This window comes from Sorex fumeus, unplaced genomic scaffold (assembly GCF_029834395.1).
Source record: "Sorex fumeus unplaced genomic scaffold, SorFum_2.1 ptg000157l, whole genome shotgun sequence".
In the NCBI taxonomy this organism is placed as follows: domain Eukaryota; kingdom Metazoa; phylum Chordata; class Mammalia; order Eulipotyphla; family Soricidae; genus Sorex; species Sorex fumeus.
Window position 1 is genome coordinate 3,800,918 of NW_026606214.1, and position 72,089 is coordinate 3,873,006.

At 45.8% G+C, this 72,089-nt stretch overlaps 2 gene segments (V, D, J or C); both read right to left on the reverse strand.

Moving 5' to 3' along the window:
• Positions 1-19,413: 19,413 nt before the first annotated feature.
• LOC130016582 (immunoglobulin heavy variable 1-8-like) lies at positions 19,414-21,822 on the reverse strand. The segment is given in 3 exon segments: positions 19,414-19,505; positions 21,333-21,698; positions 21,777-21,822. Coding segments are annotated over 3 exon segments (504 nt in total).
• Positions 21,823-29,689: 7,867 nt separating this feature from the next.
• On the reverse strand, positions 29,690-30,117 carry LOC130016572 (immunoglobulin heavy variable 1-2-like; the record flags this gene model as incomplete). The annotated part of the segment is given in 2 exon segments: positions 29,690-29,994; positions 30,072-30,117. Coding segments are annotated over 2 exon segments (351 nt in total), but the record flags the coding sequence as incomplete, so codon positions are not given.
• Between the last annotated feature and the right edge of the window lie 41,972 nt (positions 30,118-72,089).

Genomic DNA, 72,089 nt, shown 5'->3' on the forward strand with positions numbered 1-72,089 from the left:
ATTTTGGACACCTTGACAAATGAGACAGCGTCCCTGATTCTTGAAAGTCGACAGATGTCAGAACTCTGGATTTTTCTGTCATTTGAGTGAAACGTGATATTCCAAGCATAGCTCTTTCTATTCTTCTTTGGGAGACCTGAATAGCGTTCTCATCCTGTTTGTGTAGGGCCCAGGTCTCTGAGGCATATGTTAATGCAGGAAGAACAGTGGAAACAAAGAGATGTGCCCGGAGCCGGAGGTTCTTCATCCTCTTAGCTATTTCTTCGACGATCTTGAAGGCGTTCCAAGCCACTCTCTTCCTCCTGCGCAGCTCGGGTACCAGCTCATTTGTCATGTTGACCTCTCGACCTAGGTACAAGTAGGTGTTGCATTCGGAGGTGGTCATTCCGTTGAGAGCGAATGGGGCGTCAGGAATAAGGCTGTTTCTCATAAACATTGTCTTCGTAAGATTCAGCTGTAGTCCTACCTTTCCACACTCACGGTCAAAGTCGGCCAGCATTTGTGCCGCTTGGCTGATGTTTGGTGTTATTAAAACAATGTCATCAGCAAAGCAGAGGTGGTGTAGTTGCCGACCATCTATCTTCACTCCCATTCCTTCCCATTCCAGTCGTCGCATGATGTTCTCGAAGGTGGCACTGAAGAGTTTCGCTGAAATGGTATCACCCTGCCGAACCCCTCTCTTGACATCCATGATTACTTCTTTGTAGAATGGTGAGATCCTGGTAGTGAATCCGCACTACAGCTCACGGAGGATCTTGATGTATTGGGCTTGAATGCCCTAATTGGCTAGGGCTACAATAACCGCTTCGTTCTCAACAGAATCAAAGGCCTTATTTAAATCAATGAACGTTAAACAGAGCGGCATCTTGAACTCCAGAGAAACCTCAATGAGCTTGGTTATCGTGTGGATATGGTCGATGGTGCTGAATCCTTTGCAGAACCCGGCTTGCTCGCATGGTTGGCCTTCATCTAGTGTTCTGCCAATCCTATTTAGGATGACTCGAGTGAACAACTTGTAGATGACAGACAATAGGCAGATCAGGCGATAGTTGCCAATGTCATGGATGTCTCCCTTCTTGAACAGTAGTATGGTCCTGCTGGTTTTCCATTGGGATGGAACCTTGCATTCAGACAGGTAGCGTGTGAAGAGCCGAGCCAGTGTATTGATGAGTACTGGCTGGAGATTATTCAGGTGTTCAGGTCTGACCATGTCTGGGCCGGGTGCTGTTTGTTTCTTTACCGACGAAATGGCGTGTCAGATTTCGGAAGGGAGAATGTTGGGAATGACATATCCATCCTGTGGAATTTGGTATGACGGCAAGTGGACATGGCTATTGAAGAGATTTGAGTAGAAGTCATGGATAATCTTCGCCATTGCCTTATTGGAGGATGTGATGGATCCATCAGGACATCGGAGGGCAGTCATCTTGGTCTTCTATTTGACAATGGACAGGCTGGTGTTACGAATACTTTTCCCTGCTTCTGCCGCATCTACCAGCACTTCTGCTCTTCTTTCTTTGAGGTCTTCCTTGTTGACATCTCTGCACTGCTTTGCGAGTTCAGACGTTAACTTGCGGTTGCCTGAGGCATACGCCAAACCACGCTGGCGAATAAGCTCAAGAGATTTCGAAGAGAGGCTTTTTTTGTGGCTATCTTTCTCTTCGCATTCCTCGCACATTCATGGAGGTGCTGTACCAGTCGATCGTTATCCTAGTCAATGTTGTCAACAATGGCATCTTCCCATGTTGCCGCAATAGTGCCAAAGAGCTCCCAGTTGGTGGTCGTTCTGGGAGTTCTCTTCTTAAATTTTGCTGCCCTTTCTCCCCGCTCTGTGAAGTAGAATTTTGCACGAAGGAGACGGTGGTCCGATCCCTTTCGGAATTTTGGGACAACAGCGACATTGGTCAGGCAAAACCATAGATTGAAGCTGATGTGTTCTATTTCATTGTGGAATCATCCACCGGGAGACTCCCATGTCCAACGTTTAGATTCTGCCTTCTGGAAGTGTGAGTTACCATGGATGGTCTTCGTCGACATGATGAACTCAGACAGTCTCTCAACCTGTTCGTTCCATTCTAGGCCATGGGTCCCGATGTGAAGTTCTTCAGCTGATCTTCTTGGTCCTCTCTTGGCATTAAAATCACCCACAATGATCTTGTAGAAGGTGTGGTCTTCTTTATAAAACTTCTCCAGCTCCATGTAGAACTTCTCGATTTCTCTTTCATCATAATGAGATGTTGGTGCGTAGACAACGAAGATAGAAACTGCCGGCAGTGAGCCACATCTATTCAAATTTAAACATCCTATTCCGGTTGTTAGGCATTCGAATGAATGAATGCTCATGGCCAAGTTTGTGTTAACAAGGACTCCGACGCCTCCGACACCTCTTTTATCGCATGTTCCGAGGAACAATTCTTCTCTAGTGTCGAAAACGGCATGGTGAGATTCGTGCCTTCTTGTCTCGGTCAGACCAATGATGTCGTACTTGATCATCGCGCTTGTACCATCAGGTCCTCAATGCATGCATCTGATGCTAGCGTACATGCATTGAAAATGCAGATGATCATTTTTGTCTTCCTTCGTTGTGGCAGCCTAGTTCGGCCTTGAGATTTTATCGGCCTCTCCTTTCTCATCCTTCTCAGTGCTGCCATGTCAGTGAAGCCTTCAGGGTCAGGTGAATGAGACCAGTTGTAGTTACTGGTTTTTGCATATCCAATTCACAATGGATAGATTTCCAGGCTCTTCTGTGCATGCGGAATACTCTCGGTAGCTTGCCATTCTTTTCGAGAGGGATAGAGGCTTATGGTGCGACCTCTAATCTCCCTCGTAGATGTTAGCATATTTGAACCCTATCAAATATGGTACGACAATTCCATAAGATGGATATTTAGTGTCGCATGATGTGTCGTGCAGCCGCAAAGCTTCCGTGCGGGTCCAGAAAGCGTCCTTGAGTGTGGCGGAGGCTGGGTAGTGGAGGTAAAAAATGAAAGAAATGAATAAAACCATAAATGATTCATTTTGCATTTCTCATTATTAGACATTCCCGGTATGACAGAAATTCTTTCATGATTTTGTTCTTGACAGCAATTTGGGTAGGCACAATGGAATATGCACATGTTAGCTCATGAATGTCTCAAGACTTTATCCATTACCACTAGCTGATACCCTGAGCATTACAGGGGGGACCAGGACACAGACAGTAAGTAAACATGGAGAATGCCAGGTGTGGCTCCAAAACCAAAGAAAATACATATTGTCTGCATTTGGATAATAACAGATTTTCATAATGATTAGATATCCATCCATTTCGTCCCAATTTAGTCATGTTGTATCTGGGTGATAATGTGATTCTAATAAGAAATATACCTTCACAGCTTTACTTTATTATAGACATTGAATCTACAAACCTGTTTCTATTTTCAAAGTGAAGAGGATTTAATTGTACTTTTGTGATGTTGTGGGTTCGAGTGATTGCACAGTGGTAGGGCGTTTGCCTTGCTCACAGCCAGCCTGGCCAAGCCAGGTTCGATTCCTCCACCCCTCTCAGAGAGCCTGGAAAACTACTGAGAGTATTCAATATGCCAAACACAGTAACAAGAAGTCTCACAATGGAGATGTTACTGGGCCCGCTCGAGCAAATTGATGAACAATGGGAGGACAGTGTTTGTTTGTTTGTTTGTTTTTTGATGTTTAACATATTGCGTTGGAAGGTCACCAAAACAGGAGAGCTGCCTCAATGGTGTCACCATGTGATGGGAGCGGGGAATGTAGATCCTAATCCCCAAGTTCCAGTGTCTCAGGAAGGTGAACGGAGGTTGAGGTTGATGCACAATGAGAAATTCATTAAGAGTCACATCTGCAGTGGTCTCCATATGGAGCATCAGTGTAAGGAGGGACCTGAGCTCTGGAGTGTGGTGTATCTGGGGGTGTCGGGAGAGTGGGGGCTCAGGGAGAACATCGATGCTCTGGGTCCTTCCTCTTGTCTCATTGTGAAGGGGTCAGCGCTGCCCGTGTCACAGCACCTGGTCTCTCCTCTACAAGGGTTGAGGGGTGGAGAGGGAATGAGAAAACCTGAATTTCCATTTGTGAGTGGATGAGACATGGGAGGCCAGCCCATTCCACAGAGCAGGACTCTCAGGTGTAGGGTGACCATGCAGAGGCTACCTTGTGCAGGTCAGAAGGTAGAGAGGTCAGTGTGCACAGAGTGTGTGCCTGAGAGCAGAAGGAAGGAACCAGCACACAGCTGAGTCTACACCAGAATTTCTCTTTCTGATGAAGCGATCATTCCCTTGAGACCATGATAATCCCTAAAGGGTCATTTTAATTTCTTTTCTTTTCTTTTCTTTTTTTTTTATTTATTGAATCACTGTGGGAAAGGTTACAAAGCTTTCAGGTTTATGTCTCAGTCATGCAAATATCAAACACATTTCCCTTTACCAATACTTATTTTTTACCATGAAGAACCCCAATAAAACCCCACCCCCCACCCCTCCCCGTCCCTGTGAGGCAGATGAATTCTAGTTAACACTCTATCTGCTTTGATTAGATTCATTGTTTCAATAAAAGATTCACCACTATTATTTAGAGTTTACCCCCCCCCCAAATCAGACATGCTGAAAAAGCATTGTGAAGTGATTTGCTTTCTACAGCTGGGTTCAAGAATTAAATGTTGGTTTTGGATTTCTGCTATTATACCTATTGACCCTGGAAGTATTTCTACTGAAAGTCAGATAGTTAAGAAATTGGTTTCTGTGTTCTGGAGTCGTGGCCGTGCTGGAGAGCCGCTCGCGGGGGGCAACTGGTGGCCTCGGTAGGGCGTGAAGGGCGGAGCGAAACGCCCCCCTTCCCATGAGGTTTTAGTCGCCCCCACACTCCCGGCTCATACCTGCTGTCCACAAGGCTCCCATGTGGCCACCATCTTTCTTTCCAGAGAGGAGAGGGCGAATGGGGCAACACCCTTTCCCCTCTGGCAGACTTGATGGGCTGGATCAACACATAGTCCGTTCACTTTTCTGCTCCAAGCTGCTGGGTTCTGCATTAAGTCCTTGTGCTTCTGGGGCCATGGCCGTGCTGGAGAGCCGCTCGCGGGGGGCGACTGGTGACCTCGGTAGGGCGTGAAGGACGGACTGGAACGCCCCCCGACCCATGAGGTTTTAGTCGCCCCCACTCCCCCGGCTCATACCTGCTGTCCACAAGGCTCCCATGTGGCCGCCATCTTTCTTTCCAGAGAGGAGAGGGCGAATGGGGCAACACCCTTTCCCCTCTGGCAGACTTGATGGCCTGGACCAATGCATAGTCCGTTCACTTTTCTGCTCCAAGCTGCTGGGCTCTGCATTAAGTCCTTGTGCTTCTGGGGCCGTGGCTGTGCTGGGGAGCCGCTCGTGGGGGGCAACCGGTGACCTCGGTAGGGCGTGAAGGACGGACCGGAACGCCCCCCTTCCCATGAGGTTTTAGTCGCCCCCACACCCCCGGCTCATACCTGCTGTCCACAAGGCTCCCATGTGGCCGCCATCTTTCTTTCCAGAGGGAGGAGGGCGGAAGGGAGCAACACCCTTTCCCCTCTGGGCAGAAATGATTGCCTGGATTAACGCATAGTCCTTTCACTTTTCTGCTCCAAGCTGCTGGGTTCTGCATTAAGCCCTTGTGCTTCTGGGGCTGTGGCCGTGCTGGAGAGCCGCTCGTAGGGGGCAACTGGTGACCTCGGTAGGGTGTGAAGGACGGACCGGAACGCCCCCTTCCCATGGGGTTTTAGTCGCCCCCACACTCCCGGCTCATACCTGCTGTCCACAAGGCTCCCATGTGGCCGCCATCTTTCTTTCCAGAGGGAGGAGGGCGGAAGGGAGCAACACCCTTTCCCCTCTGGGCAGAAATGATTGCCTGGATTAACGCATAGTCCTTTCACTTTTCTGCTCCAAGCTGCTGGGTTCTGCATTAAGCCCTTGTGCTTCTGGGGCTGTGGCCGTGCTGGAGAGCCGCTTGTAGGGGGCAACTGGTGACCTCGGTAGGGCGTGAAGGACGGACCGGAACGCCCCCCTTCCCATGGGGTTTTAGTCGCCCCCACACCCCCGGCTCATACCTGCTGTCCACAAGGCTCCCATGTGGCCGCCATCCTTCTTTCCAGAGAAGAGAGGGCGAATGGGGCAACACCCTTTCCCCTCCGGCAGACTTGATGGCCTGGATTAACGCATAGTCCTTTCACTTTTCTGCTCCAAGCTGCCGGGTTATGCATTAAGTCCTTGTGCTTCTGGGACTGTGGCCATGCTGGGGAGCCGCTCGTGGGGGGCAACTGTTGACCTCGGTAGGGCGTGAAGGACGGACCAGAACGCCCCCCTTCTCGTGAGGTTTTAGTCGCCCCCCCACACCCCCGGCTCATACCTGCTGTCCACAAGGCTCCCATGCGGCCGCCATCCTTCTTTCCAGAGAAGAGAGGGCGAATGGGGCAACACCCTTTCCCCTCTGGGCAGAAATGATGGCCTGGGTTAACTCATCGTCCGTTCGCTTTTCTGCTCTAAGCTGCTGGGTTCTGCATTAAGTCCTTGTGTTTCTGGGGCTGTGGCCGTGCTCCAAACTTAACTCTGACTTTCAGGGAGAAAGATTGGGTGGTTTACTTCTCATTGATCACTTTGTACATAGAGAGATGTCGCGCGGCCGCTTATGCGGCCGCGCGGTTTCTAGAAAAAGTCCTCGTTCCCGCATACTCGAGCTGTGTTTGTAGAGGCTTCTGGTCACCAGGGTTCCATCTGGTGGAGGCGGAATGCGGCACCTACTCCATCTGGAACTTGCGGGTGATCTCGTCTCTTTTTGGAACCTGTTTTTTCTTTTTTTTTTTTCCCTCCGGGATCCCGCACCCTCCATGTGTTCCTTCTCTTATGCTGAACGCTTCAAAGATGGCGCTGTCATTTTAATTTCTACAAGAGAAAAATGTGCCTCTCAGGCCCCAGAATAAGGGTTGTATTTCCTCTTTAGATTTAGCAAGTTCTAGCCTGGGAAATTTCTGGAATGTGTGAGCTGGGCGCGTAAGGTATTCATGAAAACTTCCAAATACTATGATTTCTGAGTATTTGGTTATTTTATAATGAACCCTTCATTTAACCCAATAGTTTAGTCCCATATTAAAAACCTCAATTTCCAATGTCTAAGAGCACTGTAATAGAAGTCTGGATAGTAGAACAATTCTGCAGATATAATTTAAAGGGTTTTTTAATAAAAATATAGTGTTTGCATATTTTATAGTCATTCTGTCCTGTTCTTCAAAACCAGTTTTACTCTATCAGGATTCTTTTCCTTTTTCCATCAATGATATCTGCATCCATCATTCTTCTTACTTAAAATGCACACATATTCTTTCCTTAGAGTCATATCCCACATGTTTTAACTTCCTTGTTTTACTGAACTTAATATAGCTTGATCTAACAAGAAATTTGGAAAGAAGTTTGCTAATAATTTTCTCAATAACTATACCTTAAACTGTACTCTGTCGGACCCAGGGACAGAGCTTCTCTGCTTGCTCCCACCACCACAGGTGACAAAGGGATTCTAATCAGGAGCCCCACCCTCCCCTGCCCTGCCTGCTTCCATCAACCACCCAGGGATCGAATTGTGCACAGGAGACCCACCCTACCCAGATAAATACCCCAATGGCAGACTTCCACTCTCGACACTACTTCCACTACCCAGCCGTTGCCACACTCCAGGACGCTTTCCGGACCCATCATAAGACACTAAATACCCATCTTCTGGAATTGTCGTACCATATTTGATAGGGTTCAAATATGGTAACACCTACAAGGGTGATTAGAGGGCACCCCAAAAGCCTCTATCCTTCTTGGAAAGACTGGCAAGCTACCGAGAGTATTCCGCCCACACGGAAGAGCCTGGCAAGCTATCCGCTGTGTATTCGATATGCCAAAACCAGTAACTACAACTGGTCTCATTCACTTGACCCTGAAGGCTTCACCGACATGGCAGCATTGAGAAGGATGAGAAAGGAGAGGCCGACAAAATCTCAAGGCCGACCTAGGCTGCCACAACGAAGGAAGACAAAAATGATCGTCTGTACTTTCAATGCACGTACGCTAGCATCAGATGCATCCATCGAGGACCTGATGGTACAAGCGCGAATGATCAAGTACGACATCATTGGTCTGACCGAGACAAGAAGGCACGAATCTCACCATGCCGTTTTCGACACTGGAGAAGAATTGTTCCTCGGAACATGCGATAAAAGAGGTGTTGGAGGCGTCGGTGTCCTTGTCAACACAAACTTGGCCAAGAGCATTGATTCATTCGAATGCCTAACAACCCGAATCGGACGTTTACATTTGAATAGATGTGGCGTACTGCCTGCAGTTTCTATCTTCGTTGTCTACGCACCAACATCTGATTATGATGAAAGAGAAATCGAGAAGTTCTACATGGAGCTAGAGAAGTTCTATAAAGAAGACCACACCTTCTACAAGATCATTTTGGGTGATTTTAATGCCAAGATAGGACCGAGAAGATCAGCTGAAGAACTTCACATCGGGACCCATGGCGTAGAATGGAACGAACAGGGTGAGAGACTGTCAGAGTTCATCATGTCCACGAAGACCATCCATGGTAACTCACAGTTCCAGAAGGCAGAATCTAAACGATGGACATGGGAGTCTCCCGGTGGACGATTCCACAACGAAATAGACCACATCATATTCAATCGACGGTTTTGCCTGACTGATGTCGCTGTTGTCTCAAAATTTCGAACGAGATCGGACCACCGTCTCCTTCGTGCAAAATTCTACTTCAAAGAGCGGGGAGAAAGGGCTGCAAAGTTCAAAAAGAGAACTCCCAGAATGACCACCAACTGGGAACTCTTTGGTACTATTGCGGCAACATGGGAAGATGCCATTGTTGACAACATTGACGAGGAATATGATCGACTGGTTCAGCAACTTCATGAATGTGTGAGGAACGCCAAGAGAGAGATTGCCACAAAAAGTCGCCTATCTTCGAAAACTCTTGAGCTAATTCGCCAGCGTGGTTTGGCGCATGCCTCAGGCAACAGCAAGCTAACGTCCGAGCCTGCAAAGCAGTGCAGAGATGCGATCAAGGAAGACCTCAAAGAGAGAAGAGCAGAAGTACTGGTAGATGCGGCAGAAGCTGGGAAAAGTATTCGTAAGGCCCGCCTGTCCTTCGCCAACTATAAGAGCAAGATGACTGCCCTCCGACGTCCTGATGGATCCATCACATCCTCCAGAACGGCAATGGAGAAGATTATCCATGACTTCTACTCAAATCTCTTCGATAGCCATGTCCACTTGCCGTCATACCAAATTCCACAGGATGGGTATGTTGTTCCCAACGTTCTCCCCTCCGAAATCCGACACGCCATTTCGTCGGTAAAGAAACAAACAGCACCCGGCCCAGACAAGGTCAGACCTGAACACCTGAAGAACCTGCCGTCCGTACTCATCAATACACTGGCTCGGCTCTTCACTTGCTACCTGTCTGAATGCAAGGTTCCATCCCAATGGAAAACCAGCAGGACCGTACTACTGTTCAAGAAGGGAGACATCCATCACATTGGCAACTATCGCCCGATCTGCCTATTGTCTGTCATCTACAAGTTGTTCACTCGAGTCATCCTGAATAGGATTGGCAGAACATTAGATGAAGGACAACCATGCGAGCAAGCAGGGTTCTGCAAAGGATTCAGCACCATCGACCATATCCACACGATAACCAAGCTCGTGTGGGGGCTGGAGCGATAGCACAGCGGTTAGGGCGTTCGCCTTACAAGCGGCCAACATGGCCGACCCGAGTTCGATTCCTCCGCCCCTCTCGGAGAGCCCGTCAAGCTACCGAGAGTATTCGATATGCCAGACACAGTAACAACAAAGTCTCCAATGGAGACGTTACTGGGCCCGCTCGAGCAAATCGACGATCAACGGGAGGGCCTTTACCTTTACCTTAACCAAGCTCATTGAAGTTTCTCGGGAGTTCAAGATGCCGCTCTGCTTAACGTTCATTGATTTAAAGAAGGCCTTTGATTCTGTTGAGACGGAAGCGGTCATTGAAGCCCTAGCCAATCAGGGTATTCAAGCCCAATACATCAGGATCCTCCATGAGCTCTATTGCGGATTCACTACCAGGATCTCACCATTCTACAAAGAAGTGATAGTTGATGTCAAGAGAGGAGTGCGGCAGGGTGATACCATTTCACCGAAACTCTTCAGTGCCACCCTCGAGAACATCATGCGATGACTGGAATGGGAAGGAATGGGAGTGAAGATAGATGGTCGGCAATTACACCACCTCCGCTTTGCTGATGACATTTTTTTAATAACACCAAACATCAGCCAAGCGGCACAAATGCTGGCCGACTTTGACCGTGAGTGTGGAAAGGTAGGACTACAGCTGAATCTTACGAAGACAATGTTTATGAGAAACAGCCTTGTTCCTGACCCCCCATTCGCTCTCAATGGAACGACCATCTCCGAATGCAACAGCTATGTCTACCTAGGTCGAGGGGTCAACATGACAAATGACCTGGCACCCGCGCTGCACAGGAGGAAGAGAGCGGCTTGGAACGCCTTCAAGCACGTCGAAGAAATAGCTAAGAGGACGAATAACCTCCGGCTCCGGGCACATCTCTTTGATTCCACTGTTCTTCCTGCATTAACATATGCCTCAGAGACCTGGGCCCTACGCAAACAAGATGAGAACGCTATTCAGGTCTCCCAAAGAAGAATAGAAAGAGCTATGCTTGGAATATCACGTTTCACTCAAATGAGAGAACGAATCCGGAGTTCTGACATCCGTCGACGATCAAGGATCAGGGACGCTGTCTCATTTGCCAAGGTGTCGAAAATCAGATGTGCTGGTCAGGTAATGAGATTTAAAGACGACCGTTGGACTAGAGCTGTTACTGATTGGATTCCACGGGATGTCAAAAGACCGCGTGGCCGCCCACCTACCAGATGGTCAGACTTCTTCATCAAGATCATGAACGATCGGTTTGAGGCCCTTCATGTTCCCGGAGCGAACAGATGCCATTGGGCTACAATAGCACGCAACAGGGACAAATGGAGACGTTACTGGCGCCCGCTCTAGCAAATCGACGACTAACGGGAAGTTAAGTGATTAAGTGATTAAGTGTACTCTGCAGTACTCTTTCAAAAGCATTACATGTATTTTAAAAGGTTTACAATGCCCATAATTTAAGATGTTATGATATAGAATTCCACACTGTAGGAAAACATGGATAAAAAAGAATAAAAATACTTAAAGATTCATATATTTCATTTAACTGCATATTCCCTCGGTCCTATCTTGGCATTACAATCACCGACAATGATCTTGTAGAAGGTGTGGTCTTCTTTATAGAACTTCTCCAGCTCCATGTAGAACTTCTCAATTCTGGAAGTTCTGACTCCTGTCCCAGAGTTGGGGGCTGGGCTGGGCTGGGTTTCCTCAGCAGAATAAGGGTTGTATTTCCTCTTTAGATTTAGCAAGTTTTGGGCTGGTAAATTTCTGGAATGTGTGAGCTGGACGTGTAAGGTATTCATGAAAACTTCCAAATACTATGATTTCTGAGCCCGGCAAGCTACCGAGAGTATTCATATGCCAGACACAGTAACAACAAAGTCTCCAATGGAGATGTTACTGGGCCCGCTCGAGCAAATCGACGATCAACGGGAGGGCCTTTACCTTTTACCTTTATAATGAAATTTCAAAAGAAAGAAAGAAAGAAAGAAGAAAGAAAGAAAGAAAGAAATAAAGAAAGAAAGAAAGAAAGCATGTGGGTGGTTTATCAGCCAGGGGAAAAGTGATAGTTTATCATTTAATATCAGGGAAACACAAAGCAATGAGTATCACCTCACATTTCTGGCAATCACATGTATCTCCCCAACCTGAAATCAACTGTTAGTGTGCGAGTGGCACATAGTTATACTCAGTGGAATTCTATGCAACCAAATGGAAAGTAAATCATGGTATTCATAACAGCTGAGATGAAGATGGAGGACATGATGATGAGCTAAATAATCCTGTGGAGAAAAGCACAAATAGAGGGTAATTTCACTCATTTATGCAAAGAAACAAATCAACATAGCTGACAGAGGGTTGGGCGCTTGCCTTGCTTGTGGCTGATGCGGGTTGGGTTTCGAGGACCACAAATGGTTGAATGAGTCTACCCAGAGTGATCTCTGAGCCTAGAGAGCAGGAAGAAACACTGAACACTATTGTGTGTGTGACCCTAAAACTAAAACACATAAATATAAAAATAAATACTGAAAGAAACAAATCAAGAGAATGAATGCTATAAATCTTTAATACACCTTCATAAGGAAATACAGGCCTGAGAGTGCAGATTTGGGGTGAGGGGAGCAAAGAGGCTGACTGGAAGTGACCCAGGAACAAGTACAGAGAATCTGGAGCACAGGGATGGTGCTAAAGGAAGTGACAGTGTGCACGGAAACTGTCGTTGCCAATCAGGGAAGAATGAGGGGATGGAGAGAGGGAAGAAAGTGCAGGTGACAGATGAAATAGGGTCAGAGTTGTGGGATACGGGAACTTGGTAACCGTGGTGTGCAGTAATTGTACAGTGATACCGGAAACTGACACTATTTTTTTTACTTTAATGAATCATCATGAGGTAGTTACAAGCTTTCATGTTTGGGTTACAATCACACAATGATCAAAAACCCATCCCTCTACCAGTGCACATTTCCCACCACCAATGTCTCCAGTATACCCCCCCCCCCCCCATTGACCATTCTCTCCCTGCCTCCATGGCAGACGATATTCCCCATAACTCTCTCTCTACTTTTGGGCATTATGGTTTGCAATAAAGAAAATGAGAGGTTATTATGTTTGGTCCTTTGTCTACGTTCAGCACACATCTTCCATCCCAACTGATTCCTCAAGCCATCATTTTCTTAGTGATCCCTTCTCTATTCCAGCTGCCTTCTCCCCTCCGCTGATGAAGCAGGCTTCCAGCTATGGAGCAATCTTCCTGTCCCATGTATCTAATATCCTTAGGTGTCAGCTTCATGTTATGTTGTTTTATACTCCACAATTGAGTGCAGTCCTTCTATGTCTGTCCCTCTCTTTCTGACTCATTTCCCTCAGCATGATACTCTCCATGTTTATCCATTTATAAGCAAATTTCATGACTTCATCTCTCCTAAAAGCTGCATAGTATTCCATTGTGTAGATGTACTAAAGTTCTTTTAACAAGCCATCTGTTCAGGGGTGCTTGGGTTGTTTCCAGATTTTGACTATTGTGAACAGTGCTACAGTGAACATATAGGCACAGATGTAATTTCTACTGTTCTTTTTTGCATCCTCCGGATACATTTCCAGAAGTGGTATTGCGGGGTCATATGGAAACTCAATTTCTAGTTTTTTCCATATTGTTTTCCAGAAAGGTTAGACTAGTGGGCATTCCCACCAACAGTGAAAGAGTGTTCCTTTTCCCCCACATCCATGCTAGCACTAGTTGCTTTTGTTCTTTTGAACGTGTGCTAGTCTCTGTGGTGTGAGATGATATCTCATTGTTGTTTTGATTTTCATCTCCCTGATGACTAGCGATGTGGAGCATTTTTTCATATGCTTTTTGGCCATTTGTATTTCTTTTTTGAGGAAACTTCTGTTCATTTCTTCTCCCTATTTTTTGATGGGGTTGGAAATTATTTTCTTGTAAAATTCTACAAGTGTCTTGTATATCCTGGATATTAATACTTTATCAGATGGGTCACTTGATCACTTGACATCCCGATACTCACGTATTTACTCGAGCGGGCACCAGTAATGTCTCCATTCATCCCTGTCGCTTGCTAGTGTAGCCCAATGGCGTCTGGTCGATCTAGGAGCGCAAAGAGCCTCAAACCGATCATTCAGGGTCTTCACAAAGAAGTCTGACTATCTCATTGGTGGGCTGCCACGAGGTCTTTTGATGTCCCGTGGAATCCAGTCTGTAAAGGCTCTAGTCCAGCGGTCATCTCCAAATCTCATTACATGTCCAGCCCATCTGATTTTCGAAGCCTTGGCAAATGAGACAGCGTCCCTGATTCTTGACCATTGACAGAGGTCAGAACTCCGGATTCTTTCTCTCATTTGAGGGAAGCGTGATACTCCAAGCATAGCTCTTTCTATTCCTCTTTGGGAGACCTGAATCGCGTTCTCATCCTCTGGCCTAGGTCTCTGAGGCGAATGTTAATGCAGGAAGAACAGTGGAATTGAAGAGATGTGCTCAGAGCCGTAGGTTCTTTTACTTCCTAGCTCTTTCTTCAACGCTCTTGAAGGCATTCCAAGCTGCTCTCTTCCTCCTGCGCAACTCAGGTGCCAGGTCATTTGTCATGTTGACTTGTCGACCTAGGTACACATAGCTGTTGCATTCAGAGATGGTTGTTCCTTTGAGAGCAAATGGGGCATCAGGAACGAGGCTGTTTCTCATAAACATTGTCTTCCTAAGGTTCGGCTGTAATCTGACCTTTCCACACTCTTGGTCGAAGTCGGCCAGCATTTGTGCCACTTGGCTAATGTTTGGTGTTATTAAAACGATGTCATCCGCAAAGTGGAGATGGTGTAGTTGCTGACCATCTATCTTCACTCCCATTCCTTCCCATTCCAGTCGTTGCATGACGTTCTTGAGGGTGGCACTGAAGAGTTTCAGTGAAATAGTATCACCCTGCCAAACTCCTGTTGTGACATCAATAATCACTTCTTTGTAGAATAGTGAGATCCTGGAAGTGAATGCGTAATACGGCTCACGGAGGATCCTGATGTATTGAGTTTGAACGCTCTGTTTGGCTAGGGCTTCTATGACCGCTACAGTCTCAACAGAATCAAAGGCCACCTCCACTACCTCCACTACCCAGCTGCTGCCACGCTCCAGGATGCTTTCCGGATGCCTGTGCCGAGACTCACACATGAGTGAAGCCCCACAGAACCAGATAAGTAGAACTCTGTGACATATTATAAGACACTTAATACCCATCTTCCTGGATTACCTCACCATATTTGATAGGGTTCAAATATGGTTTGAACCATGGGAACACCTGCAGGAACTATTAGAGGCCGCCCTATAAATGCCTCTATCCCTCTCGGAGAGCCTGGCAATCTACCAAGAATATCCAGCCCACATGGCAAAGCCTGGCAAGCTATCTATGGCATATTCGATATGCCTAAACCAGTAAATACAATGGGTCTTATCAGATAGGTATTGGCTATTCTTTCCCATTCTGTTGGCTCTTTCTGTATTTTGGTCACTGTTTCTTTTGAAGTGCAGAAGCTTCTTAGTTTGATGTAGTCCCATTTGTTTATGTTTGCTTCCACTTGCATGGCCAGTGCTGTTTCACCCTTAAAGATGCTTTTAGCTTCAATGTCGTGTGTGTGTGTGGGGGGGTTCTACCCACATTTTCCTTTATGTCCCTTATGGATTCATGTCTGATATTGAGGTCTTTAATCCACTTTGACCTGACTTTTGTTCCTGGCATTAGACAGAGGTCAGAGTTCATTTTTTTTGCAGGCAGCTATCCAGTTTTCCCAGCACCACTTGTTGAAGAGGCTTTCCTTGTTCCACTTCACGTTTCTTGCTCCTTTGCCAAAGATTAAGTGGTCATATATTTGGGGGTCTGTGACAGAATATTCAGCTCTGTTCCATTGGTCTGTGTGTCTGTTTCTAGCCTGATACCATGGTGTTTTAATTACTACTGCTTTGTAGTAGAGTTTGAAGTTGGGGAAAGTGATGCCACCCATCTTCTCTTTCCCAAGGATTGCTTTAGCTATTCGTGGAGGTTTATTGTTCCATATGAATTTTAGGAGTTTTTTGTCTATTTCTTTGAAAAATATCATGGATATCCTGAAAAAAAAAATAGGGACCGCATTAAATTTGTATAGTGCTTTGGTCAGTATTGCCATTTAGATAATGTTAATTCTCCCTATCCATGAGCAGGGGATGTGTTTCCACTTCTTAGTGTCCTCTTTTACTTCTTGAAGTAGTGTTTTGAAATTTTCCTTGTATAGGTTCTTCACCTCTTTGGATAAGCTGATTCCGAGGTACTTGATTTTCTGAGGTACTATTGTGAATGGGATCGTTTTTTAACGTCTCTTTCTTCTCTTTTGTCATTTGTATATAAGAAAACCATGTACTTTTGGGTGTTGATTTTGTAGCATGCCACTTTGTTATACCGACCTATTGTTTCTTGGATCTTTTCTGTAGAGTCTTTAGGGTTTTCTAAGTATAGCATCCTATCGTCTGCAAATAGTTATGGCTTGACCTCTTCTTTTTCTATCTGTATGCCCCAGATTTCTTTTTCTTACCTAACTGCTACGGCCAGGAGTCCAGTACTATATTGAATAGGAGTGGTGAAAGCGGACAACCTTGTCTTGTTCCCGATCTTAGAGGGAAGGTGTTTAGTTTTTCCTCATTGAGAATGATACTTGCCGTGGACTTGTGGTAGATGGCTTTGACTATATTGAGGAAATTTCTTTCGATGCCCATTTTGCTGAAGGTTTTCATCATAAATGGGTGCTGTATCTTGTCAAATGCTTTCTCTGAGTCTATTGATATGATCATATGTTTTTTCTCATTTCTTTTATTTATATGATTAATTATGTTATTTGACTTGTGAATATTAAACCATCCTTGTATCCCTGGGATAAATCCTACTTGGTCATGGTGTATGATCTTTTCGATGAGTCGTTGGATTCTATTGGCTAATATTTTGTTGAGGATATTTGTGTCTGTGTTCATCGGGGATATCGGCCTTTCTTTGTGGTATCTTTGTCTGCTTTTTGTATTAGGGTGATATTTGCTTCATAGAAACTGTTTGGAAGTGTTTCTGATACTTCAATTTCGTGGAAAACTTTAAAGAGGATTGGAAGTAAGTCATTTTTAAAGATTTGTAAGAATTCACTAGCGAAACCATCTGGGCCAGGACTTTTGTGCTTGGGGAGACTTTTTAATACCATTTCAATTTTTTTGATGGTGTTAGGTCTGTTCAGGTATTCCAGGTCTTCTTGGTTCAGCCTTGGGAGGCTACAGGAATCTAGGAATTTATCCGTTTTCTCGAGGTTTTCTTGTTTCATGGCGTAAAGATTCTCAAAGTAATCTCTGAGGATTCTTTGAATTTCTATAGTTTCTGTTTTGATGACCCTCTTTTCATTTCTGATTGGGTTTATTAGGATTTTCTCTCTCCCCTTTTTTGTGAGTCTTACTAGAGGTTTATCGATCTTGTTTATTTTCTCAAAAAAAACAGTTCTTGTTTTCCTTGATCTTTCAGATTGCTTTTTAGGTTTATCATTTATTTCTACTCCAAGCTTTATTATTTCCTTTATCCTGCCTGGATTGGGCTTCTTTTGTTGGTCCTTCTCCAAGCTCTTGAGCTGTGAGGTCAGGTTATATATGTGGGCTCGCTCTTCCTTCCTGAGGAATGCTGTAGAGCTATAAACTTTCCTCTTAACACAGCTTTTGCCATGTCCCAATAAGTTTTGATAACTCATGTCCTCATTTTTGTTCGCTTCCAGGAATCTTTTGATTACATTTTTGATTTCCTTTCTAAGCCCCTTGTTGTCCAATTGTGAGCTGTTTAACTTCCAGGTGTTTGATTTGATTTTCTATTTGTGTGTGTGATTTACTCCTATTTTCAGCACATCATGGTCTGAGAATATCGTTGATACTACCCCTATCTTCTTAATTTTATGAAGGTATGTTTATTGGGTCAGCATGTGGTCTATCTTGGAGAATGTTCTATGTGGACTTGAGAAGAATGTGTATTCAGCTTTTTGAGGATGAAGTGAACTGTATATATCTACTAAGTCCCTTTCTTCCATTTCTTCCCTCAGATAAAGTATGTCCTTATTAAGTTTGAGTCTGGTTGATCTACCGAGAGGTGATAATGCAGTGTTGCTATCAATGTCTTTATTCAAGTCTATGTGTAGTTGTTTTAAGTACTTCGCTGATCCCTCGTTACTGGGATAAACTTACATTTAGAAGTATAATTTTTTCCTGCTGTACAGATCCTTTGATTAATAAAAAATGGCCTTCACTGTCTCTTATGACCTTCTTCAGTCAGAAATTAATGTGGATACCAGAATGGCCACCCCTGCTTTTTTATGGGAGTTGTTTGCCTGTAGGATTGTTTTTCAGCCTCTGATTCTGAGTCTGTGTTTGCTCGGACTGTTGAGATATGTTTCTTGCAGGCAGCAGAATGTTGGGTTCAATTTTCTGATCCATCCTGTCACTCTGTCTTTTAATTGGTGCATTTAGCCCATTGACGTTGAGAGAGATTACTGTTACAGGGTTTTGCCCCATCTTTCTGCCGAAATTTGGTGTATTTGAGGGGCTTGTCTTGACTTAAAGTAGCCCGTTTAGTTGTTCTTGTAGCCATGATTTTCAGTCTATGAAGTTCTTAAGCTGTTGTTTGTCTGTGAAACTGTGTGTTGTTCCTTCTGTTATGAATGAGAGTCTAGCTGGGTAATAAATTTTTGGTGAGGCATTAATTTGATTGAGTTTTTTCACGATATGCCACCACTGTTTTTGGGCCCTGAGGGTTTTATCAAATAAGTCAGCTGTGAATCTAAAGGATGTTCCTTTATAGGCAGTTTCTTTCTTTGATCTTGCTGCTTTCAAAATTTTGTCTCTGTCTAAGGTTTTCGTCATTTTTATCAGGATGTGTCTTGGGGTATTTTTATTGGAATTTCTTCTGGCTGATACACTTCGGGTCTCCTGAATGTGGTCGCGTGTGTTCTTCAGCTCTGGGAATGTTGTAGCAATGATGTTTTTTGTTGTAGCAATGGTTTCTTCTTCATCAGGGTTTTCTTCCTGTCCCTTTGGGACTTTTATAATTCTTATGTTATTCCTCTTGGCTTCATCCCAATCTTCTCTTGATATCTCTTCCCAGAGAGTGAGTATCTTTTCCATTTTCTTCTGTTGTCTGGAGAGTCTCTGCACTTTGTCTTCCAGCTCACTGATTCTGTCCTCAGCCGCTGTTTCTCTGCTACTGAGGCCATCCACTGAGTTTTTCAATTCGCCTATCAGGTTTTTCAAATCTGATATTTCCGTTTGTAATTTTGTTTGCATTTTCCTCATTTTGACTTTCAAATCCTCTTGCATTGTATTGCTGGTGCGTTCCATTGCTTCTTTTTATCTCCCTATGCATCCTCAGTAGCTCCCTTCTAAATTGAGTTTCATAGAGGTTGTCTATTGCTTCATTACTATTGGGGTCTTCTGGGTTAGACTCTTCACAAAGTGAGCTTGGTGGGCTTCTGCATTGCTTTACCATTGTGAATTGTATGGTTTAGACCTTAATGCACCCTTTTAACTTTTCGGTTTGGGTGTAGTCTTAAGTGAGATAGGGATAATGACTTACTGGCTTAATGTGTTTCTGGTGCTTAAGCTGCATTAGTGAAAGTTCCTCCTAAAAGGATAATTTATGGTTCTAACAGGATATAGAATGGGAGAATAATTCGCTGCCGAATTAGTGGCAACAGCTCCAGGAAAAAGCCCATCTGCCTGGGGGTAACTGGGTGGATGCGGAAAGAAGTTCACCGGAACTTGGAGCTGTAGATGCACATTGTGTTCCTTGGTTTCCATCCCCCGCAGTTCCAGGTGAAAAACCAGCCGGGAGGGCCTGCTTGGTCCCACGCAGCCACAGCTGCAGGGAAACTGACACTTTTTAAAATTCTATTACCTATGTTATAACTAACTTTAAAAAAATTGTTAGAAATGCCATGAAGTCTGCACATAGATCTTATTTACAGCACTGGCACTATTCAAGCATTGCCACAGAACAGTGTACTGATCACTCACCCTAGGAGCTATCTTTTGTCCCAGTAATTCCTCTTTCCCACCCTGCCCAGCCTCCCACATGCTGTCACAGCATGATATCCTTTAGATTTTGCTATGTTTAAGAAAGTTGAGTGATTTTCAACTCAGTAAGCAGGGTAAGGCCCACAGAGGGTAGACAGGATTAGGACTCTTTCCAAGTGTTCCTCATGTATGTAAAATTTATTAGTAAAATGTATCCAGAGCAGTGCCTCAGACTTTCTGGATTCAGTTGGAAGTGTGGAGCACTAGGAGAGTTGTAAAAAATCTCCGAGGGCGGTCAGGGGGTGGCCCCGACGGCTCTTCCCCTGGCCGCCCAGGATTCTGGGGTGCCCAGGATACTCTCCCAGCCCTGGCCATGGGGCAGATGGTGCATGAAGTGAGGGCCAATCCAGTTGATTGATCATATGCTTTTTATTCCATTCTCATCCCCCTTCACTCCTGTCTCTCTCTCTCTCTCTCTCTCTCCTCTCCAGGGCCCCAATCTGGAATTCCTTGTCCTCGCTCTATCTCTGGCCCTTATCCCCCAGCCCACTCTTACAGTCTAGTTAAATCCCAAAACCATGAGAGGCTGGGCTCACACATAGGTGTGGTCACATTCAATAGCGTTAAAGTTCTCTCCCTCAAGGGATGCTGCTTCTAGGACAGAGTCTCTTTCAGCAGGAATCCCATGGGTGTGTTTCTCCTCTCCTTGTCCAGCAAACATATAAACATTCAAAATATTAATAATTTTGTATGAAAACAGTGAGAGATGCATTAAGCTTATAGAATTGCTCTCCTGGGGTCATCCCAATCATAGCCTACAGTTCTCAGGCCAGATTAGACTTTCTTATCCCTTGGAGGGTCCTAGTATCGTCGTTACTTTTGGGTCATGACAGCATTTGTCCAGGATCAAACTCTTAACTTATAGGTAAGAATTATGGCACTTTGGCCAGGCCCATCTCGATGTCAGGGTAACACATAGCACATACCGTTTGCCTGGTTCCATCCAGTCCCTCGTTGGGATGCTGCTTTTGGGGGCATTAGGAAGTGAGGGTAACTGAGGCTTAAGTTGAGAAAGCCGATGCCTGGGAATGAATAATATTAGAAGTCAACTAAATCCCATGTTACGAAAACATAATATTAATTATCTCCTTGTGTCTGTACAAAAAATACATTGCTTTAAAGTAATTCATCTCAGTGAAAAGGATTTCTTACAGAGACAGAATTTCAAAAAATGTGGAGCAATGGGATTCTGCCATGGGTAGACCTAAAGTTCAGAAACCTGCAATGACCCCAGCCCAAACATCCACGTGGTTCTTCCTGTACCATCTGTGGTGTTTCACACAAAATCCTAGAAGAAAATATGAATAACACCGGGTGTTCTAGAGAGAGCTCATCTTCCTCTTGGCTGTTGCTAAAGGACAGAGAGATACTGAGCCTTTCCCTCATATGAAGCCTGGCCCTGTGAGCCCCATTCTGTGTCTCAGACCCTGACACTCTGAGGGGGAAGTCAGGAGAATCAGCATCCCTGTTATCTCCTCACCCGGCACAGGTGCCTCCCCCTCAGTTTTCTGACACAAACAGGATGTGGTTGTCACACTGAGTCTCTCACACAGTAATATAGCCGTGTCCTCATTGCTCAGCCTGCTCAGCTCCATGTAGGCTGTGTCCTTGGACTTGTGTGCAGTGAGTTTGAGTCTGCCCTGAAACTTCTGTGCGTAGCTTGTACCACCATTGCTAGGATTTATCCCTCCCATCCACTTGAGCCCTTGTCCCAGGGCCTGCCGCACCCAACTCATATCATAGCTGCTGAAGGTGTATCCGGACACCTTGCAGGAGATCTTCACTGATGTCCCAGGTTTTCCAACCTCAGCCCCCGGCTGCACCAGCTGTACCTGGGAGTTCACACCTGTGGACAGCAGACATGAGTGGTTGGACTCCACCTGACTGGCCTCGTTCCCTTAGCCCAAGGCATGGGGACGCTTACCTGCAACCACTGCCACCAGGAAGAGAATTCTCCAGGTCCATTCCATGGTGAAGACCGTGCACTCAGAGGCTTCTGAAGGTGTGGGTATGCCTGATGCTTGAGGTTGTCAGGACACATGCACATCTATATTTAACTCAGTATCCCTTGCATTATTTGCATATTCATGAGGAGAGAGAACTCATAACTGAAGGCCTGTTCCAACCTGTGCAGGGGCTGGTGGAAGTCACCGTGTCCATCTTCAAGGGGAGTGAAGAGGTTCACATTCTGACCCTTTTTTGAGAAGATGAGTCCCTGTCCTGGAACACAGAGCTCCCACTCAGGGGCCAAGCCCTTTGGGGACCTTCCCCTCAGGGCACCCCACATATTTATGGCCTGGATATATCTGGGTACACCGGGGCTCTGACATTATTTCTGGGATCCTGTAACTCCCAAAGGCATATTACAATGAGACTACAAAATCATCCTAATGCCCCAGAGGTTTCCATTGGGGATATTAAGAAGTCCACAAACACCTCCTGCATACAGATTTTACTGCCTTATCAATATGATAAATGTTTCTCCCAAAATAGTTAAGTATGCACAATTTAACCTTCTATGTCTTATTCTTATTTTTGTTTTGGTTTTCTCAACAAAGCAAAAATTATTTTTCTGGTTTTTTAAAAATGTTTTTATTTATCTTTTTTTTTTTTTGTTAAGTCTCTGCGAGATAGACCCTTACAAAGCTGTTTGTGATTTGATTTCAGCCACACGTTATTCCTGTTTTTGAAGAGAAACCCTTTTCATCTCTGCACCCCTTCAGGCCTGCAAGTCTGGTCCTGGGTCTTGGCGCCCCCTGCAGCCCAGTCCCCACCCTGCAGGGAGAGTCTCTGCACTCTTGGTGTCTCTAACACAGGATTGAATCCTGGGACTTCAGTTCAGAAGCCTTGTTCATGAGTCATATTCTTTTCTGGGCATCTTGTTTTGGTTTTGAGCCACACCTGGAAGTTCTGAGAGCTTACTCTTGGCTCTGTGCTCTGGAGTTTCTCTGGCAGATGCATCCTAGGAAAATATTGGCAAATCAAGTAGTTATATTTCTAACAATTGAAAGGTGACACGATTATGTAAAAGTCATACAATAAACACTTAATTCACTCAAACAAAAGCCATCAAAATAAAAGACGATTTAAATCTTTAAGTAAAGACTTTGATATAAACAAATATATATTAAATTGGTTAAATTTGTGAAGACTTTTTCAAAACCCAGGCATAAGTCGAACACAGCTGCAAACAAGTTTATTTTATAACTCTATTAATAGGACAGATATAAGTAAATAAATGAATAGCACTGTAGCAGTGTCCTCCTATTGTTTGCCGGAGTGGGTCCAGTAATGTCTGCATTGTGAAACTTGTTGTGATTGTGTTTGGCATATCAAATGCGACACGGGAAGCTTGCCAGGCTCTACCATGCATGCGGGATACTCTCAGTAGCTTGCCGGGCTCTCCAAAAGGGGCGCAGAAATTGAACTTGGGTCGGCTGGTGAGCCACATGTAAGGCAAACGTCCAATCACTGTGGTATCGCTTTAGCAAACTCTCTCCTAACCACCCACACAGTTTTATCCGGTAATTCGCATGATCCTAGGTCTTGGGGCAAAACTATGTTAACCTATTTGCCCAAGTAATAATGAAACTCATGGAAAAGTCGCACTTAGGGTCTGAAATCGTAGGGGGGTCAGCATGGTGCAGCTTCCCCCTCTGGTCCCTCCAGTATTTACTCACTGGCCAGGCCCGCGTGGCAGTGCCCAGGGCAGACACTCACAGGGGGTCGGACAGTATCTGCTGGGTGTTGGGCGAGAGTCCCCGGGTCTGATCTCTGGCTCTGGGTCCCGGCTTCCAGCGTCCTGTCCTCCGGCCGTGGTGGGGCGGGTTGCACTACTCCAGACCCGCGTTGGTCCCCATGCGCCCCCAGCTGAGGGGCTCCCTCGGCTGGGTGAAGGGGAAGACTGGCCTGGCGTGGGCCGCTGCCCCCGGGCTTTGAGTTGGTCGTGGTGGCCCTGGCTCCCCAGGGACAGTGGGCCCAGCACGAGCCCTGGGCCTGGCCCCCACGCGCTCCTGGCGAGCTGAGTGCGGAAGGGCCCTGGCAGGACCCACAGCGCCCCACGCGCCCCACGTGCCCCACACGCCCCTGGCTCAGCCGCTACCTGCTGTCGCCAGCGCTGTGGTCTTGCTGCTGGTACTGCTCTTGAGACTCCTTTGGCGGGAGGCCCAGGCCAAGCCCCCGCCACCCTGCCTCAGTCCCCTGCCTGGCCTATGCGCATCTCCCTGCCCCGCGGGGGTTCTGGCCCTGCTTGGCCCAGAGGTACCGGAAGCCCATCCAGCACCGCAGCGTCCTTCCCAACCGCCCGCATCAACCGCCTGGGCCTGGGGCTTACAAATGATGAGTAGGATAAAACAGTTAAGTTTTATTGGACACATGACTTGAACTCTGACTTTTCCAGTGACACACAAGAATATTATTTAAAGAGATTTACTTGGAGAAATGCAAGGGGAGAAAGAGAGAGAGGGAAAGAGATGTAGGGGGACGAATAGTAATGGGGAGCAGCCAGTACTCGGCGCAGGAGTCCTGGAAAGTTCTGGAACCACCGATCCCGCTGCCTGCCCTCAGGAGCTGTTTCCGGGTCAGGGGGCAAAAGTCAGGCAACCCCGCCCCGACATTCTCCCCCCTCTGACCCACCCTCTCTGGGCCCTGCGGCCCAAGACAGTCCGAGTCAGGCCCATCCACAGGACAGGTCAGCGGGAGCCGGTGTACGCTTGGGCCTGTCCCAGGGCTACCTGTGTCCACCCTGGACCACGGGGGCCGAGTGGGTAGCGCTGCCCGTGGCCTACCCGCCCTCCCCCTCCTCCCTGCCGATCCAGACTTGGAACCGCGTCTGGATCAGGCTCAACCCCAGGTGTTCCTTGGGGCCCCGACGCTCTGGGTCCTTCTCCCTAACAGTCACCCTGATACCGCATCCCTCCGACCCGACGGGAATGTCCTCGGGGGCGTCTGGTGGTCACTGTCCCGCCTCCCCCCAGGTATCCCGCGCATGGGGGTTCCCCTGGCGCGCCCCAGGTCCCCAAAAGCTCAGCGCTGTGTGGGCTGTGCTGAGACGTATCCAGTCAGGGGGACGTTGCCCGGCCACTGCTGTGCTGACCGGGTCTTCGTCATCAGGGGGGTCTGTCCTCTCTCCAAACCGGGTCTGGGCTGAGTTCACACGCACACAGAAACGCTGGCGGCGGGGACCAGGATGCCTCAGAGACCCTCTCAGATGCCCCAGAGTCCCCCTCAGGCACCTGGGGTGCTTCCTTGTGAGGGGAAAAGAGGCGTGGGCTCCCCCTGAGGGCCCTGGTCCCCTCAGTCCGGGACAGGAGACCTTCACCGAGGGCCGTTCTCAGTGGGAGACAAACATATAGGCCCGTCCAGGTGTGGGTTCATGTAGGAGGTTTGTGGGGAGGGTCTCTGGGGTAGGCAGGAGGGTCGTAATTTTTGAAACCTGTTCTCAGGGAATACATTTGTCTTTATTAACTCAGTGTACCTTGGTTGATGTTGATATTCATGAGGAAAAATCTGAGCTGAAGACCTGTCCCAATCTGGGGGAGTTCACGTGGGTGACATAGGGTCCAGTGCTCACCAAGTGAAGAGTATCCAAGCCCATGACGGTGCTTATTTTTGAGCTTGACCCTTGCCCTGTCCCTGAACTCTGAGCAGACAGAGCTTCTCCCCTGAATGAGAGTCCAACCTCTGAAGAGCACAGAATCCACGAGTCCTGACTGAGGGTTTATATCAAAGTTTGGATACCTCCATGACCCATGCTTGAGAGTTAGATTTTCCCTAATAGGAATCATTTCTATCAATAAATTAATCGCATCACCAAGCTCTGTAAGCTTGTAGAACCCCAAGCAGTATTTGAAATTGTCTTTGAACTATTGTCATTATCTTGTTTGTTGTTGTTGTTTAATTCTCCCAATATCAGGTATTTATGATTAGCACAGCGGGTAGGGCGTTTGCCTTGCACGCAGCCAACATGGCCGACCCGAGTTCGATTCCTCCGTCCCTCTCGGAGAGCCCGGCAAGCTACCGAGAGTATTCGATATGCCAGACACAGTAACAACAAAGTCTCCAATGGAGACGTTACTGGGCCCACTCGAGCAAATCGACGATCAACGGGAGGGCATGAAGAGTTAAGCCTGCCATGCACAAAGTCCTTTCCTGAGATAATTTCATTTGTTTTAATTGAATCAGGGAAACCCAGGACCTGAGGTAACATCCACTTACCCTGCTGTGCTTGCTATTGGGCTGCAGCCTTTGTGGGGAGCCTGAGTGCCCCCTGCTGCTCAGTCTCCTTCCATTATTTCAGTGACCAATTGCCTTGGAATATCTGAATTTATGGTGGCTTCTGAAGGGTTGTCACCAGGTCACTCTCTCCTCCTCATTCCTCCGTGGGCCCCACAGCTCACCTCTGCTCTGATCACCCAGAAATCATATCCCTCGCTGCTTCTGGGGCTAAACCCCTGCATAGTTATTAGTTGGGGCAACCCCTCCTGGGGACTCTCTGGGACCTGTAGGGCTGCACGCACTCCCCACACTGCCTCCATCTGCCTCCATTGCGCCCTAACAGGAAACAGGGTCCCACTGTCCATCAACTTTCAGTCAGAGAGCCCAGCTGGTCCAAGCCCTGCAACGCAATCACCATGACCAGGTAGAATAATCCAGATGCGAATATGATGCACTGCCAGGACTGAGTCCAGGTCAGACCCAGATACAGTCTGTCTAAAGTTCGTGCAAGTCAGGATCTGCGGGAACCCATTTCTGCCCAATGCTCACTCACGGTCCAGACAAGGGCTGTCTTGGAGGAAACTGCATATAAAACAGAATTTGCACACCCACAAGAAGGACATCAGGAACCATGAATAGTTAGTGGGTTTCAAATGGTTTAATGTGAAAGTAAAAACCAAATAATTCATCCATGAAAGAATTTCATATGTATTTTAATGTTTTTACTGGGGCTGGAGCTATAGCAAATTGGTAGACATTTGTCTTGCATGCAGCCGACCTGACCTAGGCAGATTTGATTCCTCCATCCCTCTCAGAGAGCACGGCAAGGTACCGAGAGTATCTCACCCACACATCAAAGCCTGGCAAGCTACTCATGACGTATTCAATATGCCAAACACAGTAACAACAAGTCTCACAATGGAGAATTTACTGGGCCCGCTCAAGCAAATTGATGAACAATGGGAGGACAGTGCTACCATGCAGTGCTACTGGAATGATAAACTTTTCCCAGTCATGTCCCATATGATTTTGAACCTGTAAAAATGCTGAATGTAGGTATCCGGCAGATACATTAGCTGATTATACAAAAAACTATCATAATCTCTGACAAGGAAGTTTCTCTAATATAATTATGCAGAGGAGAATTAACTTTGATCCATGACTTTGTGTAGTATTATCAACATTTTCTTTGTAGTAATTAAGGTAGAATTATCCATTGTTACCAGTGTGAAACCTGTATAACAGGACAATAATAATTATGCGATATTTTCCCAATTTTGTAGAGATGTATGGTAGCTGATGCCCCTGGCATAAGTACGGGAGAGATTTCCTTCACAGTAATCACTGCTCAGCATTCCTCTTTGCCAATGGCTGGAGGTGGGTTCTCACTGTGTGTAATTATGGAAATTTCTGTTCTGGCATTTAGTTGCTCTAGACCAGCATTGCGTTATTGACAAAATGCCTCCCAGGGAAATGTGTTCTGCGTTCAGAAATAAGTAAGAACTTTAGGATAATGGGGCCAATGGTTGTTGCTTTAAGAAATTGGGAATTCTCAGGTGACATCTGAGATTGGCACCATGTACAGAGGAATGAGGGTAGAACTGAGGCACTGTACTATAATAAGCAGCAACATAATACCCACGGACCCACCTATGAGTCCGTTCTTGGCCACAGGCAAGAAAAAGCATCAGGCGCTATCATAAAAGCTTCATTTCTGGACTTGATCCCCTGAGAATGTGCCTCTGGCCATTATAGATTTGTGTTGGCACACATGTTCTCGAAGCTGGCCCTCAGTTAGGGTCTTTGCCTTCTTGATCCTCCTTGGCCTCTGTTGGAGAAGATTTCTGCCCATATTTGGAACAAAACTCCAATGGGGTTATCTAATCATCAGTGGGGCTTTGGGCAGGCAATTTCCTCCTCTCGGGGGAGGAAAACAAGGGTGATAGCTGGTGGGCTCCGAGCACACTCCCTGATTCATAAATTCTTAATTCACCCCTACTAGTGTAATTTGAGGTTATTTTAAAGGAAAAATTGAGCTATTGGGACTGCATAATAAGAAACTTCTACTACTTCTACTGCCTCCAGATGTCTGGGAAGACTGGGCAAACATGTATGTGGCAGGCATCCCATGGCCTCTATCATGTCTGAATGGACACATCATGGACACTACTGGAAGATGCGCTTAGTTCTCCAAGTACCAATTCTCTAGTTTTTAATTCATGGGTTTTGTCAAACTCTTTTTCTCTAGGATCTTAAAACTATGCTCATTGTTAATTGTAAGTGTTCACGTATTTCTCCCCGGGTGTCTGTTCTCTCTGCCTACAAATACTAAGTAGAGTTGTTTGGTTATTCCTTTTACCTCTCAAAAATACTTCCAAATCTATCTCAGTAAATGGCATTTATTTCCAGGAATTTTATGGCAGATGAATTAAGGAGTCGCACCCCTTCAGCTAGAGGTGCTGAGTATTGCCAACAGGATCCTCTGAACCTTGCTTAGGAAACGCTGCTGCTGTCACTTAGGGATCAGCCCTCCAAACCCATCCCCCTTGTGTCTCTGCACTCTCCAAGTGAAGTATCTCCTCAGCACGGGAATGACGCCTCCAAGGTGAGGGGTCACAGAGACAGAGGGAGAGGCACACACGGTTCACTTTACTGCATCGTGGTCACAGAGGAAAGTCACAGCGAGGGTGGGATAGGACACAGACACACTCTCATTACCCAACATCACCTGATCCTGGACTTCTGACTTGGCACTATCCTAGTGTCACCTTCTCCACTCTCCATGTCTAATTGCAGGATTCCAGCTCAGGGATATGGAGATGCATATATGCACATGGGGCAGGGTCAGAAGGGGTCCCCCAACACCTGGATTCCATCTCAGAGAAAATAATTTTCTGCTGGCCCACAGCAGGTGAATACGTACATATTTAGAAGCTGGGATGTTTTCTACTTTTACACATTAGTCCCAGGTATGTCCATGTCTTCAGGGACAAATCACAGAAAGAAGGTCAGGAAATGAGGGGTAGACAGGTACAGACTCTGATCCTCCCCACACCTGGTGTCCTGTGTCCCCAAGTCCTGCCAAGTGCCACGTGTGTAATGCTGAGAAGTGAAAATGATGCCCCAAAATTGTAGAATAATCAAGGATTTTCCTGAGATTGGAGCTATGGTCCCAAACCTGCAATGGTCCCAGCACACACTGACATGTGTTAGCTCCTGTGGTAACTGAAACACAAGGAGCTCAGCCATACAGAAAACAGAATGAATGACTGTTCCAGAGAAAACAGTGCTTGGGCCTGGAGAGCCCCCAGCACATACTTACAAGTGGTTCTTCCACTAGCTCTGGGAAGCACCAATGTACAATCCAAGAAGAATATATGAGTGATTGCAAGTGTTCTAAGAGAAGCCATTTTCCTCCTGGTTGCTGCTGAAGGACAGAGAGAGATACTGAGCCTTTCCCTCAGATGGAGCCTGGCCCTGTGAGCCCTATTCCGTGTCTCAGACACTGACTCTCTGAGGAGGAAGTCAGGAGGATCAGCGTCCCTGTCATCTCCTCACCCAGAACAGCTGCTTCCCCCTCAGTTTTCTGACACACTCACGATGTGGTTGTCACACTGTGTCTCTTGCACAGTAATACATGGCTGTGTCCTCAGTGCTCAGCCTGCTCAGTTCCATGTAGGCTGTGTCCTTGGACTTGTCAACAGTGAGTGTGAGTCTGCCCTGAAACTTCTGTGCGTAGTTTGTACCACCAGAGTTAGGGTATATTTCTCCCATCCACTCGAGCCCTTGTCCCGGGGCCTGCCGCACCCATTGCATCCAGTAGCTGGTGAAAGTGTATCCAGATGCCTTGCAGGAGATCTTCACTGATGTCCCAGGTTTTCCCACCTCAGCCCCCGACTGCACCAGCTGTACCTGGGAGTTCACACCTGTGGAAAGCAGACAGGAGTGGGTAGACTCCACTTGACTGCCCCATTCCCTCAGCCCAAGGCATGGGGACACTTACCTGCAGCCACTGTCACCAGGAAGAGAATTCTCCAGGTCCAGTTCATGGTGAGGACCGTGCACTCGGGGGCTTCTGAAGGTGTGGGTGTGCCTGCTGTGTGAGGTTGTCAGGACACAGACACATCTGTATTTAACTCGGTGTCCTTCGTCAAATTTGCATATTCATGAGGAGGTAGAATTCATAGCTGAAGGCCTGCTCCAATCTGTGAAGGGCTGGTGGATGCCACTGGGTCCATCTTCAAGGGGAAGGAAGAGGTCCACGTTCTGACCCTTGTTTGAGGAGATGAGACCCTGCTCTGTCCCAGAACACTGTGCACACAGAGATCCTCCTCCGGAGGCCAAGTCCTTTTCAAGCCCTTTCACTCAGGCCCTCACACATCAGTATGGCCTGGAGACATCTGGACACATCTGGGCTTGAGGTTATTTCTGGGATTCTTGAACTTCCTAATGGATACTACAGTGAGACTACAAAACCAACCTAATGCTCCATTGGTTTCTATTGGAGATAGTAGGAAGACAAGAAACACCACCTGCATACAGGTTTTACTGCTTATCAATTAATAAGTGTTCCTCCCTAAATGATAAATGTGCACAATTTAACCTCTGTCTCCTATACTTATTTTAATTTTGTTTTTCTTGAGAAAGCAAAAGTTAGTTTTAAGAAAATAGGAAATCCATTTTGAGACAATTTCTGCCTCTCAGCCCTCATTTCTCCCATCTCTGCACCCCTTCTAACCTGCAACTCTGCTCTTGGGACTTGGTACCCCCTGCAGCCCGGTCCCCCACCCCCCTGCAGCGAGAGCCTCTGGACTCTCAGTGGCTTTCACCTCTTGGTGTCTCTAACACAGCATTGAATCCTGGGACTTCACTTCAGAAGCCTTGTTCATAAGTCATATTCTTTTATGGGCCTTTTGTTTGGTTTGGAGCCGCACCTGGGAAATCTGAGGGCTTATTCCTGGCTCTGTGTTCAAGAATCGCTCAAGTAGATGCGTCCTAGGAAAATATAGGCAAATCAAGTTGTTATATATATGAAAATAAAAAGGTGATACTGAGGGTTCTTTGCTCATATTATGTAAAAATAATACAATAAACACTTATTCACTAATTAAAAATAGTAAAAACCATCTAAATAAAAGAGAATCTAAGTCTTTAAGTAAAGACTTTAATACAAACAAAATATATTAAATTTGTTAAATTTGTAAATACCAGCATGAGTCTAACACAGCCGCCAAAAAGTTTATTATATAACTGAATTAGTAGAACAAATTAAGTAAATTAGAAATGAATAGGATACAATTAATAAAGTTTATGGCACATATGACTTGAACTCTGACTTTCAGTGATACAGAATTTAAATTTTTTAAAAAAATTTTACTTAGAGAAATGCAAGGGGAGAGAAAGAAAGAATCATGAGAGCACATGGGCTTCTTCAAATATGAAAAAATCCTTGAGTTCTGATTTCTGGTTAGACATCTTAGAAGTCTGGAAAACATCTTTACACCCACACAAGTGAAAACCTGAACAAATGAAATGCCGAGATTCACTATCTGTCTCTCTGTGAATAATAGGAAAGGAGAGAGGGGGTGAAGTAAAATGGTATTATCTAAAGGAATTTACTTAGGGAAATTCAAGGAGGGGCAGAGAGATAGAGAGCGGGAGATGGCACAGGATTGACTTAGGCAACCCACACACAGAATGTTGTCATAATCATGTGAGCCATACTTCTCCTTTATGATCCCTAGGATCCTATACATGTTCTCCCTCCCTCCCTCCCTTCCTCCCTCCCTCCCTCTCTCTTTTTCTTTCCCCCCCTCACTCTCTGAGATCTATGAATTGCAATACAGACACTGAAAGGTTATCATGTATATCCCTTTCCCTACTTTCAATCCTCAGTTCTTGTACAGAGTGACCATATTTAACTATTTCTGTCATTCTGATCCTTTTCTTTCCTTCGCCACCGCTCCCCCCCACATACACACACACTTGGAGTAAGCTTCCAACTATTGATCAGTCCAGCTCCTGTGTTTCCTGGCAGAGAATATTAATCTCATACACAATTTTAAGTCCCACAGAAGAGGCCTTTACTCTATATTTGTACTGTTCCATCTGACTTATTTCACAGCCTGATACTCTGCATGTCCCTCCAATTACAAGTGAATTTTATTATTTCATTTTTGCTGGTGGCCGCATAGCATTCCATTGTGTAGATGTACTATATTCCATGGAATCATCTGTTCTCAGACACTCGACTTGTTTCAAAACTGGTGAACACAATATTGTGATGCAGTAAATATGGGCTTGAAAATATTTACAAATGAGTGTTTTGGATCCTTTGAAGTCAATCCAAAGAATGGAATTTCTGGGTCATATGGAAGCTCAATTCCTAGTTTGTTGGGCAGTATTCAATTTTTTTCAGGATTCAGTCCCCTGCTATTCCCACCAGCAGAGAATGAGGAATGCATTTCTCCTACATCTATGCCAACACAGAATGTTTTGATTCTTTGAGATTTGTACTGTTCTCCCTGGTATGAGGCGATATCTCATAATTTGCATTTCTCTGATAAGTGACAGGGAGAATTCGTTTATAAAGTTCTCTGCATGAGAGTCTACTTTAACGATGTATCTATATAAAATCCCCATTTTAGATGGGGTATATTTTTTCTTGTTAATTTTCTCAAGTGTGCCATATCTGTTTTAAGAATCCTACATGAGATTTGGTGGTCAGATATTTTCCTCAGTTATTTGGTTGTATCTTTATTCTAGTCATCATTTAATTTACATTAATTGGGCCATGTAAAACAGAAACACTGACAACAAAATGCATGAAAAGGGTAAAACCTTTGGTTCCACATTCACTTAATCACTTAACTTCCCGTTAGTCGTCGATTTGCTCGAGCGGGCGCCAGTAATGTCTCCATTTGTCCCTGTCGCGTGCTAGTGTAGCCCAATGGCATCTGTTCGCTCCGGGAACATGAAGGGACTCAAACTGATCGTTCATGACCTTGACGAAGAAGTCTGACCATCTGGTAGGTGGGCGGCCACGCGGTCTTTTGACATCCCGTGGAATCCAATCAGTAACAGCTCTAGTGCAACGGTCGTCTTTAAATCTCATTATGTGACCAGCCCATCTGATTTTCGACACCTTGACAAATGAGACAGCATCCCTGATCCTTGATCGTCGACGGATGTCAGAACTCCGGATTCGTTCTCTCATTTGAGTGAAACGTGATATTCCAAGCATAGCTCTTTCTATTCTTCTTTGGGAGACCTGAATGGCGTTCTCATCTTGTTTGCGTAGGACCCAGGTCTCTGAGCCATATGTTAATGCAGGAAGAACAGTGGAATCAAAGAGATGTGCCCAGTGCTGGAGGTTCTTCGTCCTCTTAGCTATTTCTTCGACGTTCTTGAAGGCATTCCAAGCCACTCTCTTCTTCCTGCGCAGCTCGGGTGCCAGGTCATTTCTCATGTTGACCTCTCGACCTAGGTACACATAGCTGTTGCATTCGGAGATGGTCGTTCCATTGAGAGTGAATGGGGCATCAGGAACAAAGCTGTTTCTCATAAACATTGTCTTCGTAAGATCCAGCTGTAGTCCTACCTTTCCACACTCACGGTCAAAGTCCGCCAGCATTTGTGCCGCTTGGCTGATGTTTGGTGTTATTAAAACAATGTCATCAGCAAAGCAGAGGTGGTGTAGTTGCCGACCATCTATCTTCACTCGCATTCCTTCCCATTCCAGTCATCGCATGATGTTCTCGAAAGTGGCACTGAAGGGTTTCGGTGAAATGGTATCACCGTGCCGCACCCCTCTCTTGACATCAACGATCACTTCTTTGTAGAATGGTGAGATCCTGGTAGTGAATCCACAATACAGCTCATGGAGGATCCTGATGTATTGGGCTTGAATGCCCTGATTGGGTAGGGCTTCAATGACCGCTTCCGCCTCAACAGAATCAAAGGCCTTCTTTAAATCAATGAACGTTAAACAGAGCGGCATCTTGAACTCCCGAGAAACCTCAATGAGCTTGGTTAACGTGTGGATATGGTCGATGGTGCTGAATCCTTTGCGGAACCCTGCTTGTTCGCATGGTTGTCCTTCATCTAGTGTTCTGCCAATCCTATTTAGGATGAGTCGAGTGAACAACTTGTAGGTGACAGACAATAGGCAGATCGGGCGATAGTTGCCAATGTCATGGATGTCTCCCTTCTCGAACAGTAGTACGGTCCTGCTGGTTTTCCATTGGGATGGAACCTTGCATTCAGACAGGTAGCGAGTGAAGAGCCGAGCCAGTGTATTGATGACTACTGACAGCAGGTTCTTCAGGTGTTCAGGTCTGACCTTGTCTGGGCCGGGTGCTGTTTGTTTCTTTACCGACGAAATGGCGTTTTGGATTTCGGAAGGGAGAACATTGGGATCGACATATCTATCCTGTGGAATTTGGTATGTCGGCAAGTGGACATGGCTATCGAAGAGATTTGAGTAGAAATCATGGATAATCTTCTCCATTGCCGTTCTGGAGGATGTGATGGATCCATCAGGACGTCGGAGGGCAGTCATCTTGGTCTTACAGTTGGCGAAGGACAGGCAGGTGTTACGAATACTTTTCCCGGCTTCTACCGCATCTACCAGTACTTCTGCTCTTCTCTCTTTGAGGTCTTCCTTGATCACATCTCTGCACTGCTTTGTGAGCTCGGACGTTAGCTTGCGGTTGCCTGAGGCATGCGCCAAACCACGCTGGCGAATTAGCTCAAGACTTTTCGAAGATCGGCGATTTTTTGTGGCTATCTCTCTCTTGGCGTTCCTTGCACATTCATGGAGGTGCTGAACCAATCGATCGTATTCCTCGTCAATGTTGTCAACAATGGCATCTTCCCATGTTGCTGCAATAGTACCAAAGAGTTCCCAGTTGGTGGTCATTCTGGGAGTTCTCTTTTTGAACTTTGCAGCCCTTTCTCCCCGCTCTGTGAAGTAGAATTTTGCACGAAGGAGACGGTGGTCCGATCCCGTTCGAAATTTTCAGACAACAGCGACATCAGTCAGGCAAAACCGTCGATTGAATATGATGTGGTCTATTTCGTTGTGGAATCATCCACTGGGAGACTCCCATGTCCATCGTTTAGATTCTGCCTTCTGGAACTGTGAGTTACCATGAATGGTCTTCGTCGACATGATGAACTCGGACAGTCTCTTACCCTGTTCGTTCCATTCTAGGCCATGGGTCCCGATGTAAAGTTCTTCAGCTGATCTTCTCGGTCCTATCTTGGCATTAAAATCACCCACAATGACAGTACTTCCACTACCCAGCCGTCGCCACACTCCAGGATGCTTTTCGGACCCGCGCGGCCGCAATAAGACACTGAATACCCATCTTCCGGAATTGTCGTACCATATTTGATAGGGTTCAAATATGGTAACACCTACAAGGGTGATTAGAAGTCGCCCCAAAATCCTCTATCCCTCTTGGAAAGACTGGCAAGCTACCGAGAGTATTCCGCCCGCACGGAAGAGTCTGGCAAGCTATCCGCTGTGTATTCGATATGCCAAAACCAGTAACTACAACTGGTCTCATTCACCTGACCCTGAAGGCTTCACCGACATGGCAGCACTGAGAAGGATGAGAAAGGAGAGTCCGACAAAATCTCAAGGCCGACATAGGCTGCCACAACGAAGGAAGACAAAAATGATCGTCTGTACTTTCAATGCACGTACGCTAGCATCAGATGCATCCATCGAGGACCTGATGGTACAAGCGCAAATGATCAAGTACGACATCGTTGGTCTGACTGAGACAAGAAGGCACGAATCTCACCATGCCGTTTTCGACACTGGAGAAGAATTATTCCTCGGAACATGCAATAAAAGAGGTGTTGGAGGTATCGGTGTCCTTGTCAACACAAACTTGGCCAAGAGCATTGATTCATTCGAATGCCTAATGAACCGAATAGGACGTTTACATTTGAATAGATGTGGCTCACTGCCTGCAGTTTCTATCTTCGTTGTCTACGCACCAACATCTCATTATGATGAAAGAGAAATCGAGAAGTTCTACATGGAGCTAGAGAAGTTCTATAAAGAAGACCACTCCTTCTACAAGATCATTGTCGGTGATTTTAATGCCAAGATAGGTTCCACATTGATCCCCAAATAATTAGGTTACGTAAGGGAAACTGAAACAGGAAGGCAGAGACCATGTATTTTAACTCAGCCGAGACTAACTGCTTGTTGGGAAAAAAGATGCTTGTCATGGGCTGACACAATCACAAACACAAATTCACCTTTATTATTGGGGGCACAAACTGCCTAGAGAGTTGGTGAGTCCTCAGGTGGAATTGTGATCAATGTGGGTGGATCATTGCAGGTCCAGATTCAGGACACATCTCACTTGTGTTCAGAGCTCAGGGCCTCATTCAGCCTCTGTGCACACAGCAATGTCCTAGGATGTGGTTCCTCCTTTCACAAGCACAAGGCAAAACAAAATCGACTCTAGACTCACTCCCCACTGCCTTCTCATAGAGACACCAGGGCTCAGAGCTTCATCCTCAGACTAAGATGAGCCTCTGGTACTTTATGTGTATCCTGGAAAGCCAAAAGTATCAACTAGTGGAGGTGATCCTAGTGGTGTTCATGACAGCACCAAGTACAGTAGCGAAGATGCACACACAACACACAACCGCAGGGCTCAGTTCTGTCTGTGCTTCCTCAATCAGCCATGGAGCCCGTTCTTTCTCTCCTTCAGTTCTGTTTGAGGGACATTGATCACTGTTTCCTTCCTTCTCTCACTGATATTCCTGAATCTCCCTGTCAGTATATTTTCAGGTCAGAAAGCACTGAGAGGATTGTTGCTCTGCACACACCCACTGAGCATTTGATGTTCCGATGTTCTTACCTGGATTCAGTCCACATCCCATTAAACAATAGAATCATATTTTCATTGTTCCTGATGCTCTGTAGTAGCTAAGGGTATAAATGCCCGGTAGTGTGGTGGGCATGGATTGAGTGTAGTACCTCACTCTATTCAGCTAGGGCTGTGACTTTAGTAACTTCTGGCAGCCACAACGCCTGTGGTGTTTTCTCTATGGGACTGGGAGGGTCAGAGGTCGGGTGGCAGGAATAACTGTGGGTTCTGGTGCAGATGGTTCTCATTGAGACCTGTGACATCCCTTGGGGAACAGGCTTTCAATAATATCATGAAGCAAGAGAAATTAACCAGTGATTTTCAGGAATATAAACTCTCAGAACAACAGTGTCGAATTGAGAGCCCCGAATAAATCCTTAGATGTTTTACAGTGAATCTTTGGGAAAGGATTCCATCCTATGGAGTGATGCAAGGAAAATCTTTTCAACAAATGGTGTTAGTAAAACAGCACCACATATTAAAAAAAACAATAGAAGATAGACTTGAATCCATATCTCACATCAGATACGGAATTTAATGAAATGTAAGCTTATGGTGACAGCAGAATCCTTAAAACACACAGAGGAAAAGCTTGGCCGGTCTCTTCATGACACTAACCTTTGAAGGCTCATCTATAGTTGCGCTCCATTGGCAAAGAGATGTCAAACTAAAATCAATATATTGTACTAAATCAATTAAAAGATTTTACTGGCAATGCAACTTGACATTAAAATTAAATTACCCTACTGAATGAGAGAAAACATGTACCCACCAAACATCATATCTAAACTAATATCTAAGATATTCATAGCACTTACAAAGCTCAACGTCAAAACCAATCACCCATCAGAAAATGGTGTGGGAAATAAACAGATTCTTTCCTAAAACAACATTCATATGGGCTTCAGGCATATAAAAAGTTGTTTATCAACATTAAAGATGTGAGATATGTTGATATGAAGCACAATGAAGACCGTATCTCCCCAGTGAGTATAGCTTACATAAAAATATTGGAAACAACCAGTATCAGAAGGTTGCCAAAGGGAACAATGCATCTGTGTTTGTGGGAACATATCTAAGGAAAACACTATGAGATTTCTCTAAAGAGTGAAAACAGAATTTCCAAATTACAAGTGATTCTATATTTGGTAACTTCACCCAAGCATGAAAACTGGAGAAAATACATGTAAACATATGTCGGTTGTAGAATTTAGAAAAGTTGTCAGGGCTTGGCAACAATCCGAATGCTTAATGAGTTTCACGGATAAGTATCTGTGAAGCATACACACAATGGGTGCAGGTATAAGAAACAACAAAATACCAGTGTTTTCTGAACCATGACTCGAACTAGACTTAATCACTCAACTTCCTGTTACTCGTCGATTTGCTCGAGCAGGCGCAAAAAACGTCTTCATTTGTCCCTGTCGCGGGCTAGTGTAGCCCAATGTCATCTGTTTGCTCTGGGAATATGAAGAGCCTCAAACCGATCGTTCCTGATCTTGATGAACAAGTCTGACCATCTCATAGGTGGGCAGCCACGCGGTCTTTTGACATCCCGTGGATTCCAGTCGGTAACAGCTCTAGTCCAGCAGTCATCTTTAAATCTCATTACGTGACCTGCCCAACTGATTTTTGACACCTAGGCAAACGAGACAACGATCCTTACTCTTGATCGTCGACGGAAGTTGGAACTCCGGATTCTTTCTCTCATTTGAGAGAAATGTGATATTCCAAGAAAAGCTCTTTCAATTCTTCTTTGGGAGACCTGAATAGCGTTCTCATCATGTTTGCGTAGGGCCCAGGTCTCTGAGGCATATATTAATGCAGGAAGAACAGTGTAATCAAAGAGATGTGCCCAGAGCCGAAGGATCTTCGTCCTCTTAGCTATTTCTTCGACGTTCTTGAAGGCGTTCCAAGCTGCTCTCTTCCGCCTGCGTAGCTTGGGTGCCAGGTCATTTGTCATGTTGACTTCTTGACCTAGGTACACATAGCTGTTGCATTCAGAGATGGTCGTTCCGTTGAGAGAGAATGGGGAATCAAGAACGAGGCTGTTTCTCATAAACATGTCTTCATAAGATTCAGCTGTAGTCCTACCTGTCCACACTCATGGTCAAAGTCGGCCAGCATTTGTGCCGCTTGGCTGATGTTTGGTGTTATTAAAACAATGTCATCAGCAAAGCAGAGGTGGTGTAGTTGCCGACCATCTATCTTCACTCCCATTCCTTCCCATTACAGTCGTCACATGATGTTCTCGAAAGTGGCACTGAAGGGTTTCGGTGAAATGGTATCACCCTGCAGAACCCCTCTCTTGACATCAATGATTACTTCTTTGTAGAATGGTGAGATCCTGGTAGTGAATCTGCAATACAGCTCACGGAGGATCTTGATGTATTGGGCTTGAATGCCCTGATTGTCTAGGGCTTCAATGACCACTTCCGTCTCAACAGAATCAAAGGCCTTCTTTAAATCAATGAACGTTAAACACAGCGGCATCTTGAACTCCCGAGAAACCTCAATGAGCTTGGTTATCCTGTGGATACGGTCAATGGTGCTGAATCCTTTGCTGAATCCGGCTTGCTTGCATGGTTGTCCTTAATCTACTGTTCTGCCAATCCTATTTATGATGACTCGAGTGAACAACTTGTAGATGACAGACAATAGGCAGATCGGGCGATAGTTGTCAATGTCATGGATGTCTCCCTTCTTGAACAGTAGTACTGTCCTGCTGGTTTTCCATTGGGAAAGAACCTTGCATTCAGACACGTAGTGTGTGAAGAACTGAGCCAGTGTATTGATGAGTACTGGCGGCAGGTTCTTCAGGTGTTCAGGTCTGACCTTCTCTGGGCCAGGTGCTCTTCGTTTCTTTACTGACAAAATGGCTTGTCGGATTTCGGAAGGGAGAATGTTAGGAACGACATATCCATCTTGTGGAATTTGAAATGTCAGCAAGTGGACATGGCTATTGAAGAGATTTGAGTAGAAGTCATGGATAATCTTCTCCATTGCCCTTTTGGAGGATGTGTTGGATCCATCAGGACGTCGGAGGGCAGTCATCTTGGTCTTGTAGTTGGCGAAGGACAGGGAAGCGTTAGGAATACTTTCCCAGCTTCGGCCACATCTGCCAGCACTTCTGCTCTTCTCTCTTTGAGGTCTTCCTTGATGGAATCTCTACACTGCTTTGCAAGCTCGGACATTAGCTTGTGGTTACCTGAGGCATGCGCCAAACCACGCTGGTGAATAAGCTCAAGAGTATTAGAAGACAGGCTTTTTTTGTTGCTATCTCTCTCTTGGCAGTCCTCGCACATTCATGGAGGTGCTGAACCAGTCGATCGTATTCCTCATCAATGTTGTCAACAATGCCATCTTCCCATGTTGCTGTAATAGTGCCAAAGAGCTCCCAATTGGTGGTCGTTCTGGGAGTTCTCTTTTTGAACTTTGCAGCCCTTTCTCCCGGCTCTGTGAAGTAGAATTTTGCTCGAAGGAGACGGTGGTCCGATCCCGTTCAGAATTTTGGGACAACAGCGACATCGGTCAGGCAAAACCGTCGATTGAATATGATGTGTTCTATTTCGTTGTGGAATAGTCCACCGGAAGACTCCAATGTCCAACGTTTAGATTCTGCCTTCTGGAACTGTGAGTTACCATGGATGGTCTTGGTCGACATGATGAACTCTGACAGTCTCTCACCCTGTTCGTTCCGTTCTAGGCCATGGGTCCCGATGTGAAGTTCTTCAGCTGATCTTCTTGGTCCTATCTTGACATTAAAATCACCCACAATGATCTTGTAGAAGGTGTGGTCTTCTTTATAGAACTTCTCCAGCTCTATGTAGAACTTCTCAATTTCTCTTTAATCATAATGAGATGTTGGTGTGTAGACAACGAAGATTGAAACTGCAGGCATTGAGCCACATCTATTCAAATGTAAACGTCCAATTTGGGTTGTTAGGCATTCGAATAAATCAATGTTCATGGTCAAGTTTGTGTTGACAAGTACACCGACACCTCCAACACCTCTTTTATCGCATGTTCCGAGGAAAAATTCTTCTCCAGTGTCAAAAACGGCATGGTGAGATTCATGCCTTCTTGTCTTGGTCAGACCAATGATGTCGTACTTGATCATTCGTGCTTGTACCATCAGGAACTCGATGGATGTATCTGATGCTAGCGTAGGTGCATTGAAAGTACAGACGATCATTTTTGTCTTCCTTTGTTGTGGCAGCCTATGTCGGCCTTGAGATTTTGTCGGCCTCTCCTTTCTCATCCTTCTCAGTGCTGCCATGTCGGTGAAGCCTTCAGGGTCAGTTGTAGTTACTGGTTTTGGCATATCGAATACACAATGGATAGCTTGCCAGGCTCTGCCGTGCAGGCGGAATATTCTCAGTAGCTTGCCAGTCTTTCCGAGAGTGATAGAGGCTTCTGGGGCTACCTGTAATCGCCCTCGTAGGTGTTACCATATTTGAACCCTATCAAATATGGTACGACAATTCCGGAAGATGGGTATTTAGTGTCTTGTGATGTGTCACGCTTCGCAGCCGCGCGGGTCCGGAAAGCGTCCTGGAGTGTGGCGGCGGCTAGGTAGTGAGGTAGTGTCCATAGTGTCTGCCAGTGGGGTGTTTATCTGGTCCCAGTAGGGGTAGGGTGGGTCTTCTGTGCACAATCTGATCCCTGGGTGGTTGGTGGAAGCAGACAGGGCAGGGTAGGGTGGGGCTCATGATTAGAATCCCTTTGTCACCTGTGGTTGGTGGGAGCAAGCAGAGAATCTCTGTGTCTGGGTCCGCCGAGCCTGGAGTCCAAGGTCTCAGAGAGTTCTGCTTATCATTTTCTGTGGATCTTCAGTCATGAGTGAGTCTCGACACTAACTGCCACGCAGGTCCGGAAAGCGTCCTGGAGTGTGGCGGCGGCAGGGTAGTGGAGGTAGGCGGGAATATAAAGGAAATATAAATCAGAGGGACAAGAGAGATATCACGGAGAAAGACTTATATCATAAAAAGACTCAAAACAACAAGAGTTGGGATATTGTCAAAAGTAAAACTGTTTTCTCACTTGCTTGGAATGTTGTATGATTTAACGTCTATGAAAAACAGTAGAAGATTTCTCTTATAAGTGAAAATAGAGTTTCCATATAACACACTGATTCAAGCTAGATATCTTCACCCAAAGGTAAAAATATAAAGTTAAGAAGTTATAAGAAAACATACACTGAAGCATTTGATATACTGGCTAGGACATGGAAATGACCCTAATGCTTAAAGACAGTTTCATGGCCAAGAAGTTGTGGTGTATATACAAAAAGGGATACTGTGCAGTTGTTAAAAATAGAAAAAAGAAAAAACAAAATATAAGCTTTCTCTGCATCATGGATACTAGAGAATATCAGATTAAGTGAATTTTGTCAGAGGGAGAAGGACAAATAAAGACAATATATTTCAACTGTGGTACACAGAGAACAGAGCGTTAGGATGGACAGTGTCCAATGATAATGGCCCCTGACCACACCCTGGGGTTCACGAGAGGAGTCAGGTGGGGGCTTAGAACACTGGAAAGAAGACCAAGCACAGGAGCCACAGCAGAGTCTGGGGGTCTGTGGGTATTTGGTACTGGAAGAAGCTCAGGGAGCTTGTGACTCACAAGCATCAATTTTTAGAGTATTGTCATCGTATCACCCTGCTGCACCGCTCTCTTGACATCAAGGATCACTTCTTTGTAGAATGGTGAGATCCTGGTAGTGAATCCACAATACAGCTCACGGAGGATCTTGATGTATTGGGCTTGAATGCCCTGATTGGCTAGGGCTTCAATGACTGCTTCCCTCTCAACAGAATCAAAGAATCAAAGCATAGTGGTAGGGCGTTCACCTTACAAGCGGCCAACATGACCAACCCGAGTTCTTTAAATCAATGAACGTTAAACAGAGCGGCATCTTGAACTCCCGAGAAACCTCAATGAGCTTGGTTATTGTGTGGATATGGTCGATGGTGCTGAATCCTTTGTGGAACCCGGCTTGCTCTCATGGTTGTCCTTCATCTACTGTTCTGCCAATCCTATTTAGGATGACTCGAGTGAACAACTTGTAGATGACAGACAATAGGCAGATCGGGCGATAGTTTCCAATGTCATGGATGTCTCCCTTCTTGAACAGTAGTACGGTGCTGCTGGTTTTCCATTGGGACAGAACCTTGCACTCAGACAGGTAGTGAGTGAAGAGCCGAGCCAGTGTGTTGATGAGTACTGATGGCAGGTTCTTCAGGTGTTCAGGTCTGACCTTGTCTGGGCCGGGTGCTGTTTGTTTCTTTACCGACGAAATGGCGTGTCGGATTTCAGAAGAGAGAACGTTGGGAACGACATATCCATCCTGTGGAATTTGGTATGTCGGCAAGTGGACATGGCTATTGAAGACATTTGAGTAGAAGTCATGGATAATCTTCTCCATTGCCGTTTTAGAGGATGTGATGGATCCATCAGGATGTTGGAGGGCAGTCATCTTGGTCTTGTAGTTGGCGAAGGACAGGTGGGCGTTACGAATACTTTTCCCAGCTTCTGCCAAATCTACCAGTGCTTCTGCTCTTCTCTCTTTGAGGTCTTCCTTGATCGCATCTCTGCACTGCTTTGTGAGCTCGGACATTAGCTTGCGGTTGCCTGAGGCATGCGCCAAACTACGCTGGCTAATTAGCTCAAGATTTTTCGAAGATAGGCGATTTTTTTTGTGGCTATCTCTCTCTTGGCGTTCCTCGCACATTCATGGAATGGGAAGGAATGGGAGTGAAGATAGATGGTCGGCAACTACACCACCTCCACTTTGCTGATGACATTGTTTTAATAACACCAAACATCAGCCAAGCGGTACAAATGCTGGCCGACTTTGACCGTGAGTGTGGAAAGGTAGGACTACAGCTGAATCTTACGAAGACAATGTTTATGAGAAACAGCCTTGTTCCTGACCCCCCATTTGCTCTCAACGGAACGACAATCTCCAAATGCAACAGCTATGTGTACCTAGGTCGAGAGGTCAACATGACAAATGACCTGGCACCCGAGCTACACAGGAGGAAGAGAGTGGCTTGGAACGCCTTCAAGAACGTGGAAGAAATAGCTAAGAGGACGAAGAACCTCCGGCTCTGGGCACATCCCTTTGATTACACTGTTCTTTCTGTATTAACATATGCCTCAGAGACCTGGGCCCTACGCAAACAAGAGGAGAATGCTATTCAGTCTCCCAAAGAAGAATAGAAAGAGCTATGCTTGGAATATCACGTTTCACTCAAATGAGAGAAAGAATCCGGTGTTCTGACATCCGTCGACGATGAAGAATCAGGGACGCTGTCTTATTTGCCAAGGTGTCGAAAATCAGATGGGCTGGTCATGTAATGAGATTTAAAGACGACCACTGGACTAGAGCTGTTACTGATTGGATTCCACGGGATGTCAAAAGAACGCGTGGCCGCCCACCTACCAGATGGTCAGACTTCTTCGTCAAGATCATGAACGATAGGTTTGAGGCCCTTCATGTTCCCGGAGCGAACAGATGCCATTGGGCTACACTAGCACGCGACAGGGATAAATGGAGACGTTACTGGCGCCCACTCGAGCAAATTGACGACTAAAGGGAAGTTATGTGATAAGTGACAAGTGGTTGTCATCGTGTTCCCTCAGTGACAGTAAGAAGGAAAGGAGAGAAATCTCTACTTTCTGTGAAAAGGAATGATCTTGATTAAAGAAAAATCAACAACACCTGACGTAGCAGGACATCACAGTCTTTAGTGGACTCTGAGAAAGGAAGAGAAATAAGCAAGTTTGCAATACAAGAGAAAGCAATGACTAGAATGTATTAAGGGGCTGGAGTTATAGCACAGAGGGTAGAGTGTTTGCCTTGCACGCAGTCGACCCGGGTTTGATTCCCAGCATCCCATATGGTCCCCGAAGCACTGCCAGGAGTAATTACTGAGTGCATGAGCCAGAGGTAATCCCTGTGAATGATCAGGTGTGACCACCACCCCTCAAAAAAGCAAAAAAAAAAGTATTAAAATGTATTTAGGTAATATATTAAATTTTATTCATATATTTAAGCTAAAGAGTAAAGTACACCCCACCCCCCCTTACAGCCTCTCTCCCCTCTCTCCCCTTGCCTCCGGAGCACAGCCCTGGAATCCCTAGATCATAGCATCCCCTAGTGGTCACATGCACCCCTGCAATTCCCCTGTCTCCTCAGCCCTTGTGTCTGGGCTCACAGGGACTTGCCCTCACTGTGTGTATTTTGCACAATAATACACAGCTGTGTCCTCAGTTACTGAGTTACTCAGTTGTAGGTAAACTTGGTTCTTGGATGTGTCCCTGGAGATGCTGACTCGGAACTGAAGACTCGGATTATAGTATGTACTTCCATCACTCCATATACCGCGAATCCAATCCAGCCCATTTCTGGGGTCCTGGAAGACCCAACTTACACCATAGCTGGTTACAGAGAATCCGGAGGCGAGCAGGTGAGGGCCAGCGTCTGTGAGGGCATCACCAGGGTTGATCGCAACTCCTGCAGCTGTGCCTGGGACAGGACACCTGGGTATAGAGACCCACAGTGAGTCACGGGCTCAGAGATCCCATGCCCACCTTGGAGCCTCTGTACAGGGGATACTCATATCTAGAAGCTGCCACCACAAAGCGGAGGAACCAGCGCTTATGCACGTTCCTGCCCACAATGTCCATGACCTCAGACACCATGTCAGGGTTGAGAGGGAGCCCGTATTGGGGTGAGTGTGAATGTGGTTTTAATCCTGTGTCTTGGGTGCAGATTTGCATGGGGAAGCCTCTGTAGAGAAAGGAGGGGAACCGGGGGAGGCTGGTGTGTAGGCTCCCTGGGAAGAGGTGCCAACTGTGGTTCAGAACACTCAGGCCTGTCCCTGAGACCCTGTGAGAGTTGGGCCTCTTCCTCCAGCACAGGAAACGTGCAGAGGAGCTCTCAGGAAACAGGAATTGCTCAGGGGGAACCGGCATGTGGAGAGGAGAGTCCCCATGTATCAGGTCCCTGATGACCAATCCTAGCCACCCAGAGTCTATACCCTGTAGCCAGGCTCCTGCCCCGCCATGTCCCTGTATGGTGGCTCCTGTTCTCCCATTGTATGCACAAAACCTGGGACCAAACACACACTGTAATTGACGCAGTCAATTCTGACTTCTTTTAGTGCAATCATAGGTCAATCAAATTTCAGAGTTTTTTTAGATACTTTCCAAGGATGATCATTCCTTCAACTGTATCAGCATTATTTGTAAGTATACAAGTAGTTGTTAGATGTATATTGTCTCTGATGACGTGTTTGTATGAAGACAAGGAATATACTTCTGCCTCAGTGACCTTCCTGGCATGGTTGGCCGGATCAGCAGTACCAAAACCTGCACTGTCCTGTGTACAACTCAGTGTCCAATAGATGACCATGAATCTCAGGACCCTATTCTTGGTGGTCCTCACTTAGGAATCCCAACCCTGAATGATGCTTAGAAAGACTCACTAAAGGGTCTTCAGCACATAATTTATTGGGCCAGAGTTCTGGTCCTAATGCAAAGAGTCACACATGCTGCAGAAATACAGTGTGTAAGCACTGAGCAGTGACATGTGAGGCCCCACCCTGACCCCAAATGCATGGAACCTAGACACAGCCTGTGTCACACAACTGTACCCCTAATTCCATGGAGCATCAGGGCGTTTAGTTCAATCTAAGGGACAAGAATAGCACAGCGGTAGGGCGTTTGCCTTGCACGCAGCCAACATGGCCGACCCGAGTTCGATTCCTCCGCCCCTCTCGGAGAGCCCGGCAAGCTACCGAGAGTATCTCGCCCGCATGGCAGAGCCTGGCAAGCTCCCCGTGACGTATTTAATATGCCAAACACAGTAACAACAAAGTCTCAATGGAGACGTTACTGGGCCCACTCGAGCAAATTGATGATCAACGGGAGGGCCTTTACTTTACTTTAAGGTTCAAAGTAATTGAAACACCTTGCAAGTTAAACACAATTCTATTAAAATAAACACAGAAAGATATACAAAGATATACAAAGAACTCATGGTATTATTGAAGGGCTGTAGAGATAGCACAGCGGGTAGGGCCTTTGCCCTGCATGCAGCTGACCCAGGTTTGATTCCTCCACCCCTCTCGGAGAGCTACCAAGCAACCGAGAGTCTCTCGCCTTCACAGCAAGCTACCCTTGACGTATTCAATATGCCAAAAACAGTAACAACAAGTCTCAGAATGGAGACGCTACTGGGCCCGCTCGTGCAAATCCTTTAACAACGGGAGGACAGTGACAGCGACAGTCATGGTATCAACAACATGACGATTGAACAGTTCAGTATTACACCTCACATATAGATAGCTCTAATAGGATTAATAAACATTCTATTATGCAAAGCACGTGACTTGCTATGGCTCTCTATCCCCAGGTGTCCTGTCCCTGAGCTGCAGGCCCAATCCTGCACTGTCTCTGTGAGCTCCACCACTGGCAGCAATTTCCAGGGTAACTTGATCCCTGAACTTCAAATATAATCTGTATGCATGGGGAGATGCACAATGATGGGACTGTTTCCTAAAGCTACTTCACCAGACCAACAGGACAGTTTCTTAAATCTGTTAAAACTTGTTTCCAACCACCGACTTTAAGTGATGATTTTATAAACATTTTTTTTCTTTTTGGGTCACACCCAGCGATACACAGGGGTTACTTCTGGCTCCTGCACTCAGGAATTACACTGGAGGTGCTCAGGGGACCCTATGGGATGCTGAGAATAGAACCCGGGTCAGCCATGTGCCAGGAAAATACCCTAACTGCTGTGCTATCACTCCAGACCAACTTTATAAACTTTTAAAAATTTTATTTTAAGGATATTAAATAAGATGGATTTTTTTAAGGACTCAGGGCTGGAACGATAGCACAGCGGGTAGGGCATTTTCCTTGCATGTAGCCAACATGGCCGACCCGAGTTTGATGCCTCCACCCCTCTCGGAGAGTCCGGCAAGCTACCGAGAGTATCTTGCCCTCAAGGAAGAGCCTGGAAAGCTCTCTGTGATGTATTCAATATGCCAAACATAGTAACAATAAGTCTCAAAATGGAGACGTTACTGGGTCCGTTTGAGCAAAACGATGAACAATGGGAGGACTGTGCTATACCATGCTATGGTTCTTGGCTCATTTTGTGGGTGTTACACTCATAGATGTAACCCCTTGGAGGGGGGCTGGTTGAGTTTCCCTCCCCGCACCGACAGAGCCCCGGCAGCCGAAGAACCTCCAGAACTAGACACAACCATACTGAGACTACTCTCCACATGCATGAAGGTACTGGAAGAGGAACGAAGGCATGCGGGTCCCAGGGCTGAGATCTCCAAGCCTGCTTGGATCAGAGCTGAGCTTACTCCACCCAGATCTTCCATTTTCCAGTAGGCGGGGGTCACCAACTGCACACCCTCCCCCCCAACCCCCCCCCCCCCCCGCACCGTGTAATCCCATCAACGGCCAAGACCCAGAGACTATAAAACCCAGCTCCCGGAAATGTGCGGCTGCATTTGCGGCCGCATGACATGTATTATCTCATTCTTACTTTGGACAACCTGGCAGGCTACCGAATGTAACCTGCCCACACGGCAGAGTCTGGCAAACTCCCCATGGTGTACCCTATATGCCAAATAGCAGTATCAATGATGGGTCTCATTCTTCTAACCCTGAAAGTGCCTTGAATATGGCACTTTTTAAAATCTCAGGGCTAGGGCGAAGGAGACGTTACTCGTGTCTGCTCGAGGCAATCGGCAAACAACAGGATGATCATGATCGTGACACTCATAGATGTAGACTAATAAAATATCCTGGTTTATTACTAGTAATTTATTTGAAATAATGAAAGAAATCAATTAGATATGAATTGAAAGCCTAGATCATGCATTTTGTGTTTTTTCATTGTGACACACTCCTGGCACTATCTCCCTTTCCTTTGGGGAACCTGGCAGTCATGCCCAGGATCTTCCCCTGTGCCAGCCATGTAAACTCATTAATGGCCATAATCTGGAGATTACAAATAAATCTCGAAGAATATCAATATGCTGAAGAAATGCATCTGGACCTCAAAGTCACCATCAGTTAAAAATGTAACTCCAGCTCTATCACCCTATTAAAAATATTAGAATTCCTGGACATCTCATACTCTACCCCACTGATGTACCAAGAGTAGTACACGACATTTGATGGGGTGTAAAATATAAACAAACCTATCTCTATCAAAAAAATAATAACATGGAAGGCTCAACCTCTACCAACATATTAGTAATCTTATACAGAGACTCAACAGCTACAGGGTAAGACACAACAATATCACACATTTTCCTCTAAGGGTACATTTTGGGATCATTTTTCACTGATTGTTTCATAGCAAGAAATACAAAATAAATGATTCAGGACCTGCTTTCGGGGCTGGTGGAAAAATTCGAAATATGGTTACTCGTTATGTAGTTCTCTTGTTATGAACCATTCGAAATACGGTGGTGGGAAGGTGTAATGGTGGTGCAATTGGTTGGAAAAGTTAATGCAAAACATTATTGTGAACCACTTAATAAAATTAAGAGAACTAGAAATACTTTTCAATTTGTCCTTTATAGCAATTTGTTAAGGCTCAATGGAATGCTTTTTATGGGAGTGTCCCAAGTTTATTTTGCAGGAGCAGCAATTGATACCTGAGCACTACAAGTGAAACCAGGACAGAGACAGGAAGTAAACACGAGTACCCAGCTGTATTCCCCAAATCACTTAATCACTTAACTTCCCGTTAGTCGTCGATTTGCTCGAGCGGGCGCCAGTAACATCTCCATTTGTCCCTGTCGCGTGCTAGTGTAGCCCAATGGCATCTGTTCGCTCCGGGAACATGAAGGGCCTCAAACCTATCGTTCATGATCTTGACGAAGAAGTCTGACCATCTGGAAGGTGGGCGGCCACACGGTCTTTTGACATCCCGTGGAACCCAGTCGGTAGCAGCTCTAGTCCAGCGGTCGTCTTTAAATCTCATTACATGACCAGCCCATCTGATTTTTGACACCTTGGCAAATGAGACAGCGTCCCTGATTATTGATCATCGACGGATGTCAGAACTCCCCAAATCAAAGAAAACTAAATATTGTCCATATTTGAAGAATGTTATTTTAACATAATGATTAGATATTCATCAATTTAAATTTTTATTTAATAAAGTAGTTCAGAATATTTGATTAAATTTAATATTCAAACACCAATCCCAACACCATTACACCTTCCCACCACCATATTTCGAATGGTTCCATCCTGAACCCAAATCCGTGCCCCAAAGCAGAACCAAAATAATATATTTTGTATTGTTTGTTATGAGAAACCACTGAAAATGCTACACCAAGTATCCTTAGTGATATCCATCAATTTTATCCTAATTTATTCATTTGTTCCCTTGGTTGATAGCATGATTTCTAATAAGAAACACATTTCAATCTTTGTGTTTTGTTGACACTGAACTTTTCAAAGTCTTTCCGTTTCCTAAGTCAAGACCTCGTGGTGTGTTTGCGATGTTTAACACGTCACTTGGGAAGGTCGCCCAAAGAGCAGTGCTGCTTCAGTGGGGTCACCATGTGCCGGGAAGGAGGAATCAGACTCTAATCCCAGAATTTCTGTGTCTCAGGAGGGGAGAATGGAGAGTGAGGGTGATCCACAGGCAAATTCAATAAGAGTCGTACCTGCAGTGGGCTCGGAGAATTCAGGATATGAGGTTCGATGGGCTCTGGTTTGTGATTTTCAGGTCTGGGAGGAATGAAAGCTGATATCTGGCCTCCCTGAAGCAGAAATGTAGGTGTGTGTATGTGTGGTGTGTGTGCGTGTGTGTGTGTGTGTGAGAGAGAGAGAGAGAGAGTATTTGTGTGTGTGATTGTATGTATATTGTGTGGGTGTATGTGACTATATGTGTGTGTATATATTTGTATGTGTGTATGTGTGTGTAAGTTGTGGTCCACGCAATAGTGATTGAGGAGTAATAAAGCCACGATGGGACTTGCAGAAATGACTCTGTCACTAGCACTGAAGCGTCTCCAAGCATTTGGGCCTGACCCACTTTCTGGACACAGGACCTGAGACCTGATGAGACTCTGAGGCCACAGCAGCCTGAGGGAATCCTGGAGACCTGCAGGAGAGCAGAGACACCAACAGAAGCAAAAGGTCGCGGGGAAGACGTGAAAGCCCATAAACAGTCAAAGCTCTTCCCTGTGGCTACACCCTGACCAACTCTTGGGTGCCCAGAAACCCCAGTTTGAGGCTCTCTGGGAACGAAGTATATGTAACTCAGACTGAAACGCCGCTCAAGACTGCTGCCACGTCTGGAGTCGTCCACAGTCTCCTTTGAGTGTGATACCCCTCTTCCCTCTTTCATAACCTCTGATCAAAGAGTTTCACGCCCCCTTTTTCCCCTCCTGCAGTTCTTTGCTGAGAGGGAGGGTGACAGACCTAGAGAGTTAGTTGGGCCTAGACTGACTTTCCTCTCCTGCCAAGAGCGATTCCTCACTGAGCCTGACTCCACAGCGCCCCAAGAAATGGGGGGTTCGGGGATTATCTCCCACGCACCACAGAGCAATAGGCACCAGGTCAGCTTCCTGCTGCCCCTGGGTCTGAGGAGATGTGAGGTCTGTTCCCACAGGGGCTCCTGGTCCACTTTAACAGAGGTGGATTTTCTCGGGCACATCACAGTGACCCAGGATGGGAGGGAGGGAGCGATCAGCCCCTCTCCATGCTGCAGCCCTTCCCGTCCCCACTGGGGTCCCTGCAACACTCCTGCTCCCCTTCCCTCAGCTTCTCGTTCATTCAGCTCTTCCTTCCTTCTGTATTTGGAAAATATGTTAGGATTTATGAATGGAAAAATGTCTTTTAATAAAATTTATTGCATTTCTGGGGATCACAGTACTCTTAATAATATTTTTTCATGAACGTAATTTTAATATCAAATCTATCACAAGTGCATCCACCTCCTTCTTCTAAGAACCAGTGTCCCTCCCACTTCTTGTCTCTCCACCAACGACTTAAGTGCATGGATTAGTTCTCTTGTTATGTTACAGAGAAACATGTTTTCTAAGATCTGAGAGCGATTTGATCACAGTGATCTGACTGAGACTCCTGCTCAGTGGGTGTTGGTCAGAAGCACAGGGGAAGCCTGTGGGACCTTCCCATACTAAGATGGAACCTGGGGGTGTGATGCTGTGTCCAGGATGGGTTTCAGAATCAAAGAGAACTGTAAGACACCAGGCGAGTGTCTGAGGATTGTGTGGGGGTATGGAGATAAACTCAGTGCTGGAATTGGTGCCCATAGGGATTATAGCCTTGTGTGTGGTTTACATAGAAGAGCTGTTGGCATAGATTTCCAGGTGTGATGGGGAAGAAATACCAAATCAGAAGGAACTGAGAAATATTGCAGTAGCTAAGGCACTTGTCTTGCGTATGGCTGACCTAGGTTTGATCTTTTGCATTCTCTACAGTCCCCCATGCACCACTGGAAATAATTCCTGAGCACTGAGCTAGGAAAAAATCCTAAGCAATGCCAGGTGTGACCCAAAAACAAAAGAGACTATGAAGTCAGGTAATACTCAGACCCAGGAAGTAATAGCCCTGAGAAATATATTTGCTTTCACGATGGACCGGAAGTGAGCTACAAAATATCTACCTTATGATTGTGGATGAAAAAGAGGTGTCCGGCTTTAAATACCCACATCTCCATTCATAGAAGCCATCATGGTTGACCCCAGCTACTCCTGAGGAAGTGATAATCCCTCCTGAAAAACCCTTTTCCGGGGCTGTGGTGTAGACAAGGGTCAATGTGTGACAGGGAGAACAGCATAGGACCACAAACAGTTCCATGGCAAAGTTCCACCTGTGAAGCATGGGGTTGAGATGATAAGACTTGGGGTGCAGAGAAGGTCTTGTAAGGCTTTAATAACTGAGCAGGGCTACAAGGCCCAGACAAGACAAAGGACACAGGGACAAGGACCCCAACCAGGGACATGAGAACCTCAGACTGGAGAGACAGGCATGGAGTCGGGAGGCTTGGGCTGGGAGCAGCATCCTTCTCTCCACGAGACTGAAATGCACCTGAAGAGAGAGGGGGAGTCTGCTCTTGGCCACAAACTTCTGCATGACTCCATAACTTCTCATAGACATACAAAAACATCCTAATGTAGGTTTCTAATCACAAAGAAACGTTCAATAAACAACTCCAAACTGCCAAGGTCACAGTGGTAAAGCAACCCAGAAAACCACCAGGTTAGGTAGTGAAGACGCTAGCCTACTTGTCCCAGTCAATAATACTGAACTATATATAAAGTCTCTGAGAAGGAATTCAGAGCAGAACTGTTAAGGATGCACGAGGAGATCAAATATATGTTGGAGAATCTCCCAGTGTCTGCGAATCCCTGTGACTCTGAGAGGCACCATAAAGCCTCCTCTGAGCACAGTCTACAGAGCACTTAGCAGCCTGAGATCAGAGCTCATGGTGCTGCATGACTGTTGAAGGCACAGCGTGGGTGACCCAGTCCTGAGAGAGTCAGAATCCCTGATGAGAGGCAGCTGGTCCCATAGCTCAGTGTGTCTCCCTGTGGGCACTGGAAGCTCGTGTCAGCACTTATCCAAGGCTGCTGTGGTGACCCCCAAGACTCTGAGAAGGGCTTGATGGGATCACAGGGGACTTTCTACTTGTCTCACTGTGAAGGGTTCAGATCTGCCCATGCCATAGGACCTGGTTTCTTCACAACAATGGCTAAGGGCTTCAGGGAGAATGGGAAACCTTGAATGTCCATTTTGAGAATGGATGGGGTAACAAAGAACCCATCCTAGAGAGCAGGACTCCCAGGTGTAGTGTGACCAGGAAGAAACTACCTGGGTGTTGGTCAGAGTGGACAGTCGTCTCTGTGTGTGTGACACAGAGAGAGAGAGAGAGAGAGAGAGAGAGAGAGAGAGAGAGAGACCATAAGAAGGAGCCCAGCACACAACTGAGTGGACACCAGGGTTTTTATTTCTGACGATGGAACTTCTACCAAAAGACTCTGATAATTCCTACAAGGTCACCATAATTTCTATAAGAGAATAAGAGGATAATGGGCCCTCAGGCTGGTTCTATTACTGGAAACTTCCATCAAGAGGCAGAAAGTGTGACAAACTCTTTCCTGCCAACAGTGGGGATGGAGAACTCAGAGCCACAACCTACAGAACAAGGTTCCCATGTGACCATCTGAGAGCTTAGAGGCATATCAGTCCTGATCTCCACAGAACCATGATTCATCTGGTCATGAGCAACATCTTCTCAGGGGAGAGTCCTCAGAGTCTCCTGGGGGCCTGTGCCCCTGAAGCTCAGACTGCTTCCTCCTGCAGGTGGTTTGTATCTGGGCCCTCACGTCCTTCCCCTCACTGTGTCTCTCACACAGTAGTACAACACCGTGTTCTCCTCTCTCAGGCGGCTCATTTGCAGAGATAGTGTGTTCTTGCTGTTGTCTCTGGAGATGGTGAATCGGCCCTTCACAGAGTCTGCATAGTATGTAATACCATCATTAGTAATCTGTGAGACCCACTCTATGCCCTTCCCTGGAGCCTGGCGGACCCAGTTCATATAAGAGTTGCCAAAGTTGAATCTAGAGGCTGCACAGGAGAGTGTAAGGGAACCCCGGGCTGCACCAAGTCTCCCCCAGACTCCACCAGCTGCATCTCACACTGGATCCCTGCAAACACAAAGACATCCTGGTCAGGAAACTCTCCTCACACAGAAGATCTGCCTCTCCCATCTTTCTCATGCTCCGTGTCTCTGTCTCCCATGAGTTACCTCCTTACACAGCCACTAGGAGAAGCCAGCTCAGCCCACACGCCATATTGGTTCTTTGTGAGTCAGGATGGAGCCTCTGGGAACCCCTGAACTGACTCCTCTCCTGGAGCTGAGGCTGGGTTGGGCTGTTTTCAGCAACACAGGGAGAAGCTCATTTGCATAATCTCCTTCTACATAAAATGTTCTGTTTGAAACTGAAGAACAAGTGTAGGACTCCAGAGCAAGTGTAAGGCTCTGGCAGTGCCTTGTGACCTGGAAAAGAATCAGAAACTATGCTATTCTATCGTGCATTTATTATATAACAACCAATTTAATTCATAAAGTTTTGTACTTATTTTTTACTATTATCGTAGAATATCTACAGTTGTACTTGAATTTTGTGCATCATTTGACACAGAAAAACAGAAATACTTTATACAATATTCACATAATACATTGTAAGACTTGGTCCCACTATCTAGATAAAAGTAATCCACTGAATCATACTGAGTTATGAATGAGTTGGGAACCCAGAAATGAAACAGCTTCAGGAGTAAGGCAGAATGGCTTGATAGCATAGCCCTGATATCTGGGAAACCTAAGGCAGGATCTGTGTCTGCTCTCTTTCTGCTGTTTCTCCCAGAAGAAACATCTCTGAGGTTAAAAATATTTGTTCTGATATCAAAGGCCCTTGGATTTGTAAAAGCTTAGCTCAGATGGACTAAGTCAGGCAGCTAACCTAAGAATGTCGTTCTTCTGATGATTCCTGGTTCTAAGTGCTAACTCTCACTAGGCATATAGGAGATCTCTGTTTATGAGCTTGTTAGTTCCCTGACCCTCCACCCCTTCTCTTTTAAGTCTGTCTTTAAAATACAGCATCCCATGGTTTGTCCCTGTTCACCAGGATTGGTCCCCAGTAACAACAGATGTAGAGGCAGCAGAGGGTTAAGCTTCTTCCCTTGCATTGGGTGATCAAGGTACATTCCCTGCACTTCATATGTTTTCCCATGCCACCACCACGAGTGATCCCTGAGCACAGAGCCAGGGATATACCCATAGGATCACAACAACAAAACCAAACCAGGGACTGGAGAGATAGTACAGAGGGTATGGTGTTTGGCTTGCACATCGCAGACCCAGGTTCAATTCTCAGCATCCCATATGGTCCGTTGAGCACTGCCAGGAGTAATTCCTCAATGCATAGTCAGGAGTAACCCGTGAGCATCGCCTGGTGTGACCCAAAAAGAAAAACAACAAAAATCAACAGGTGCTGAAGATAGCACAGTGGTGGGGTGCTTGCCTTGCCCATGGCTGACCCAGGTTTGATCTCTAGTATCCCATATGCTTCCCTGAACACTTTCAAGAGTAATTCCTGAGTGCAGAGTCATGGGTAATCCCTGAGCATCACCAGGTATAGTCCCCAAACCAAACAAAACATACAAATAACTAACATCAAAACCAAACAAAATATGGGATAGCAGCTATCAAGAACTTCTTCTCTGTAATGAGAACAAGTTATACTTATTCTGAATTTTGCGTTAACCCGAAGGATATTGGAGACGAGCATGCCTGGAGGTGCATGGAGTGTGACTCTTCAAATCAGCCCTGGCCCCTTCTCTCCTTCTTACCATATTAATATTTGATTAGCAGTAAAAAACTACAGGATACCATGCCCTACACAGAATACTGATTATAGACTGTAAAAAACCTCTCCAGGAGTGGCCAGGGAGTGGAGTGGCCAGGTTCTGGGTGGGCCCGGGCCGCTCTCCCAGCCAGGGGAACCCGGGTCCTGGGGCAGATGGCAGAGGAAGCAAGGGCCAAGCCGGTTGATTGATCAGATGCTGTTTATTCCATCCTCCCCACTCGCCTGCCCCAGTCTCTCTGAGCCTCCCATTCTCGTCTCTACTGCTTCTCATTCCCATATCCTCCCGCCTCTTCTGCTCATCTCTCCATGCTCCATCTATCAACCTACGCTCTCTCTCTCTCTCTCTCTCTCTCTCTCTCTCTCTCCACGTGCCTGCTTCAGTATTCCTCTACATCCTTCTCTCTCTGTCCCCCTTGCTAGCCTCTCTGTGGTCCATCTTGCCTCCTTCCTTTCTCCTCTCTCCAGCTCTCTTGCCTCCAACTCCCCTCCACTCTGGGTCAACACCTGCTCACAGTCAGGTAGCAAAATCAACACAAGAAAGCCTTCCCGAGGGCCCATCAGGTTCAAATGGAACACCATTTAAGAGGTATTCCAAAGCCCTACCTGACTGCCCAAGAACAAAACACTTTCTAAGGTGTTTTTCTCCTTTCCTCAATTCAATAACTCTTTTTAAAAATTTTTATTAGTGAGAGACCATGAGGTACAGTTGTAGACTTACAAATTTTGTGCTTGGGTTTCAATTATACAATGATAAAATACCCATCTCTCCACTATGAAATGAACAGAAACTTTCTCAAAGAAGAAATCCGATTGGCTAAAAGGCATATGAGAAAATGTTCCATATCATTAATCATTAACCGCGAGATGCAGATCCAAACCACAATGAGATATCATTTCACACCACAGAAACTGGCCCACATCCACAAGTACAATAACTCTTATCAACATCTCAATACTAGTTATGTTAGGACGTGGATTGTGATCTCCCTTTAACGACAAAGATACTCCAGAGACTGCAAAGAGCAAGCAAGGTTTATTGAGCTGGCTAGCCAGAGTCGAACCGTCAGGCAAAACCTTGAACTTCTTCAAAGGGGATCTTATACAGGCCTTCACTGGCCGTTACAGCAGGGTGCACACCTTTTTTTTTTCTATTTTTTTAAAAAAAATTTATTAGTGAGACACCATGAGGTACAGCTGTAGACTTACAAATGTTTGTGCTTGGGTTTCAATTATACAATGGTCAAATACCCATCCTTCCACCATTTCATGGGCGGCTAGCAGGTATCTCCTAATTCAGACATTTGGTTATCCTCTATGTTTACCTGGCTCCCTTTGATTCTCAGCTCATGGCTCCTGCATTCCTGTGGAGGCGGATAAGGGAAAAGTTACTAACAGAGGTAACAGATAAGGAAGGGCCAACAAATGGTTTCAGAATTTACATCCCAATAACGAAGGGTCAACAAATGGAGACAGAATTTACATCCCAATTAGGAAGAGTCAACAAATTGAGACAGAATTTACATCTCAAGGCTTTACCAGGGAGGGGACAGGTAAGGAAGAGTTACTAATTAGCAGAGTTTAGCTCTGGAATTTCCCTAGGGGTCCCAAGGGACCCTACAGTTATTTTTGTATGGACACAGTAAGAGAAAACATTAAAGCTTTAGGGCAGTTCTCCTGGGAACATCTTGCAACAGACTCAGACTACAGTGCTCAGGCCAGAGTAATCATTCCTAACCCTAGCAGGGTCCAAATCTAGTTATTACCTTTTGGATCATGACCAAGCTCTTAACTTACAGTTAAACATTATGGCGCTTTGACCAGTCCCATAGCGATGCCAGGGTAGCACATAGCTTACCGCTTGCCCTGGTTCCATCCAGTCCCTCATCGGGACCCTGATTTTGGGGGTGCTAGGAAGTAAAGGCAGCTGAGACTTAGGTTAGAGAACAGATGCCCAGGAAATATCACTGAGAGTCACATTCAAAAGCATGTCTTCTTGTTTCCATACAAAAATGACATTGCTCTGAATAAACTATGCAAAGGACTTAGGGAAAAGAGAAAAACAATATTTACAAGTCAACAGAGCACAAAGAAAGAAGTTACAAATAAACACAGAGGAATGGGAGCACTGTCATGGGAGCAACCCAATATACCTAAACTAACAGAGGCTATGCAGGAAGGACAAAACTGTTACCCTACAATAGATCATTAATGTTTCATGAGCACTGACATATATGGACACCCGAGAAGTTGATCATCACACCAAAACAGTGAATGAACCCCTCACCCCAGTGTCTCTCCTTGACCCATGTTATTCCTCTCTCCACACCTCACCCATCCCTCATGCTCTCTGCAGTGCTTCCTGTTTGTGTAAGTGTATGTAGGGTGTGATGACGAAGATTCACTCTCAGTAGCCTTCCACTCTAGGGATATATTATGGGTTTTTACTCATGACTAAAGACATCTTGTATTATTCTCAGTCCTGGACCTTTAACATAGTCACAGGAGCTTTCTAGAAGGAGGGAGAAAAATGAGGAAAAGCTGTTCTACATCTTACATGAATATCAAAGAGAAGCTATAAAAATAATAACAAAAGGGAAAGTACTGATTAATACTAACCCTGCCAGGTATTGGAGTCCTGGGGGTCTGGTGGAGTGAGTGTGGAGGACAGGGAGGACAGATCACAGGGAGGGGCCTGGGAATGTGATGGTGTCACTGAGAGTGGAGCTGCTCTGGGAGCCTCGGGGAAGGGTCCTAGGAAAGACGCTGGAACTGGGCATGGATGGGCGTGGGTGGGGGTGATGGGGTTGAATGTCTCTGTGTTGTGACAGACACGTGTGGGCTTCTAGTGCATGGTGACCCTCTTTGCCCCTGGTGAGGCTGAGGCCTTTTCTCAGGTGGCTCCCGAGTACCCTCTGGTGGTCATCAGCGCCCCTGAAGCTGCTCCCATGTCCCCCGAGGAATTGGTGTCTGGGACCCCTTGACTGACCCACAGTCCCCTGCACAGTCACACCTCCGGGGTCAGCTGCTCTCAGGCTGCTCCCCTGAGGTAGGTCACAGGGTATCTGGGTCTCTGGAGACAGTGAATCAGCCCCTCCCAGAGAGTCGGCGGTGATTGTACTGCCCTTTCCTGGGGCCTGGTGACCAGGCCTTCCGGAGCTGCTGACCAGAGTCTGAACCGGAGAGATTCCGTCTCTGTCTCTCTCTCTCTCTCCCTCTCTCTGTCTCTCTCGCTCCTCTCTCTTCCTCTCTCTCCCCACCTCTCTCTCTCCGGGGTAAGCCTTCAGTGATTATATCTTGTTAATTGAGGTCGGAGCTTTCCACATTACATCCCACCCAATGTCCAATCAGCTGTGCTCCTCCTGTATGATCCAGTTGTAGTGTTTGAGATGTCGCTCAAGGAAATCCAGAGTATTTAAAGAGGTAAAATAGCTGAAGTTAAAGCTTTAACTGGTGGCAGTTTCAGGGCATGTGCATGACTTCCTGGGCTTCAAGAAGTACAGAGATATGGTGGGAATATAAAGGAAATATAAATCAGAGGGACAATGAGAGATATCACGGCGATAGACCTATATCAGAAAAAGATCAAAACAACAAGGGTTGGGATGCTGTCAAAGGCAAATTTGTTTCCTCATTAGTTGGAATGTTGTCTGATTTAATGTCTATGAAAAACAGTAAGAGATTTCTCTAAAAAGTGAAAATAGATTTTCCACTATCAGGGCAATGGAAAAGATTATCCATGACTTCTACTCAGATCTCTTCAATAGCCATGTCCACCTGCCCACATACCAAATTCCACAGGATGGATATGTAGTTCCCAATGGTCTCCCTTCTGAAATCTGACACACCAGTCGGATTCAGAGTCTGGCGAGGGCTTAAATCACTGGGAAGAAGAGGCTGAGCACAGGGGCCAGGGCAAAGTGTATGGGTCTTTGAGGATTTGGCTTTGGGAGAAGCGCAGGGAGTTTGTGACCCACAAGCATCAAGACTCAGACTACTGTCTTCGTGTTTCCTCAGTGACAATCAAGAAGGTAAGGGGAAAAATCTCTCATTTCTGTGAAGAAGAATGATCTCTATTGGAAGAAAAATCAATCACACATGGCCTAGCAGGACATAAAAGTCTTGGTGGACTCTGATACAGGAAGAGGAAAACTCTAATTTGTACTAGAAGAGGAAGTGGCACTGTAGCACTGTCCTCCCGTTGTTCATCGATTTGCTCGAGCATGCCCAGTAACGTCTTCATTGTATGACCTGTTGTTACTGTGTTTGGCCTATTGAATAGGTCACGGGAAGCTTGTCAGACTTTACTCTGTGGGCAAGATATTCTCGGTAGCTTGCCAGGCCCTCCAAGAAGGGCGGAGGAATTGAACCCGTGTCGCCCGGGTCTGCCGTGTCGGCAGAGTGCAAGGGAAACTCCCTACCCACTGTGCTATTGCTGCAGCCACAAAATTTTAAAAGAAAAAAACAAATTGTAGGGCTAGAGAGATAGTACAGCGGCAAGGCACTTGCCTTACACATGGCTGATCTGGGTTCATCCCTGGCATTTCTTATGGTGCTCTGAGCCATGCCACCATAATCCCTAAGCACTGACAAAACCAGGAGTATGCTCTGAGCACCACCAGGTGTGGGGGGAAGGGGGAGCAAACAAAAAGAAAAGCGAAAACAAGAACAGAACAGACACTTCAATTTCATTTCAGGGGTTGAGAGAGTCGTTATTTGTAATGTATTTCAAGGCAATGATGCAGGATTGTTGGATGAAAATAAATTAGCTGAAAATTTGAAAGAAGATATTGGGAGACTTCTGAAAATCAGACAAATTACTAGCATATATTTATAAATAGTTGCCAGTTGTACCCAAATTAGGTTCTTTTTAAAAAGAAAAATAGAAACCAGACGTAAACATTTTCTAGCAAATTAAAATTATTGTGGGGGAGCGTAGGGGGAGTGTCTGCTACTGAAACACAAAAGTGACCAGAAACAATTCGTTATGAATGCATTCCTATGAAACTTAACCTATAAATGCAGGGAAAACAGTTCAACCCCCTAGGGGAGGGCGTGGGGGGGGGAGAAAGGGGAAATGAAAAGCGGAGCAATAGTACAGTGGGAAGGGTGTTTGCCTTGAATGAGGCTGACCGGGTTCAATCCCGGGTATCTCATAGGGTCCCCCGAGCACCACCAGGAGTAATTCCTGAGTGCAGAGTCAGGAGTAACGCCTGAGCATCCCTGGGTGTGACCCAAAAAGCAAAAATAAAAATAATAATAATCACTGTCACTGTCCTCCCGCTGTTCATCGATTTGCTCGAGCAGGCCCAGTAACATTGTGAGACTTGTTACTGTGTTTGGCATATTGAATATGTCACAGGTAGCTTGCCAGGCTCTGCAGTGCGGGCGAGATTCTCTCGGTAGCTTGCCAGGCTTTCTGAGAAGGGCGGAGGAATCGAACTCGGGTCGGCCAAGTCGGCTGCATACAAGGCAAAAGCCCTACCTGCTGTGCTATCGCTCTAGCCCCAATAAATAATAATAATAATAATAATAGTATTAGTAATAATAAATAATTCAATGGGCTGGAGTGTATCCTTTGCAGGCTGGAGGTCCAGGTTCAATTCCTTGTAGCACACAGTGCCCTAAGCCCTGCAAGCGCTAGGAACGGATCACTGAGATGCTCACAGGCACTGATGGGTAAGGCCCAACCCCACCACCCCACAACACAAAGAGTTCTTAAAGCCCATCTACAAAAAAATCCAATTTTTAAATGAATTAAATATCTGAAATGACATCTGTGAAGATAAGCAGATAGCATTAGGCTCATGAAAATGATGCTCAATGTTATGCGCTGTTGGGAAACTGCAATTAAAACAACAAGCTACTTGGGGGCCAGAGAGGTAGTATAGTGGGCAGGGCACTTAAGTCACACAAAGCAGTCCTGGGTTCAATCCCAGTATCAGATAGAGTCCCACTGAGCTGCACCAGGAGTGAGGCCAGAGCACTGCTAGGTGTGACTCCTCCCTCAACAACAACAACAACCATAACAAAGAAAGCTTCAACCTTGGGGCTGGAGTGATAGTACAGCAGGTAGGGCGTTTGCCTTGCATACGGCCGACCCAGGTTTGAATCCCATTTGGTCTCCCGAGCACCACCAGGAGTAATTCCTGAGTGCAGAGCCAGCAGTAACCCCTGAGCTCTGCGGGTTGTGACCCAAAAAGAAAATCAAAAAGAGCTGCAACCTTTCAGAAGAGTTAAAATTCAGAATACCAGCACCACCAAATGCTGATAAAGATACATAGTAACAGAAGATCTCATTCATTGCTGGTGGGAATACAAAATTGTGCAGTTGTTGCCTTTATTCCCAAAAGAAGCAGGAGAATCCCCATGGAGAGGAAGTAATAACTAAAATGTATATACTTGTTTTTTAAGCTGGTATAAATATTATAATACAAAGGAAAATGATCCCCCCACCCAGAAGAAGAAAAATATGTAAAAACAAATGAAAAAGATAAAAAGAAAGTGACTTACTGGCCCTTCTCCCCCTGCCCTGGCAAAGCCTGAGATCACTTTGAGCAGAGCGCCCCCTGGTGGCCACAGTCACCCCTGCAGCTGCCCTGTGTCCCTCAGCAGGTTTGAGTCTGGGCTCACAGGGACTTGCCCTCAATGTGTCTCTTGCACAATAATACACGGCTGTGTCCTCAGTTACTGAGTTGCTCAGTTTTAGGTAAACTTGGTTCTTGGAGGTGTCCCTGGTGATGCTGAGTTGGGACTTAAGATTTGGGTTATAGTAAGTGCTTCCACCAGACCATATAGCACCAACCCAATCCAGACCCTTTCTGGGGGCCTGGCGGACCCAGTGTACACCATAGCTGGTTAGAGAGAATCCAGAGATCGAGCAGGTGAGGGACAGCGTCTGTGAGGGCGTCACCAGGCTTGGTCCAGACTCCTGCAGCTGTATCTGGGACAGGACACCTGGGGACAGAGACCACAGTGAGTCATGGGCTCAGAGGCCCCATGCCCACCTTGGAGCCTCTGTCCAGGGAATACTCACATGCAGGAGCTGCCACCAGAAAGAGGAGGAACCAGCGCTGATGCACGTTCCTGCTCACGAGGTCCATGATCTCAGAAACCGTGTCAGGGGAGAGGGAACCCGAGTTGGGGTGAGTGTGAACATGGTTTTAACCCTGGGTCCTGAGTGCAGATTTGCATGGGGTAACCTCTGTGGAGAAAGGAGGGGACCCCGGGGAGGCTGGTGTGTGGGATCCCTGGGAGGAGGTGCTGACTGTGGCTCAGAGCACTCAGGCCTGTCTCTGGGGCCCTGTCAGAGCTGGGCCTCTTCCTCCAGCACAGAAAACTTGCTGAGGAGCTCTCAAGAAACAGAATTTGGAAGGCAGCTATGCTAGCCCTGCCACAGAGGCAGGATGGAGTGGAGGGTTGGGGGGTGGGAGGGATACTGGGATTTGTGGTGGTGGGAAATGGACACTGGTGAAGGGATGGGTATTTGATCATTGTATAATTGAAACCCAAGCACAAAAATTTGTAAGTCTACATCTGTATCTCATGGTGTCTCACTAATAAAAGTAAAAAAAAAAACAGAATTTGCTCAGTGGGACATGGCAGCTGGGGAGGAGAGTCCCCGTGTCTCAGGTTCCTAATGACCAAACCCAGCCCCCCAGGGCGTCTACCCTGTAGACAGGTCTCTGCCCCTCCATGTCCCTTGGTGGTGGCTCCTATTCTCCCACTGCACATGGAAAGCCTGGGACCAAATGGGCAGTGTAACTGTAACTGGGACCAAATTGGCAGTGTAACTGTCACAGGAAATTATGACTCAGCTCAGTCCAATCCATGGTTAATTAATTTTCACTCTCTCATCTTCCGTGAACATTCCTTGTCAATCAACTTTGACGTAGATTTTATAATATATTTAAAATTTACTTTCACTTAATCACTTAATCACTTAGCTTCCCGTTAGTCGTCGATTTGCTCGAGCGGGCGCCAGTAACGTCTCCATTTGTCCCTGTCGCGTGCTAGTGTAGCCCAATGGCATCTCTTCGCTCCGGGAGCATGGAGGGCCTCAAACCGATCGTTCATGATCTTGACAAAGAAGTCTGACCATCTGGTAGGTGGGCGGCCACGCGGTCTTTTGACATCCCGTGGAATCCGATCAGTAACAGCTCTAGTCCAACGGTCGTCTTTAAATCTCATTACGTGACCAGCCCATCTGATTTTCGACACCTTGGCATATGAGACAGCGTCCTGATCCTTGATCGTCGACGGATGTCAGAACTCCGGATTCGTTCTCTCATTTGAGTGAAACGTGATATTCCAAGCATAGCTCTTTCTATTCTTTTTTGGGAGACCTGAATGGCGTTCTCATCTTGTTTGCATAGGGCTCAGGTCTCTGAGGCATATGTTAATGCAGGAAGAACAGTGGAATCAAAGAGATGTGCCCGGAGCCGGAGGTTCTTCGTCCTCTTAGCTATTTCTTCGACGTTCTTGAAGGCGTTCCAAGCCGCTCTCTTCCTCCTGCGCAGCTCGGGTGCCAGGTCATTTCTCATGTTGACCTCTCGACCTAGGTACACATAGCTGTTGCATTCGGAGATGGTCGTTCCATTGAGAGCGAATGGGGCGTCAGGAACAAGGCTGTTTCTCATAAACATTGTCTTCGTAAGATTCAGCTGTAGTCCTACCTTTCCACACTCACGGTCAAAGTCGGCCAGCATTTGTGCCGCTTGGCTGATGTTTGGTGTTATTAAAACAATGTCATCAGCAAAGCGGAGGTGGTGTAGTTGCCGACCATCTATCTTCACTCCCATTCCTTCCCATTCCAGTCGTCGCATGATGTTCTCGAGGGTGGCACTGAAGAGTTTCTGTGAAATAGTATCACCCTGCCGCACCCCTCTCTTGACATCAACAATCATTTCTTTGTAGAATGGTGAGATCCTGGTAGTGAATCCGCAATACAGCTCACGGAGGATCCTGATGTATTGGGCTTGAATGCCCTGATTGGCTAGGGCTTCAATGACCGCTTCCGTCTCAACAGAATCTAAGGCCTTCTTTAAATCAATGAACGTTAAGCAGAGCGGCATCTTGAACTCCCGAGAAACCTCAATGAGCTTGGTTACCGTGTGGATATGGTCGATGGTACTGAATCCTTTGCGGAACCCTGCTTGCTCGCATGGTTGTCCTTCATCTAGTGTTCTGCCAATCCTATTCAGGATGACTCGAGTGAACAGCTTGTAGATGACAGACAATAGGCAGATCGGGCGATAGTTGCCAATGTCATGGATGTCTCCCTTCTTGAACAGTAGTACGGTCCTGCTGGTTTTCCATTGGGACGGAACCTTGCATTCAGACAGGTAGCGAGTGAAGAGCCGAGCCAGTGTATTGATGAGTACTGACGGCAGGTTCTTCAGGTGTTCAGGTCTGACCTTGTCTGGGCCGGGTGCTGTTTGCTTCTTTACCAACGAAATGGCGTGTAGGATTTCGGAAGGGAGAACGTTAGGAACGACGTACCCATCCTGTGGAATTTGGTATGTCGGCAAGTGGACATGGCTATCGAAGAGATTTGAGTAGAAGTCATGGATAATCTTCTCCATTGCCGTTCTGGAGGATGTGATGGATCCATCAGGATGTCGGAGGGCAGTCATCTTGGTCTTATAGTTGGCGAAGGACAGGCGGGCGCTACGAATACTTTTCCCGGCTTCTGCCGCATCTACCAGTACTTCTGCTCTTCTCTCTTTGAGGTCTTCCTTGATCGCATCTCTGCACTGCTTTGCGAGCTCGGACGTTAGCTTGTGGTTGCCTGAGCCATGCGCCAAACCACGCTGGCGAATTAGCTCAAGAGTTTTCGAAGATAGTCGACTTTTTGTGGCTATCTCTCTCTTGGCGTTCCTCGCACATTCAAGGAGGTGCTGAACCAGTCGATCGTATTCCTCGTCAATGTTGTCAACAATGGCATCTTCCCATGTTGCCGCAATAGTACCAAAGAGTTCCCAGTTGGTGGTCATTCTGGGAGTTCTCTTTTTGAACTTTGCAGCCCTTTATCCCCGCTCTGTGAAGTAGAATTTTGCACGAAGGAGACGGTGGTCCGATCCCGTTCGAAATTTTGGGACAACAGCGACATCAGTCAGGCAAAACCATCGATTGAATATGATGTGGTCTATTTCGTTGTGGAATCGTCCACCGGGAGACTCCCATGTCCATCGTTTAGATTCTGCCTTCTGGAACTGTGAGTTACCATGAATGGTCTTCGTCGACATGATGAACTCAGACAGTCTCTCACCCTGTTCGTTCCATTCTAGGCCATGGGTCCCAATGTGAAGTTCTTCAGCTGATCTTCTTGGTCCTATCTTGGCATTAAAATCACCCACAATGATCTTGTAGAAGGTGTGGTCTTCTTTATAGAACTTCTCTAGCTCCATGTAGAACTTCTCGATTTCTCTTTCATCATAATGAGATGTTGGTGCGTAGACAACGAAGATAGAAACTGCAGGCAGTGAGCCACATCTATTCAAATGTAAACGTCCAATTCGGGTTGTTAGGCATTCGAATGAATCAATGCTCTTGGCCAAGTTTGTGTTGACAAGGACACCGACGCCTCCAACACCTCTTTTATCGCATGTTCCGAGGAACAATTCTTCTCCGGTGTCGAAAACGGCATGGTGAGATTCGTGCCTTCTTGTCTCGGTCAGACCAATGATGTCGTACTTGATCATTCGCGCTTGTACCATCAGGTCCTCGATGGATGCATCTGATGCTAGCGTACGTGCATTGAAAGTACAGACGATCATTTTTGTCTTCCTTCGTTGTGGCAGCCTAGGTCGGCCTTGAGATTTTGTCGGCCTCTCCTTTCTCATCCTTCTCAGTGCTGCCATGTCGGTGAAGCCTTCAGGGTCAGGTGAATGAGACCAGTTGTAGTTACTGGTTTTGGCATATCGAATACTTCCACTACTTCCACTACTTCCACTACCCAGCCATCGCCACACTCCAGGACGCTTTCCGGACCCGCGCGGCAGCTCCGGCCGAGACCCACGCACAACTGAAGACCCACAGAACAAGATAAGTGGAACTCTCTGAGACCTTGGACTCCAGGCTCGGCGGACCCAGGGACAGAGCTTCTCTGCTTGCTCCCACCACCACAGGTGACAAAGGGATTCTAATCAGGAGCCCCACCCTACCCTGCCCTGTCTGCTTCCATCAACCACCCAGGGATCGAATTGTGCACAGGAGACCCACCCTACCCAGATAAATACCCCACTGGCAGATTTCCACTCTCGACACTACTTCCACTACCCAGCCGTCGCCACACTCCAGGACGCTTTCCGGACCCATCATAAGACACTAAATACCCATCTTCTGGAATTGTCGTACCATATTTGATAGGGTTCAAATATGGTAACACCTACAAGGGTGATTAGAGGTCACCCAAAAAGCCTCTATACCTCTCGGAAAGACTGGCAAGCTACCGAGAGTATTCCGCCCGCACGGAAGAGCCTGGCAAGCTATCCGCTGTGTATTCGATATGCCAAAATTTACTTTCAGCATATTAAATAAGATGCATTTTTATTTTCAATGCTTCTTATCACATTTTATAGGTTTTTCATTCTTGCAGAGGTATACTAAACATATCCTTGTTTTTCATTTGGAATTTATTAGAAAGATGGTAAGAAGTCAATTAGAAATGAATGAAAGCCTGGATCATCATTTTGTTTTTTTCTCATTGTTAGACAGTCCTGGATGAAAGAGGCAACTTTTAATTTTGTTCATAATAGCAATGTGGACAGGTTCAATAAAATGTTCTCCATGTAAGTGTCCCAAGATCATTTTTCAGGATCACTAATTGATACCTAAACACTACAGGGGAACCAGGACACAGATAGGAAGTAAACACATAATACTTCAAGTGTGTTCCCACAAATCACAAATCACAAATCATCCTGTTATTCATCGATTGCCTCAAGCAGGCCCCAGTAACGTCTTTTTCATCCTAGCCCTGAGATTATATTCAAGGCTCTTTAGGAGAATGAGACCCATCATTGTTACTGGTATTTGGCATATTGGGTATGCCATGGGGAATTTGCCAGACTATCGAATGTAACCTGCCAGTGTTCCTACGTCAAAGAAAAATATAGATTGTCCATATTTGGATAATATCATTTTTACATAATGACTAGATATCCATCATTTTAAGAAAATTAAACTTATTTATTTTGAATTGAAGCACAGTGATATACACAATTACAAAGTTGTTCATGACTGGTTTTCCAACATATAACGTTCCAACACCTATCCCTTCACCAGGGTACATTAACCACCACCAATGTGCCCAGTTTCGCTCTTTCCCTTCCTTACCCCAGCTGCCTCTATGGCAGGCACTATTCTTCTCTCCCCCTATCTCTCTCTCTCTCTCTCTCTCTCTCTCTCTCTCTCTCTCTCTCTCTTTGTGTCTGGGTATTTCTCATTGTGGAATTATGGTTTGCAAGAAAGATACTGAGAGGTTATCAGGTATATACCTTTGCCTACGTTCAATACTCAGTTCGTGCCCAAAGTGATCAATTCCAACTATTATTGTCCTACTGATCCCTTCTCTATCCTAACTGCCCTTTGCCCCACACACACTTTTGGCTGGCTTCAAACCATGCACCACCAGTCCTTCTGGCTCCTGGTTTTCGGGCCTTGGATACTAGCTCATATTATTTTTTTAATATTGCAAAAATAAATGCAGTCATTCTATATCTGTCCCTCTCCTGAAACTTTCACAGCAAGATACTGTCCATGTCCATTCATTTACAAGCATATTTCCTCATGTCAATTTTCTAGTGGCTGCATAGTATTCCATTGTGTAAATGTACCATCGTTTCCTGAACCAGTCATCTGTTCTCGGCACTTGGGTTGTTTCCAGATTCTGGCTATTGTGAACAGTGATTCAATGAGCATAGAAACGCAGATGGCATTTCTGCTGTGTGTTTTGGAACCCCATGGTGGTACTGCTGGATCAAATCTAGTTTTCTGAGGAAAGTCCATATTGTTTTCCAAAAAGACTCAACCAGTTGGCTTTCCCACAAATAATGAGAACCCTTTTCTCCCCTCTCCCCACATATGAGCCATCACTGGTTGCTCTTGTTCTTTTGGGTGTGTGCCAGAATCTGTGGTGTGAGATTATATCTCATTGCTGCTTGATTTGCATCTCCCTGGTGATTAGTTATGTAGACTGCTATTTCATGTGCCATTTGGCCATTTGAGTTTCTTCTTGGAGACAGTTTTCTGCTCATATTTTTCCTCCCCATTTTTAATCAGGTTGGATGTCTTTTCTTGTGGTGCTCTACAGTGCTCTACAGTATATATTTACTGTAGCACTGTAGCACTATCTTCCCATTCATCGATTTGCTTGAGAAGGCACCAGTAACGACTCCATTGTGAGACTTGTTGTTACTGTTTTTGGCATATCGAATATGCCACGGGGAACTTGCCAGGCTCTGCTATGCGGGCGGGATAGTCTCGGTAGCTTCTTGGGCTCTCCGAGAGGGATGGAGGAATTGAACCCGGGTCGGCCACGTGCAAGGCAAACGCCCTACTCGCTGTGCTATTGCTCCAGCACAGTGCATTATATGTCTTTGATATTAACCCGTTTTCAGATGGGTAAAACCTAAATACTTTTCTAATTCTGTGGTCTGTCTGTATCTTGGGCATAATTTCTTTTCATGTGTGGAAATTTCTTAGTTTAATGAAGTCCCATTTATTTATCTCTGCTTCCACTTGCTTAGTCTGTGGTGTTTTATGTTTGAAGGTGCCTTTAGCTTCAAGGTCATGGAGGATTTTGCCTATGTTTTCTTCTATGTGACTTATGAATTCAAGTCTGAAGTTAAGGTCTTTTATTCACTTTGACCTGACTTTTGTGCACGATGTTAGAAAACGGTCTGAGTTCTTTTTTTTCTTTTTACATATAGATGCCCAGTTTACCCAGCACCACTTCTTGAAGTGACTTTCCTTGTTCCAGTTCATATTTCTTACTCCTTACTCAAAGGTTAAATGATCACATATGTCAGGGTCTCTGTTCTGATATTCATCTATATCATGGATCTGAGGTTTGCCTTTTTTCAATATCATGCTCTTTTTATTCCTACCATTTTGTATTACAGTGTGAAGTTGGGGAAGGTGATGCCTCACATTCCTCAAGAATTGCTGTAATTAGTCATGGGGGAATATTGTTCCATATGAATTTCAGAAGTGTTGGATCTATTTCTTTGTTATGTGTTCAGCTCCCTGATAGGTCCCAACTGTCCTTATAATTGATTGGACCTGGGGTAGCCCAAAATATTAACCTGGTTAACACCCATGATTAACTCAGAAACAATGGTGGAGCCTCCTGACCCCAACCTGCACAACCAAAAAATTTTTAATTATATTTTAAATTATTTTTGTATTTATTTTTAAATTAAATTTTATATATTTTATAATAATTTATTACATTTAATATTCCAACTCCATTTCCACCACCAATACACCTTCCTATCACCATATTTTGAATGTTTCAATGCTGACCCCCAAAACCTGCCCCTAAAGCTGTCTTAAATCATTTATTTTGTATTGCTTGTTATGAATAATCGACTAAAAGTGATCCAAATAAGTTTGCATAGAGAACATGTGTAAAGATGATTGTATTTTCCCCTGTGCCATTATGACCTTATAGAAGAGATATAAGAGATTCCTAACAAGTTGTTTAAGGATGAGACTTGTGTACTTATGTGTATGTGTATATACTTTTTCTTTATGAGAAAGACTGCCTTCTCTTTGTACTCCATCCAATGTAGTGTGCTACTCTTGGTACATCAGTGCTGCAGAGTATGAGGTGTTACAAAGCCACAAATGTGGCCTGTATATCCCGAGTGTTCCCCACCAACACAATCAGGAAAATCATTATTTCACTAATAATATCCTTTCCCCTGTGTAACTTAGATCACTGCCCTGTTTACCAATATTGCTACACTAACAATAGCTCTCAGTTTATAGAATTTTAAATTTTTATTATATCCCTAGAAGTTTTTTTAATATCTAGGATGGGAGTTTGTTGACTGATCTGTTTGAATTAGAGAAATCTGAGATGAAACTGAACGGATTGAGATTTGTGAGTGACAGCAATTCTGAAGAACGCCAAAGACGTGCTGGTGATATTAATGACAGATGGGTTTGGAAGACACAGAGAAGAGACCATGGAGCAGTTGAAGGAGAGACGGAGGGAGAGAGACAGAGTCACACTGAGGGATTGACTGATTATAGGTGAGGGTTGAGAGTGAGACAGACAGGGTGACCTCTGCTGCGTGTCAATAGGTAACACATGAAGACAGAGAGTGTATGTGTGTTAGATGTGAGACTGTGGAACACCAGGGGATTAGTACATCTCAGAATGAGCCATAGGAATAGAGGAAAATTAGATGAGAAATTGTGGTTCATGGGAACCTTGCTGCCATGTTTAGTGTTCACTGTGGGAATGACTCTATTACCATGTGACCTATTCACTATTTCACTGTCATCCCGTTGTTCGTCAATTTACTCAAGCGGGCACCAGTAACATCTCTATTCATCCCAGCCCTGAGATTTTGGCAGCCTTCCTTACTCATCCTTCTCAACGATTGAAGTCTTTTTCAGGGTCAGGGGAATTAAGACCTGCTATAGTTACTG